Source organism: Triturus cristatus, chromosome 11, assembly GCF_964204655.1.
Source record: "Triturus cristatus chromosome 11, aTriCri1.1, whole genome shotgun sequence".
NCBI lineage: Eukaryota > Metazoa > Chordata > Amphibia > Caudata > Salamandridae > Triturus > Triturus cristatus.
The window spans coordinates 196,774,771-196,846,859 of NC_140594.1; positions in this window are offsets into that span (position 1 = coordinate 196,774,771).

Consider the following 72,089-nt stretch of genomic DNA (forward strand, 5'->3'; position numbering starts at 1 on the left):
TTGTCCAGGTGGATGACTATAGCCCCCAGGATGAACCAGGACGACAAATGATGCTGGGGAGGCTGGGTTCTTGGTGTTCGGAGTGGCTTCGAGGCGCATTTCTTCCTTGAAACAAACAGATCCTTGCTCCCAAGGAAGTAGTTTGTGCTTTCAATGGTCAGGCACAGTGCCTTCTTTACAAATATCTTGGTTTTCTATAAAGTGTTTATAATACCTCCCTTCCGGCGTTTCCAAAATGCTGTAAATGTCCGCTGTTACTTGTTTATCCTCTGAACGTGTGCTTTCTCTGCCCCTTTGTTCGTTTTTACTTAAATCATAGCTTGTGTCTAAAGTAATTATTTGTTATAAACAGCGACCTACTTTCTTTCCACTCACATTTTTTAAAAAAACACTTATTTTAGGGTCTTAAGAAACCGTTTTTATTTTCCTGTGCTGCTTCTCCCCTTTCAGATAAAAAAAACCCACATTGGATGTTGATGTTGTATTTTTTCTAGTTAGATTTATATTTAGTACTTTTAAAATCCTTGCCCAGTGGACATGATATAATGCGCCTGTGTAGAGTGGGTGGCTCATTTTATACTTGCACCGGTTTCGAGGCAGTTTCTCTGAAGCAAGCACTATCGCAAGTGGGCGGCTTCCCAAGTGGCAAAGGTATATGCCAAAACGTTACCTTTTCACGATTTAACATTTTGAAAGTGAAGGCAATTGGATCTATTTTATGTGTTCTTTTTTTTCTTGCATTTAATTACTTAATGAACACGCCTTTGTTTCAGTCGGTCAATTTATTTTTTCTAATGAATAATGTGTTCTGCCTTTTCTTTTACCCATAAAAGTTGTTTCTTCGAATCAAGTACAACATTCTCATTTTTTAAAAATGTCCAGTGCTTTTTAATTATATGAAATTTAAGTATGCTATGTGTAAGTATTATATGCTTATGTCTTATGCACACTCCTGGGGTTTGGTGTATTTATTTCCTAAGCGTTTTTCTGCCTTTTTGTTTGCATAAATAGGCGGTACAGAGTGAGCTTTACTCCTTTCGATGTGTCCAATTCTGACATTTTGCAAGCGGTATTTATTTTGTCCTGAGAATTTTAGTTTTGGTGGGGTTTGGGTATGGGGGGGGGACAAGTTCTCGGTGCAGACCCAGGGAGGTGTGGCACAAAGCAGCTTTGGTGACGTTACGTTTCACAGTTCTAGTTGGCGAAAAAGTGTAGTATGCTATATTTCATTCCTCGTCCCCCCTTTATTGCCAGAGTGGATGGTTCCATGTTTTAAGTATAACAGGGGATACTACAGATCTCGACACTGACAGTGTTGTCCAGAAAGGAAGTGAAATCAAATATAAATTCTGTTTTCGTACATCTTTAAAAGTACATTTTATGCAAGTCTGTCTCCCATATCCTGAGAGTGTGTAAAGCCAATACTACAGAACAAGCGTGTTTGAGGGGGCCCTTTGAAAAACTGAAGGCCTGGCCAGTATGTCAGCTGGGATCGTAGAAACATGAAACGCCAGTTCGTGAAACATGTTTTTCAATGGCTATCCTCTAAATATTCTCCTAGTAACCTGTAAACCGCATGACATTGGGGGTCCAGTTCCCGCTGTTATCACCGCCCAACACTCCCTTTCCACTTTCATTTGTAACAAAGCTTTCCATCTTGTGTGGTCTCCAGTACACTTCTTGACCACCTGCCCCTCTTAGAGCACACGGTGTCTGTGGCAGTGTACGACCGGTGGAACACACATTGGCATGTTTGTGATATTGTATCCTTTTCGAAACACAGTGGAATGTTTGTGGTAATGCATCACGTGGGAAACACAGTGGCATATTGGTGGTAATGCATCATGTTGGAAACACAGTAACATGTTGGTGGTAATGCATCATGTTGGAAACACAGTGGCATGTTGGTGGTAATGCATCATGTTGGAAACACAGTGGTATGTTAGTAATAATGCATCATGTGGGAAACACAGTGGCATGTTGGTAGTAATGCATCATGTGGGAAACACAGTGACATGTTTGTGGTAATGCATCATGTGGGAAACACAGTGGTATGTTGGTAGTAATGCATCATGTGGGAAACACAGTGACATGTTGGTGGTAATGCATCATGTTGGAAACACAGTGGTATGTTTGTGGGAATGCATCATGTTGGAAACACAGTGGCATGCTGGTGGTAATGCATCATGTTGGAAACACAGTGGCATGTTGGGTAATGCATCATGTTGGAAACACAGTGGCATGTTTGTGGTAATGCATCATGTTAGAAATACAGTGGCATGTTGGTGGTAATGCATCCTGTTGGAAACACAGTGGCATGTTGGTGGTAATGCATCAAGTTGGAAACACAGTGGCATGTTTGTGGTAATGCATCCTGTTGGAAACACAGTGGAATGTTTGTGGTAATGCATCCTGTTGGAAAAACAGTGGAATGTTTGTGGTAATGCATCATGTTGGAAACACAGTGGCATGTTGGTGACAGTCTGCATCTTTCCTATCATCTCACCATTTGCAGGTTTTGACCATTTCCGCTCCGTGAAGCTGATTGCCCAGTCTGAGACATTATTCTCCTTGTAGAATGCCAGCCGTCCTGTCTCTGCTAGTATGTATCCTTTAGAAGACAACCAATTCAGTCTGTCACTGCATACATTCCTTGAAGTAAACCTTTCCGGTCTGTGACAATATCTAGCCCTTTAAATACTCACTGTCCAGTATGTGACAATATGTGGACCCTAGAATGCCACCTATCCCGTCTGTGGCACTATGCCATCTATAGAATGGCACCTACCCAGTGTTTGACAGGGACATCCCTTAAAATACTCCCTACCCTGACAGTGACAGTATGTATTCTTTAGCATGCATTGCTTAACATACTGCCTATTTAGGCTGACACTATGCATTTCTTAAGTTTCAAAGTTTATTCTGTTGTACGATTACTTAAAATCATGGCACACTTCACAAAAGAAAAAAGCGCAACACACTAAAAACTAGCATATGCAATGTAATAGGCCTTGCAATTGTGAGATTTTGAGCTATTAGCATTGTAAATGACAATTCCTTTTATTTATGTGTTTTACAAACCTGCAATAATAATCATATATAATATCAATAGGTCAGAGTTTAAAAAATGTAAGGTCTATTGCACTGCAAGTGCTTGATTTTTAAAAGTGGTCGTTAAACTAACCCGCCAATGAAGTCATATAGGACATAACAGAGCGTGACTCCCATGTTAAGCCCATGTCACCTGATAAACATGCCCAAACAACATTTGTTTCCCATGAAAACCGCAATCATAGCTAAAATGATTATATGGTAAAATAAAACAAAAAAACATACTTCATTCGATTTAAAAAATAAATCATACAGGTTACATCAAAGAAAGATGATCAGTTATTACATTTGAAATTTAAAACAAACTGAAATGAAAAAAGTAAAAAAAGAGTCAACTTATATAAGCACCTCTAAAACCACTTAGCTGAAAGCACCCCTATCATGCTGCAGTATAAACCTCCATGAAAAACTTTGATACATTATTTGGTATATTACTGAATAAAGCATTGCGGTTAGCCCTTCTTCCTGGAAGGCAACGACAAGTAACATCACACCAGGTATGGCTGCATCACACCAGTCTTTTCTATAGTGACGTCTCCCATCTTTCATGCAACAAAATGCGCAGTGTAGGGGAAGTGACATTGCTTGCCATTTGGCCTCGATGACATCACTGAGTTGAACCGTTATCTCACTCTTAGCCTCTCACTATTCATGTTCCTGCCTCCAAGACCTTTAATAGCAGGAGCTGCTAAATCTATGTCAGGAGCAAACAAACATTGGCAAATCATAATGCCGCCTGGGAAGAAAAAGCACGGGGCAGAGGCAAAGTCGCAGGTGAGGGCATATCCGGGGCAAAGGTCAAGAGTTACAGACATAAGCAGGAGCTTTGGAAGAGGTGAGCAGTGACCCAATCATTCAGTGACCATTTATATTCACAGTGTTCCTTTTCACCACCCCCTCAAAATAACCACCTGATTGTTGCATTGACCCTCAATTGACTAGTGACCCACCTATCTATAGGCATGTCCTGAGTCAGTGTACCACACCTCCTTCCCCTCATGGTTAGGTATCCACCCCTCGTCTCCAGTAACTCTCTGTTGCATGAGCCATTGGATATTCAAAGATCACGCTGGAAAAGATATACATGTTGTATAGACTGACTTCTGGTGCCCACTGCATCTGACGTCACATGAGCCTTCTCAGTGTTTGTTATCACAGTGCCACCCAGGAAGAGGAGGCATGCGGCAAAGGCAAGCATGTTTTCCGGAACCAGACTGCATGACACAGTTTGTAGTAATTGTATAGCTATTCAATCCTTGGTGGCACAGCACCCAGGATAATGTGCTGCATGGCTAAACACTTATAAGGTCCCAAAGGCGAGACCTATTGGCTATGTGTTAGAAGGCGGTTCTGACCATCTTAGCCGCCCGGATTTTTTGCTTTTTGAACACCTAATTGTGGAAGTGTCTCATAAGTTGGGACTCACTCACAGTGACCTCATGATGAAAGAGATTGCATGTGGATCTTACCGGTGTCCCCTTGGTGAGAGTAGGCCGCTGCGCTGTAGACAAAGTAAGGGGCACCAGGCTGGTTACATGCAGACACGTGTGTACATGCGTGTGCACAAGTGTAAGGGCCGCACAGGGGAGATTCCTAGCGTACGCAGCCCAGGAGCAGCTACAAAGTGAATGGTGTGGCAGGACTTATGCAGAGCTGGGTGGTGACATGGATTAGGCTTTATATAATGGGAAGAAACATGGAAGGGAAAGTCAGTGTGCTTTAATGTTTTCACTGAAAGACCACATAAGTAGTCCCCTATGAAAAGGGGGACCACATGGGACATTTACACTTTCCTGGGGCCTACAAATTCCAGACACGCACTAAAATCCACTGTAACTGAGGTGAGAAGAAGTATTCGGCAGAGTCCAAAGTCATATCTGTACTGCTTTTAGGTCATCTAGAATGGGATGGTGCCAGTTAATAAGGCCCACACTCCAGGGGGTGTCAACCCACTGCATTAGGGGTCAGGATGATGTGCATACATGGGAGTGGTGGTACTAGACCCCACCCCCCTGCGGGAGGGGTGGGGATGTTATGCAATGTCACAAAGTAATTCCAACAGCTTATATTTGTAAATTGGTGCATAGTATTGAGTAGTGTGTGTGTTTAATAAATGTACTCTTACTTTTATAAAGCAAAGTACAGACTGGACAATCAATTATTGAGTGTTATTCCTGCGTGCTTGTAATGGCGATTACTAGCCCACACCACCCCCCTTGAGTAAGCCTTAGACTGCTCTGCAACACTACCCTCTGAGAGTCAAGCGCTACAATAGAGTGTTTGGTTTCCAGTGAAGGACAAATGTGACATGTTATGTGTGCAGGCCTCACGTATACTGCCTCGTTTTCCAACATTGGTGGTAGCGGTGAGATACATAGTATCCCATTCTGGTGTGCATTTATAGCATTTGATAAGTTCAGTTTTGCCACACATTACCTATGCAGTAATGAGCAAATGGAAGAGCACAAGGCTCTGAGAAGGGTTCAAAGTTTTGGTTATCTGAACTAAAAGTATGGGACAGGAAAGCCCCGTGCACATATATATCATGTGAAGATATTATGGTTTAAATGTAAACAGTATTGATATGACTGAGTTATGTGGATTATCATGTGATGGCGGGATGGTGCTTTACCAGGAAAATGTTTGCATACAATTGTTCTAAGCCATATTGTACACCTTTGAACCCTAACACTATATGCACTACATCTGCATGAGGAGGATGTCTCCTCAAGAGATAGGGACAGCGACTGATACCTACATCACAGATGGAGGTGTAGGGGTGGAGTGACATTTGGAGGACAGGAGAGGTAGGGGGTCCTGGGAGATTTTCTCGCTTTTTAAGGGCAGGGAGGGTTTCCACAGAAGGGGCCCCTGATATCCTTCCCCCGCTGAAAGTTTTCTTTCCATTGGCGCAGGCCAAAACCACTGGAAGGGTGGGGCAGGAGGTTTCTTTACCCCAGGTAGAAACACCCCAGAGGTTCCCATGGAGGGGGACCCCAAGAAACGTTTCCCACAGTGGGAGGAGGGTGTGGTAGAGTTGTGTGTCCGGCAGGTCCCCCAGGTTAACTGTTGGGGGAGGTGAGCAATCCAGGGGTGGCCCATAGTAGTGGGAGGCCCCAAAGGAGGTTAGTTCTCAAGCGGGATGTGTAGTGGTAGCCCCAAGGTACACTAGGTGGGCTAGGTAACTGACCCAGTGGAGATCTGAGAGGGGGTGAAGTGCTCCCTGGATTCCAGGGGAAGGGTTAGTGGTGGACCCTGAGGTGTCGGCGTTGGGTAGGTGGTTACCCAAGGAAACAACAGGATGTCATTCTGGAGCTGGTGGTGTGGACCTGAGGTGGTGGCTAGGGCGATGCCTAGCCGGTGACCAGTCAGGTAGGTCCTGTGGGGGTTTGACCGCAGGATCAGGAGCATGGGGTGTTCCCCTAGCTTGATGCAGGAGGTGGACTTCTGTGAGGTAGTATGATCCTCAAGACAGGTGGGGCCCATCTTAAGTGAAGGGACCCTGTGCTTCCCAAAGAGGTGGTGCAGGCCATGGGAAGAGTACCCATGTAGAGTGGCTATTTCTTCCCTGTAGGAATCAGCTGGTCACGGCGTATGTTAGAAGGTGGATCTGACAATCTGAGCCACCCAGATTTTTTGCTTTTTGAACATCTATTTGTTGAGGTTTTACTGTGGGAGAGCCTCATAATTTGGGACTCACCCACAGTGAACTCATGATGAAAGAGACTGCATGTGGATTTTACCGATGTCCCCCTGGTGAGAGTAGGCTGCTGCGCTGCAGCCAGAGTAAGGGTCACCAGGCTGGTTATATGCAGACATTTGTGTACATGCGTGTGCACAAGTGTAAGGGCTGCACAGGGGAGATTCCTGGCGTGCGCAGCCCAGGAGCAGCTACAAAGTTAATGGTGTGGCAGGACTTATGCAGAGCTGGGTGGTGACATGGATTAGGCTTTATACAATGGGAAGAAACATGGAAGGGAAAGTCAGTGTGCTTTAATGTTTTCACTGAAAGACTACGTCAGTAGTCCCCTATGAGGAGGGGGGCCACATGGGACAGTTTCACTTTCCTGGGGCCCACAAATTCCAGACACGCACTAAAGTCCACTGTAACTGAGGTGAGAAGAAGTATTCTGCGGGGTCCAAAGTCATATCTGTACTGCTTTTGGGTCATCTAGAACTGTCATATTTTTCTGAGTCAGCTCATAACCAGAGCCTGGCTGGGGCTGACCCTGCCAGGCTGGATTAATTACCTTCCTTCCCAAGCTGTAGCCTCAGAGGCCTAGCCCCTCATGATAAGCATTCCAAGGGCGAAGGCCTCCTCTCCAAGAAGAGAAGATGGGTGGAGTTGCAGGTTAATCCATCAGCAGCTGTCACCTGGTGCCAGGCACCAAGCTGCTCTGGAGAGAAGGCAGCAAGGGGGGAAGGGGATTTTCAGTGACCATGTGGCATGAGACCCCTGGACGACGCCATTTTGAACAAACCCAGAGGCGTGATGTGAAGAGAGAAGTGATGTGTCGCTGTTTGATAGGGCAAACAGAGACTTCATGCCAGCCCCCTCCAAACTCTTTAAAAGAATTTGCACAGGAAGAGGAGCTCTCTCTGAGGTGTGGTCTGCTGAGAACGACTGGTGCTGGAGCCTGGCAACATCGGCAGCTGGATGGAAGAACCTCCAGACTTGCCCAGGACCCTAACATGCGCCACAAGGGGAGACCAGGACCAGTGAGCAGAAGCCTGGGTCTCTGCGCAAGGAGAAGAGAGGCCAGGTGAGCCAGGTGAACGGCTGGTGCAGGGAGCCAGTGAAGACAGCTCCCTGCTGAATTCACCCTCTGTGAGACCAGGGGGATGAAGGAAAGTGCTCCCAGTGAAGGAAAGTGCTCCCAGTGGCCGGGGTGCGCCGCCAGGATCAAGAAGAGGCCAAAATCGTGAAGATCGGTCCCCTGGGGGCTGAGATATGCCCCCCAGAAAGTAGGCGACCTTTACCTCTGGCTGACCAACGACGAAGCGCGTGGGGCTCCGTCTCCGGTCCAGGATATGCCCCCAGGGTGGGTCAGGTCCTGGGGGCTGCCCCAGCAGAAGATAAGTCAGGGAGCGCCGTCACGCCCCCCGTGAAAAATACCACAGTGTGTTGCCAGGAGCCCACTCATGCCCCCGTTGAAACTAGAGACAAGGGAGCGCCATCGTGCCCCCCGGGAATGGTGTGAGAGGCCCAGGATCCCAACTCTGGGCTCCGCTGAAGGCGGGGAGTGCCAATGTGCCCCCCCACAACAATGTCTCTGGGGCCCGGGATCCCAATTCCGGGCCCCGACGCCCAGAAGCAAAGCCGGGGAGCGCCGTTGCGCTCCCTGTGAAGGTGTCCCTGGGGGGTCCAGGATCCCAACTCTGAGCCCTGAATCCCCGAAGCAAAGCCGAGGAGCGCCATTGCGCTCCCCGTTAAGATGGCCCCGACTTGAAGGAGGATGCGGGCGGAGTGCCGTCACACTCCCCAGAGGCAGCAGGAAGGCGGGGGGAGTGCCGTTGCACTCCCCCGAAGACCCGCGGGGGAGGAGACGACCTCCGTATCTGCCTGCCGAAGCGCGCAGATTGAAATAGATGCTCCGGCTCCTGCGGCAGCAGCAGAGGGTGTGGGCCAAGCGGGGAGCCGGTGGGATCCACCGGGGATGGGCTTCCCAGGTGGATTCCCAGGTTAATTGCCGCTGAGGCAGGGAATGGAACAAACTGCCTGATATTGCCAAACAAATGCCTATATTCACTGGTAGTAATGTGCTTGCCTGTGGAAACAGACTATGTGGAATTTTCCAAACAGATCACTAGGGTCCTTGATTTGACCATCCCGGTAAAAAATTTGAAGACTAAGCGTAAGCCGTCCACCCCTTGGTTTAACAAGAAACTAAAAAATCTTAAAAAGAGCTGTAAACTGGCAGAAAGAAATTGGATTAAGTGCTGTGATATAGCTGATAAAGCAGCTCTGAAGGCCGCAATGAATAACTATAAAAGTGACATTTCTAAAGCAAAAGCTGAGTTTTTTGCCAACTCAATTCTTGAGGCACCCAACAAAACCCGTAGGGTCTCTAAGATAGTCGACAAATTGTCCAATCCTGATTGCATAAAAAATAAAACTATTGCAACTGAAGAACTATGCGAAAGCCTAGCTACTTTTTTGGAGGAGAAAATCTCAAAAATAATTACTGGGTTAGCAGAGATCCAGGAAAATTCATGTGACTCTGTATCTGAGGCATGCACACAGCCACTAGCCTATCAAATAGAGGAAGGCACTCGTGAGAATAGACTTGCAACCCTAAATCAGTTTATTACACCCACGGAAGAAGAGCTTTATAAGCTTGCTATGAGCACCAAATCTGGGTCCAAGATGAACCCCCTCCCCCACAAGGTTTAGAAGGAGTATGGTAGGGAGCAATCTGCAGCCAATCCCTGAGCAGTGGGACAGTCCCTCCCTGCTGGAAACAGGCTATAGTGACACCTTTGCTGAAAAAAATCCAGCCTTGACCCTCAGTGCCCAAATAATTATCGTCCTATTTCCCTCCTCCCGTACCCTGTAAACATTATTGAACGCCTGGTCAGCAAAACTCTTTCTCAATTTCTGGAAATCAACCTGGGACTTGAAGACGTGCAATTTGTTTTTCAACCAGGTCATGGGACTGATAAAATGTTGATTCTACTGGATATGTCTGCCGCATTCGACACGGTCAACCATAAAATATTACTGAGGCGGTTTGTTGAACTTGGGCTGGAGGGCCTGGCTCTTAATTGGCTTCAGTCCTATCTGGAGAATAGGCAACAAGCTGTGGCCCTCCCCCTTTTCTTTAAATTTATAACGGTGAAGCATGGGGTCCCCCAAGTGTCATCTATCAGTCTGATCCTTTTTAATATTTATCTGAGACCATTGATCCCCATCATTAAATCCTATAACTGGTGAATTATGCAGACGACACGCAGCTCATTCTGTCTCTTGAAGGCAGAGAGTCTACATCACTCAGTAACTTCCACAAATGCATGCAGAAGACTTCTAGATGGTTCACGGATAACTCCCTGTAGTTTAATGGTGGCAAACCGAAAATCTTACACTACACTGTGAAGAAAATCCCTTGTCCGCTTCCAGACAACTTCTGGCCCATTCAGGCAGATATGCCTCCCACACCAGCGGTAGCAGTGCGTAATCTGGGGGTAGTTTTTGACAACAAGTTGGCCTGGAAAAACATGTGAATAAAACAGTTGGAACCTGCTTTTCCCTCATCAAAGCTTTGCGGAAAATCCTCCCAATGTTTCCTTTGTCAGCCAGGGCTCTAGTAGTTAGAAGTGTTATTTTGAGCCGGCTGGTCTACTGCAGTGCCCTGCTCCTTGGTGCACCCAATTTCCTCATTTTAAAATTAAAAAGAATACATACAATAGCCGCAAAGTTAGCTTTAAAGAGGGCACAAGGCGATTCTGCATCTGCTGCTCTCAATGATCTCCACTGGCTCCCTCTAGCACAGAGAATTCAGTTCAAATCATTATGCATTGTCTTCAAGGCCCTTCATGGACTTGGACCTTTGCCAGTGCAGAAAAAGTGTGTCTGGCACTCTCCATCACGAAACCTTCGTTCTTACACTGCTCACCAGGTCTGTACCGCCAGAATAAGAACCTTCAGGTTTGCGGGGAGAGCTTTCAGCTGTGCGGCTGCCCATCTGTGGAACAATCTCCTGGCCAATATCAGACAAATAGAAGAGTACCTTCAGTTTAGGAAAAAACTTAAAACTTATCTCTTACCTAGGGTGTAGTGCAGGTTATTCATCCGATGGGTAAATAAGTGCATGTGGAAGAACCTCTGTCACTTTCTGCGCCTACCCGTGGGGTGATAGTGCGCTTTAGAGATTCTGGTTATATTACATTACATTACATTACAATTGGTGCATAGTATTGAGTAGTGTGTGTGTTTAATAAATGCACTCTTACTTTTATAAAGCAAAGTACAGACTGGACAATCAATTATTGAGTGTTTTTCCTGCGTGCTTGTAATGGCGATTACTAGCCCACACCACCTCCCTTGATTAAGCCTTAGACTGCTCGGCAACGCTACCCTCTGAGAGACAAGCTCTACAATAGGGTGTTTGGTTCCCAGTGAAGGACAATTGTGACATGTTGTTTGTGCAGGCCTCACAGATACTGCCTCGTTTTCCAACACTATGCCAATACTTGTTTACTGAATGTTTGGTACGTGACGTCAGAGGCATCTCCATATCGGGCTGATGCACAAGCCCAATGCCGCACCAAACAAACAAATTCACTGTAATCCAAAGAGACCCCGGTAAGGCATTTCCCTCTTTAAAAAAAACCCAAAGAGAGAAACTGTCGAAAACCAAACCCAGACAATCTTAAAAATTAAAAAGCTTTCATGAAAAGGCACCCCGTGTGAAAAACGTACTGGAATATTATATAATCTTAAGAGAAGCCTGACTGACTGACTAAATATTTCATCATCTATGATTTGCTTTTTACACGTGTTGTTAAAATAAGTGTTAGATTTTCTGTCAGCTCAAGCAGAGCTGAAAGTTACTTGAGGTGCCACTCTCTCCACAGCTTCTGTTAGTCAATATTTTTGCAAACAAGCTATACATCTCCAACTGTCACGAAACTTGATGACAATTAGAGACATTTAGCTATTTTTAACACAGCGGAACCAGAACATTTTATAGAGATCTTCAAAAGAGTCACAAATGATCAGAAACAGCTCATTTATAAAATGCCATGCAACTGACACCGGCAGACCGCGAGCTCTCTGACAATTCTATTGTTGTTTGTTTCTTAAGAGACTGGAAGGGGCAATCTTTTGCGGTCCCTCTAATTGTATTTATATTATGTGTCGTTGCACAATACTGAGTCCATAGTACAATTACATGTGATTTTACTGATAACCATTGGCACAATCGACTGATGCTTCTGGGCAAAAAAAATCCCTTGTTCAATGGGGTTTATGACATACATTAACCGCTTTCTCTGAGGAAGTGGTAAATGTGTACGCGGGTCTGAGGGTAAGTTAGGTGCATGGGAAATTAAGGAAAAGGGGAGTTTTTTTCTAGAGGGGGCTATGCTCCCCCGTTAGATACAAATAACCTGAAATATACTTGACTGCTGTTGAATCCAAAGTCTCATGTGATTTTTGGCTGTAATCACTGACTACAAATATCTTATGGTTTCCCCACACCCTTTAAAACACAGAGGGGAAAAAAATCAAACATCTCATAATTTAACAAATAAAAGTATGAGTTAATTCTGTTAAAAAAAACAGTTGATGGACAGAAAGCAGAACAATGTCATACATTCACCCCAGTACAGAGATCTGGGCCTAAATCCATCCTTTTTTTGCTCAATGCCTTTCCAGTTTGAACCCAGCCATATGCAAATCAGTCTTGACCCTGTGCCTCATGGGAACAGTCCAGCCTGAACTGCCAAGCCAGGTCCTCCCTGGACTGGAAACAAGCATCCTAGGACCGGTTTCGGGGTTACACCCCTCTTCAGCCAGGATAGCTTCATTCCAGTAGCATGGAGAGCAAGGGACCCACGTCTGGGCATACCCTTCCCAGTACAAAGATCTGGGCCTAAATCCATCGTTTTTTTGCTCACCATGCCATTCCAGTTTGAACCCAGCCATATGCAAATCAGTCTTGACCATGTGCCTCATGGGAACAGTCCAGCCGAACTGCCAAGCCAGGTCCTCCCTGGACTGGAAACAAGCATCCTAAGACCGGTTTTGAGGTTTCACCCCTCTTCAGCCAGGATAGCTTGATTCCAGTGGCATGGAGAGCAAGGGACCCACGTCTGGGCATTCCCTTCCCACTCGGGGTGACAAATGCAAAAAAACAGTTGATGGACAGAATGCAGAACAATGTCATACATTCACCCCAGTACAGAGATCTGGGGCTAAATCCATCGTTTTTTGCTCACCATGCCGTTCCAGTTTGTTCTACATAACTTGTAAGCAGGGCGTTTGTGTGGTGCCTACCATCCTAGGCAGGCGTCGCATCTCCTTGCACCACTGGCCTGCACCTTACACCCCTTCTGCTCCCTCGTCCTTGCCTATGGTTTGATTCACACACTGTATCCCCGTTCATAGACCAATCAGAGTGCAATGTGCACTTCCGGTACATGTCCCTGCTTCCCAACTTACACACACCGCATTTCTCACTTTCTATGCATAATTTCTGTTCTCGCCCAACATGTATAGTTCACAGCATCTCTTTATCAAATGAACACATTAACATTTGGAATCTGCAGACCTTTAATCCGAATCTTACCTTGAATCTGCTCAAACTAAAAAGAAACTAAAAAGAAACAGAGCTTGCTATTGTGCACATGTTTCTATATGACGCTTCCACCTTTCCACTTTGTCTAATCCCTGCATCCCCTTCCACTCTGCTTCTCCATCTCCGAGGAATGGCAAGCGAGCTCCCCTCTGCAGGTTCAACCCCGCGATGAAAGAAGAACGGTTTCCCTAGTAACAGCATCCCCGCAAAGACAGGAAATCCATCTGCTCGCCTCTTTCCTCGTGTCTTTTTTCACTACGTTGTCTTCTTAAAATAGAAGACATATATGGAATATAAGAACTGCATTTATTCAGGGAGAATGAATGCTAAAACTGCTGCCTGAACACGCCGCGCTGTCTGCCACGGTGCGCTGCTCTGAAAAGTGTTTAGTTTCGAAAAGAAGTCTTCAGAGTAGAGCTCAGGCCCGTGCCTCAAATGCATGTTATTGTTTCCTTGGAAAGAGTTTGATGACACACAAACATAGCCATGAATATATGTGCGTTCATCACACTCTGTTGCGCCTTCTATGTTCGGTGTAAATATTTGTGACATTTTGCCAAAAAGAAAAACCCCAGCAGCGTTCTTCTCTCGTGATGTATGTGTGGTGTGCAGCCACGTGGAAACATTGGATGTACGATGCAGAATGAGGGGTGTGTAGTACACGAGAGCAGGGTGTGTTATTGTGGCCGAGACAGCTGGAGAAAAAGAGGAAGGCGTGCACTGACCCAGTGTTTTTTTTCCTTTTATTGTAGAATATGTTTTAGGGTCAATAAAGGAAAGACTGTTGTGCAGCCTGGACTTAGGTCATTTTAGCTCAGAATGTGGACCACCGTGTTCACAGAGCTTTCGTCCATGAGTAGGTGTGACTTAACACCTACTATTTGTGTCCAGAGGTTGGGGCACCTTGCTCCTGCTAAAGTGTGGTTCTGAAATAAAAAAAAAGTTATTATTTGGCCTTTGTGTCAGTAGGGCGTCGCAGTGCCTCTCGGTAGTCTTAGTACGACTTTCCAAACATTTCCACGACAGACCGGCGTCTGAGGAGGCTTTATGGAGAGTTCTGCCTGCAAGGTACGTGCGTCAGTTTTAACCAGTTGTGCGGTTGTGGTGAGTGGAGTTTAACACACTTGCCCTAAAAAACGTGTAAGCTGTGGGCAAGGTGATGTAATGTTAAGCAGAGCGCGCCGAAAACATGTCAAGCCTTGAATGGTTTCTTTCGGATTCAAAACTATCATCACAGTTAGTGAAGCATTGTGTAGACGTTCGCTGAGATAGTAGTGTGTTAGTAGTGTGCAAGCCCTCCCTATGGCCATCAGGATCCTTCTATAAGGCAAAGTACACACCTTTTCATGACAGCAATACACAATCTTTTCCAGGCAGAGAGACAGAGAGAGGAATCATTTAAAGAGGTTTCACGGTAGATTTATGACATTTTAGCACAACACCAGCCAGGAAAAAAGTTGCTGCGCTGAGCCAGGGGGAGAGTGAATCGCAGAGCCATGCGCACTCTCTCTTCCTCAGCACCTGCACAAACATCCATTTCCTAGCACCATGCACGCACATTTGCACCACAGTACAGAGATGTGTGTGATGTCCGGCATGAGTTTTCTACTGGAAGGGGATCCTTTCAATACAACATTCTGTGCTTAGACTAACTTTGAAACTTTTTGAACATTAGATGTGTGCTGTACGCTGAGGACATAGGCGATTTGTGAAAAGGTAGGAGAAACAAAAAAAATCCTCAACAAGTTGTTATTTTTTGGTAGCTAGGGCTTTGTGTCAAAAAAACATGAATGGCAGCATGGGAACACTCATCTATCAACCACGGGAGCTCACCTATATGAAAAGTAATGAATTCATAGCAAAACCCTATTTGCCCTACTCTTAGTACCTTATCACGACTCTCGTTTTCTTTTACTTTGCATGACTTTGCACCAGTGCAAAGTCTTGATAAATCTCCCCCTTCACGTCCTCCTTGTCCACGTTTCTAACTACATTATTACCCACATCAGGTCAGAAGGATTCATAAGGCTGTCGGTCCTTTTAGGTTTTGACTACCTTTCGATGTGACTGATTGACCGAAATCTTCGGTTGTATGAACTTTTTACTCACCCCAAAAACCACCTCCTACAGCTATAAACTCCACAAAAAAAGAAAATAATTCTAGACGCTTCCCTCTTCCTTCTCAATCCCAATAACTGACTAACATATCCACTGCTCAAACAATTTTCATATTTCACTATACTAATTCACCAGTAATCCTTAATGGGTCCCTAGTAGCGTGCTACTCGCCGAAAATGCACTTTGACACGTCGTCAGGGTTAGTAAACGCGATATAAAGGCAATTACAATACAATAACTATTAGACCTGTCAGCCATACATTGGTTTTCCCACAACTTTTTCCCATGCCCCTCCGTTTTTGCTGATCTCGTTTTTTGTTGGCTGCAGCCGGTTAGTTTTTTTTTTTTAATGTTTGGTTGTGCAAGTGTGTGTATGTGTATGCATGAATGTATGTGTATTTATTTTGTGTGTGTGTGCTGTGAGTAGGTGTGTCAGTGGCGGACGGTGACATTTCAAAGTGGTGAGTGTAAAATGATTGTCATACTTCAGCATAGCGAGCGAGCCTAGCGAGCGAGCCCGAACAACGGTATCCCCCCGAGAAAATTTTGAAAAAAGAGTGGAAAAATGGTCCATTTTCAAGCAAATTTGAGAAAGCAGAAAGGTTAATAAAGCAATTAAGAAAGTGCAGTTATTACAGTAATAAAGAGATCATGTCATATAACATAGGTAGCTGCTTATTCAGTATAACCACAGAGCTTCATAACAGACTTTGAGATATAATGCATTTCTGAGTACCGCACAGGTGTTTTTTATTTAACAAACAACTAAACAGGTGGTCGGAAACTAGCAGCATTCAACATATGTTTACTTTTTGTATCTAAAATCAGCACGTCTGTCTTTAAGAGCAGCAAACTTTTCAATTACTTGAACGTTAAAGTCTGAGATATTTTGAACTAACTTGCTCTCTATAGAGAGCATTGCCAAAGCATTTAGTCTTTCCTGAAGCATGGTGTTCCTTAGGAATGTCTTAATCCTCTTTAAGGCGGAAAAAGATCGTTCTGCCTCTGCTGTTGTCATAGGAGTGGTTATGACAATTTTAAGTAAAGCCACTGTCTCTGTAAATGTCTTTTCCATATTAAGTTTATGAATTAAAGTCAGCAGAGACCTGGCATCTCTGGCCTTTCGGTACACAGGCATTGAGTACAGTACAGTCAACTAAGTTTTGAGGTCCTCTTGGTTGAGCATAGGATAAGCTTCCACAGCCTCATGCAGAGTATGCTCAGGGAAGGATTCACAATATTTTGCAAAGTTTTGACTTTCCAATAATGCGGCACTCACCAAATGTTTTGTGAAAGCAAAATGTTCTTGTGCATGCACAATTACAATGTCACATATCTCCTTTGCATTTCGGACCAGAGTGGTGATGTTTTTTCTGTGGTTTGAAAAAGTTGAAGCCTCTGGCAGTTTGCTGTCTAAATTGTCAACCTCATTTCTCACTATGCTTATGCGCTCGACAAACATAGCGGTATTTCTTTTCACAGAGACAGTATCGATCTCTCGTGCTTGTAACTGATTGTATACATTTTCGACAGCTGTCATTATGTCTTGAAATAAAAACAGAAAGAACTGAAACTCTCTATCTTCTAGTGTTCTAGCAAAGCCACGGGCTTCACTTTGAGTTTTGAAATCAAAGGTTTCATTGCCTTCTATATTATGAAAACATTTCACAAGGTCCTCCCTATATTGATATATTAGTTGGACTGTACGTATGTTAAAGTTCCAACGAGTTGAGGATCCCCTTGGAACCCTTTTGTCCACAATCTCCTGAAGTGCTTCCGTTCTTTTTGGGGAACGTGAGAAGAATGCTGCCATGCCTCCTACATCCTGAAAGAAAATTCGTGTCTCGGAGATCTTTGATACTGCCTGCTGCATAATAAGATTAAGTTGGTGGGCGTAACAGTGCACGTAATGAGCATAAGGGTACACATCTCTAATTCTTTTCTGTACTCCACCAAGGCTTCCACTCATTACGGACGCACCATCATAGCTTTGTGCAATAAGTTTTTTTTTTGGTGCACCTCTGGAAAAATGAAGTTCAGTTGACGCAGTATAGCTGCAGTAATGGTTTCTGCAGTAGAGTCTCTTAAATGAGTGAAACCATAGAACCTCTCCACAACATTATTGTCATTGTCCAGGTACCGAAAGACTAATACGGACTGTGTTTGTGTGGCCACATCAGTGATGTCATCAGCCTGAATAGCCACAAAGTCTGTGTTTTGCAACTCTTGGACAATATGGCTTCTCATAATTTCGAGCATACACTCAAGGAGTTCATTTTGTATAGTTTTAGAGGTGCCCTTAAAGACTGTAGCAGTTGCTAAATGTGCTTCCATTTCCTTGTCTATGCTTGCTATTAAATCCACAAGGCCTTTGAATATTCCTGGATTTGTGGAATCTTCTGATTCATCATGGCTTCGCAATGCCAGTTCGAAAGCACCACAGAAACTAATGCAATCAATTATTTTTGATAGTATGTGCCTATTCCTATCAACTGCTTCATTGTGTTTCTGTATTGTTTGGCGGTATGCACTGTTTATGTGCTGCTCAATCGGTGTGTCTCCCAACATTCCCAGTCTTGTCACGTTTTCCATATGCTTTCTTGTGTGTGCATGCTTCTTGATTTTTTCAGACAGATGCTTCAAGTCTATCACTCCTTCTCTTGTCCAAGGAAAATCACCATTAAACAGCAAGCAGGGGAAGGAGAACAGTTTGTTTCTTGACGGACACCCTGTAAGCCAATCAGCTTTTGTGTACCAGGTGTTTGAGAATGTACGTGTGTAAGATTTTCCTCTGTCCTGGGTAACTTGTTGTAGTTGTAGGTCTGGCCGATCAGGTCCTAATCTCTTAATATGTAGTTTATCTTCTAGTGGCCGTGCATGGAATGACTGTGTAATTAATTGTTCCACCGTATTCATCATGTCGATGCTGTCCTTACCAATATGAAAGAAGCCTGTCAATAGTCAAAGTACAACGTATAAGATTTGGTGCAATAATATCAAATTTCAGTATAAATACATCTATCATGTGCATTATCGCAATATATCTCCAAAGCTCCCCTTTGGACAACAGGACTGCTAAAAATACAGCCTTACTGCCTGCTGCCTCTGTGTGCCATAGTGGTTGCTGAAGAGACTGCAAAAGACACTGTTTGAGGGCCTTGAACAAGGCAAGGAAGGAATAGATAGTGCCTTTAACAACCGCTATTGCCCAAAGCACAGGGCTAAGGCTCAGAATTAGTAAATGCTATCCACTGAGAGAACAATCTTCAGAATGTGCACCCACCCCAACCACCATATAGAGTGACCAGTGACCACAAACATAGCCCTAATTCCAATCTAAAAAAATATATCATCAGTTTCCTTACCTTTAACACTGTTGTTTGCTGGGTCGTAGACGGGATGAAAGAGCAGCAAAGGAGGTTGGGTCCTCTTGTTCTCTGTCCAAAAATTGCCCAAAAATTAGGTAGTGGTTCAGTTAATGTTTCAGGCTTTACCAGGTGCTGAAAATAAAAATATAACAATTTATTTTTGAAACATTAGGGTAATCACACAAAGACTGGGGGGAAAAAACATAACGCTACAATTTTTACCTGCTTGCAGTTTGCATGCAGCTCTTAGATGACAGTTAATAATAGCTCACTGTTGTATGTTAGGATTACAATTTACAAACTGCAAGTAACAAAATTATCTCTCTGACAAATGCAGTGATTCACTGACCTATTTACATCATGTGCATTTTGTGATCTGCATCAGGTACATGTTCTTTGCAGCAGGCACATTAACCTTCTGAAGTTCTGCGCTATCTTTACATGAGTCAAAACTTCCATTACACAAAACTCTGATCTCTCTCTAGGAAAAACATTAACAATATCCTTGGTGCAACAACATCAGACAGCAGGCTGTACTGTAGACAGAAGGGTGGCACTGCACAGGCAGCATTCATGAGGGAATCTAAGACTCTGGTGTGTGGTGTGCACTGCAGCCTGCAGCGCTGCGTTATCTTATCAAATAAATAAGGTGGTCCACTGGTTCCTTTCTCACAAACGTGAGAAAGGAAAGGGGGCTAAAGAAAGGGGTTTGCAAAAGAGAGGGGAGAAGGAAAAAAAAGAGAAGGAAGCAGAAGAAGGGAGGTAGAATAGGATAAAGAATGAGTCAAGCGGTGTGTGCCTGATGCTTGTAGTCTATGAATGTACGCGTACATTCAAATACCGAAGTTCCGAATACCAGTAATTATAGGCGGCGGACTTAACGCAGCTTCTATTTTTTGATCCTGACTATATTGTGCCTTTCAATTTCCCGCGCATTCGGATTCGCCGCTGACGAAAGTTTCGTCAGCGGTGGATCCGAATGCGCGGGAAATTGCGAGATATGCACAGCCGTGTGATTCGACGAGTCACCTGGCAGCGGAAAAACACGAAGAAGCAAGAAGGGAGGCTACCACTAGACTGTGTAGTGTGTATAGAAGGTGGCACTGGCAGCAGCATTCATCATCATGATGATGAGGGAATCTAAGACTGGGCCGATTCTGTAAATGTTTGAGTATCACTGAGCCATGGGACAGGAATGCCTCTTTCGTAAGCATGGAGAAAAAATGTGATTTATTTTGTTCACTAAAAATAATCCGTAGTAATCAAAAGACAAGCTTGACAAACCGCACCTGCAAAGCATACCCGATAGCGGAAGTTTGCCAACTTGGAAGGGCACGGGAGTGCTCTCAAAATGGACGCAGATAGCAGTCTACTCCTTTGAGGAATTCACACTTACTAGTTTTGCAAAATAGTGGGCACAGCTGGCTTGCTCGCTATAGGCTGAGCAATGAAAAGAAAGAAAGATATTTCCTGTCAACTGCTTACAGGCGCAAGATATAAAGTATTTCACTTTCCCAGCCTTGTGCAGCCACAGGAGAGAGTGTCTGTGTTGTGACTTAGCGTGTGTGTTATTGTACTATAGGTTATAATATCATGTATAGGGAACCTGGCTATTATCGCACACCTGTGTTTCTAAGGAGGAAATGAGTCCAGCACAAGCCTTTCAGACACGGTGCGAGCACTCTCAGCTCTACCTCATTTTTATTTCAAAATCATTTTTTTTATAAAACAGAGTTATATAGAATAATGGTGTCATGTAAATCAAAGCCTTCACATATCCAAATATCACAGATTTCCATGGGGAAAAACAGAGAATGGGAAGAAAGCACAAGCGTGAGAAATTACAGTATAGTCATAGTAAAATGTTTGTGTACGTCCATTGAGAATGAAGAGGAAGCAGGAAAGAGATAAAGAAAGATCTCATCACTACATGACAGTATACCAGATATCGGCAAGAATACTCATGGTGTCTCAATCTTATTGAGACAGGGGTCTAGTTTGTCCCGTATGGTGCCGGTTGTGGGTTTCCATGGAGATTGAAGAAATGCTACATTATCAGCTCCTCTAATAAATAAAGAATAGCCATTCTCTACATTTTTGCATCGAAATCTTGGAGTACTCTTTCCAATTACATAAGATACTCTTGCATGCTAAATCCTCAGTCTACCTGTAAAAGCATTTGAGACACCAAAAGCCTGGATAGGAGACCGGTTATTCCCCCTTTATCTTCAAACGCACAGAAATCCCTTCCAATCATTCTAAGCAGGACTTAAAATAAAGTCATTTTCTGAAAGCAGCTACTGACCTACCTTTGCAGGAAGTAACTCCTTCCAAGTTTCAACTAATGCAGTTCTCTTTCAGACCCCATGTAAGCGGGGTCTGAAATGAATTAGACAACTTAACATAACATAACATAACATAACATAACATAGCATAACATAACATAACATAACTTCCACCGGTGCATTTAGTGACGCTACTGCTGTCACAGAATAAAACTCATCAAGTACCACCCACTGCACCCTTCCACAGTAATACAGCCTATATCAAACTTCCAGATTTTCAAAAAACTTGATTGTTGGAGGCTTCTGTGGGTCATTCCTTTCTGCGGCAATTAAAATGGATTATACTGTACACTATAATGGATTGATGAAATGCAAGAGATTTTACATTTCTCTTCTCATTATTAATTAATTTTTTTACATTTAAGTGTACAGCGCATCTTTGCATGGTCAACACTTAACACAAAATTTAAATAATAATGAGATGGCAACGTGGAATAGTTTATTTTGACTTCTGTGTGCATTGGGCAAGCACACACCAAAATAAAAAGAGAATATACAAGCCCCAGGCATCAGGAATGCTTGTGGTTTGGCAGCAAACACCTTACGAGATCTGTGGCTGGACATTTCTTAAGGCAGCGACTGGCCACAGTGTGCCCGTTAGTTACATATTTCATTTGTGCACATTCCTACTTTGTTAAGTACAGAGATACACTCACCTTGCCCTCTCATGCCCTAGAATGAGGGAATAACAAAGTACACAGCAGGCGTTCAACACTAAGGTGCCGATTACGATCCGGTAAAAACCGGGTACGAACCGTCGGTCGGAGCGTATTCTCCGTCCGACTCGTACCCGGTTGTAAAACATTACAAACATGGAATTACGATTCGCACGGAAACACCATTTCCGTACGAATCGTAAAAAACACCGACCGACGAAAATATGCATACGAATGTGATCCGGGAATGCTGCGACGTGACGTCGGGACGCTTCTAGGCAGCGTTTAACGACCCAGGAATTACGATTCGAACCGACAGCAGTCCGGACGGCAATATTTTCACGGCACCCAAAAAGTGCCGCAAATGCGAAGTACGGCGCGAAACGACCAGAGTAGGTGGCCCGGTAAGCGCCGTTACCCCCCCCCCAGCCCCCGCATGTACGCGCCGTACCCCCCCCAGCCCCCGCATGTACGCGCCGTACCCCCCCCAGCCCCCGCATGTACGCGCCGTACCCCCCCCAGCCCCTGCATGTACGCGCCGTACCCCCCCCTGCCCCCGCATGTACGCACCGTACCCCCCCTGCCCCCGCATGTACACACCGTACCCCCCCCAGCCCCCGCATGTATGCACCGTACCCCCCCCAGCCCCCGCATGTACGCGCCGTACCCCCACCAGCCCCCGCATGTACGCACCGTACCCCCCCAGCCCCCGCATGTACGCGCCGTACCCCCCCCAGCCCCCGCATGTACGCGCCATACCCCCCCCTGCCCCCGCATGTACGCACCGTACCCCCCCCTGCCCCCGCATGTACGCACCGTACCCCCCCCGCCCCCGCATGTACGCGCTGTACTCCCCCGTGTATGTACACCCGGGTACGTGTCGAACCCCCCGTGTATGTACACCCGAGTACGTGCGAGTCGTACCCCCACCCGTGTATGTACACCCGAGTACGTGTCGAACCCCCCGTGTATGTACACCCGAGTACGTGTCAAACCCCCCCGTGTATGTACACCCGAGTACGTTCGAGTCGTACCCCCACCCGTGGATGTACGGTGCGTACCCCCAGCTGGGGGGGGGTACGGCGCGTACATGCGGGGGCTGGGGGGGTACGGCACGTACCGGGCACCTGTTTGGACGTCTCCATGGTTGTTATAGGAGTTCGGTGCGGACGGTCTTTTAACCATACGGTTGTACATTCGGACGCCCGGGACGGATCGTGATTCCCCGGTCGGACTTCGCTTTTCACGTTTGTACGGTAAATCGTACGAGGACGTGTCGGACACTTTTTCCGACCCGAGGACGTGTGGGGAATTATTCCCAATGCGATTCGTATGGTCTTTTTCCCATGCGAATCGTGATTGCCAGTTCGTACGGCACTTGTACGATTCGTACGGTAAAAAGACCGGATACGAGTCGCACGGGGAATTTTTTTACCGGATCGTGATCGGCACCTAAGTATTTCACAGAGAGCATGCATGCAGCAAGCAGGGTTCTCCACTGATGTGTGTGAAGGAGGCAGCCCTAGCACACTGGCACGTTCTCATGGACCATGTGGGTACTGACTCTCGACCCTCTGCTCTTGTAGAGAGAAGGATTAAATATTCAGGAGGCCTTTGATGTGAAGTGATACATCAGGAATGGGCGAGTGCAGCCCTTGCACCAACAGACTGGCACTCCCACAGCAGGCAGACTGCTCCACTGAAGCGGTTGATTAGTGAGTTAAAATCAGCAGTCCAGTATAGCGCGAATATATATATATATTTTTAAAGAAGCACAAAATCAGATTTAGCTAGCGTCCAATTGTGCTGATGCCATTGACAGTGCACGCACTAAAAACTAAATTTTAGTTCAACGCGAGGCATTTCATGACAGTGCAAATCCAACCCAGCAGCTGCTTGAGTGACTCGAGGTAAATCTTGCTTTGGGTGACATCCCCTGCTTGTTTGCCCTTATTTCAGGATTGGTCCTCCAAGGTGCTAGGAATCCACAAGGCCAAGCCAGAAAGAGTAAAGACATCAGACGTGCACACGCCGAGCAAATTCACGACAGGCAACAGCAAACAGCAAGCTAGATTGGGTACAGAAACTGGAAGAATTGTTTTAGTTCAGCGAATCTTTCTATTTGTTAAAGCAGACAACACAAATGAAAACACTAAGCAAAGGCTTGAAGGCTGGTAGGAAAAGGAATAAAATACATATGGAGCCTGCTCTAAGGCATTTTCCGACTAACCACAGGCGTGGAATACAGCAAGCACATCATGAAGGGAGAGCGAGCCCAGCCCTTTCACTGATGGGTTTGTCTGCCTGCATGCACCATGAAGGATCTTCCCCCCACCAAGGAGGGGAAACTCTGGAGTAAGGAATGACCGACTATAGTAATTCACGAGGTGCAGGTGATTGCACCCCTGACACTCACTTCCTCTCGCCATCATTCCACCCCTCTGTGATTCAAGGGACCGAGCGCTGCACTGCCTTATACACACAGATAAAAACTTAAGTCTTACATTATGGGATAATGGGAGAAGTTACTGCCTGACTGAGTAGTAGCAGCTCTCTGCTCTGACTCTCGAGTCTCGACTGACTGACTGGCTGCTGCACTGTGTCTCGTCTGTGTGACGACTCGTGCTCGTGACTCTCTCTGACTCCTAATGTCGTCTCGTGGCAGCAGGCACTGGTGCGGTGACGTGGTGCGCCGACAGCATAGAGAGAGACACAGGAATGGCCAATCACTACTGCATGGATTCACATTGCCGCAGTGTGATTGGCCATACGCACGGCACGGATCTCTGACAAAATTTCGAAGGTCAGAAAATCGACCTACAAAAATATCGCAACACAAATATCGATGTCAAGAATATCGACATCCTATCTACAACATGGTAAGTGCAAAAATATCGAAAAAAATATATAGATGTCAAAAATATCGTTTTTAAAAATATCGTTTTTTTTTTATACAATAAATATGTTAAATAAACATAATAATACTTATAAATAAAATAAACATAATTAAATATATTTAATAATGTTAAAAATTAATAATTAATCACTAGAATTTAATAAAAAATGAATTAAACATATACATATATTATATAATATATATACTTACTTAATGATGTTTTTATAATTATTGTAATAAATTATAAATTATTTAAAAATATTAAAAATTGCTAACACATTACACACATAAAACAATAACATAAAATAAAAATTAAATAATTATGTATAACAAATCCACAAAATTATATTTAATTTAAAGATGGTTAAAATTAATTATATACTATATTAGCTAAAATAATAAAAATAAATATTAAATAGCAGAGACAATAAAACTACTACTCCAGCTCCCAAAAAAACAACATAAATGAAAATTTTGGATAGCGCAGGGCTAAAAATTACTATATCCACTCCAGATAGTGTAACAGTAGGGAAAGTGTTGGATAACGTAGAGGTATAAATTACTATTCCGACTCCAGGGAGTGCAACAGTAAGGAAAGTGTTGGATAGCGAAGGGGTAAAAATAACTATTCCAAATCCAGAGAGTGCAACAGTAGGAAAAGTGTTGGATAGCGTAGTGATAAAAATTACTATTCCAACTCCAGAGAATGCAACAGTAGGGAAAGTGTTGGATAGCGTAGGGTTAAAAATTACTATTCCAACTCCAGAGAGTGCAACAGTAGGAAAAGTGTTGGATAGCGTAGGGGTACAAATTACTTTTCCAACTCCAGAGAGTGCAACAGTAGGGAAAGTGTTGGATAGCTAAGGGGTAAAAATTAAGATTCCCACTCCAGACAGTGCAACAGTAGAGAAAGTGTTGGATAGCGTAGGGGTAAAAATTACTATTCCAACTCCAGAGAGTGCAACAGTAGGGAAAGTGTTGGATAGCGTAGGGTTAAAAATTACTATTCCAACTCCAGAGAGTGCAACAGTAGGGAAAGCGTTGGATAGCGTAGGGATAAAAATTACTATTCCAACTCCAGAGAATGCAACAGTAGGGAAAGTGTTGGATAGCATAGGGGTAAAAATTACTATTCCAAATCCAGAGAGTGCAACAGTAGGGAAAGTGTTGGATAGCGTAGGGGTAAAAATTAGTACTCCAACTCCAGAGAGTGCAACATTAGGGAAAGTGTTGGATAGCGTAGGGGTAAAAATTAAGATTCCCACTCCAGACAGTGCAACAGTAGGGAAAGTGCTGGATAGCATAGGGGTAAAAATTACTATTACAAATCCAGAGAGTGCAACAGTAGGGAAATGGTTGGATAGCGTAGGGGTAACAATTACTATTCCAACTCCAGAGAGTGCAACAGTAGGGAAACTGTTGGATAGCGTAGGGGTAAAAATTACTATTCCAAATCCAGAGAGTGCAACAGTAGGGAAAGTGTTGGATAGCGTAGGGGTAAAAATTAGTACTCCAACTCCAGAGAGTGCAACAGTAGGGAAAGTGTTGGATAGCGTAGGGGTAAAAATTACTATTCCAACTCCAGAGAGTGCAACAGTAGGGAAAGTGTTGGATAGCGTAGGGGTAAAAATTAAATTTCCCACTCCAGACAGTGCAACAGTAGGGAAAGTGTTGGATAGCGTAGGGGTAAAAGTTTATATTCCAACTCCAGAGACTGCAACAGTAGGGAAAGTGTTGGATAGCGTAGGGGTAACAATTACTATTCCAACTCCAAAGAGTGCAACAGTAGGGAAATTGTTGGATAGCGTAGGGGTAACAATTACTATTCAAACTCCACAGAGTGCAACAGTAGGGAAAGTGTTGGATAGCGTAGGGGTAAAAATCACTATTCCAACTCCAGAGAGTGCAACAGTAGGGAAAGTGTTGGATAGCGTAGGTGTAAAAATTACTATTCCAACTCCAGAGAGTGCAACAGTAGGGAAAGTGTTGGATAGCGTAGGGGTAAAAATTACTATTCCAAATCCAGAGAGTGCAACAGTAGGGAAAGTGTTGGATAGCGTAGGGGTAAAAATTAGTACTCCAACTCCAGAGAGTGCAACAGTAGGGAAAGTGTTGGATAGCGTAGGGGTAAAAATTACTATTCCAACTCCAGAGAGTGCAACAGTAGGGAAAATGTTGGATAGCGTAGGGGTAAAAATTAAAATTCCCACTCCAGACAGTGCAACAGTAGGGAAAGTGTTGGATAGCGTAGGGGTAAAAATTTATATTCCAACTCCAGAGACTGCAACAGTAGGGAAAGTGTTGGATAGCGTAGGGGTAACAATTACTATTCCAACTCCAAAGAGTGCAACAGTAGGGAAATTGTTGGATAGCGTAGGGGTAACAATTACTATTCAAACTCCACAGAGTGCAACAGTAGGGAAAGTGTTGGATAGCGTAGGGGTAAAAATCACTATTCCAACTCCAGAGAGTGCAACAGTAGGGAAAGTGTTGGATAGCGTAGGTGTAAAAATTACTATTCCAACTCCAGAGAGTGCAACAGTAGGGAAAGTGTTGGATAGCGTAGGGGTAAAAATTAAAATTCCCACTCCAGACAGTGCAACAGTAGGGAAAGTGTTGGATAGCGTAGGGGTAAAAATTAATATTCCAACTCCAGAGACTGCAACAGTCGGGAAAGTGTTGGATAGCGTAGGGGTAACAATTACTATTCCAACTCCAAAGAGTGCAACAGTAGGGAAAGTGTTGGATAGCATAGGGCTAAAAATTACTATTCCAACTCCACAGAGTGCAACAGTAGGGAAAGTGTTGGATAGCGTAGGGTTAAAAATTACTATTCCAACTCCAGAGAGTGCAACAGTAGGAAAAGTGTTGGATAGCGTAGGGGTAAAAATTACTATTCCAACTCCAGAGAGTGCAACAGTAGGGAAAGTGTTGGATAGCGTATGGGTAACAATTACTATTCCAACTCCAGAGAGTGCAACAGTATGGAAAGTGTTGGATAGCGTAGGGGTAAAAATCACTATTCCAACTCCAGAGAGTGCAACAGTAGGGAAAGTGTTGGATAGCGTAGGGGTAAAAATGACTATTCCAACTCCAGAGAGTGCAACAGTAGGGAAAGTGTTGGATAGCGTAGGGATAAAAATTACTATTCCAACTCCAGAGAATGCAACAGTAGGGAAAGTGTTGGATAGCGTAGGGTTAAAAATTACTATTCCAACTCCAGCGAGTGCAACAGTAGGAAAAGTGTTGGATAGCGTAGGGGTACAAATTACTATTCCAACTCCAGAGAGTGCAACAGTAGGGAAAGTGTTGGATAGCGTAGGGGTAAAAATTAGTACTCCAACTCCAAAGAGTGCAACAGTAGGGAAAGTGTTGGATAGCGTAAGACTAACAATGACTATTCCAACTCCAGAGACTGCAACAGTAGGGAAAGTGTTGGATAGCGTAGGGGTAACAATTACTATTCCAACTCCAAAGAGTGCAACAGTAGGGAAATTGTTGGATAGCGTAGGGGTAACAATTACTATTCAAACTCCACAGAGTGCAACAGTAGGGAAAGTGTTGGATAGCGTAGGGGTAAAAATCACTATTCCAACTCCAGAGAGTGCAACAGTAGGGAAAGTGTTGGATAGCGTAGGTGTAAAAATTACTATTCCAACTCCAGACAGTGCAACAGTAGGGAAAGTGTTGGATAGCGTAGGGGTAAACATTAATATTCCAACTCCAAAGAGTGCAACAGTAGGGAAAGTGTTGGATAGCGTAGGGCTAAAAATTACTATTCCAACTCCACAGAGTGCAACAGTAGGGAAAGTGTTGGATAGCGTAGGGTTAAAAATTACTATTCCAACTCCAGAGAGTGCAACAGTAGGAAAAGTGTTGGATAGCGTAGGGGTAAAAATTACTATTCCAACTCCAGAGAGTGCAACAGTAGGGAAAGTGTTGGATAGTGTAGGGGTAACAATTACTATTCCAACTCCAGAGAGTGCAACAGTATGGAAAGTGTTGGATAGCGTAGGGGTAAAAATCACTATTCCAACTCCACAGAGTGCAACAGTAGGGAAAGTGTTGGATAGCGTAGGGTTAAAAATTACTATTCCAACTCCAGAGAGTGCAACAGTAGGAAAAGTGTTGGATAGCGTAGGGGTAAAAATTACTATTCCAACTCCAGAGAGTGCAACAGTAGGGAAAGTGTTGGATAGCGTATGGGTAACAATTACTATTCCAACTCCAGAGAGTGCAACAGTATGGAAAGTGTTGGATAGCGTAGGGGTAAAAATCACTATTCCAACTCCAGAGAGTGCAACAGTAGGGAAAGTGTTGGATAGCGTAGGGGTAAAAATGACTATTCCAACTCCAGAGAGTGCAACAGTAGGGAAAGTGTTGGATAGCGTAGGGATAAAAATTACTATTCCAACTCCAGAGAATGCAACAGTAGGGAAAGTGTTGCATAGCGTAGGGTTAAAAACTACTATTCCAACTCCAGCGAGTGCAACAGTAGGAAAAGTGTTGGATAGCGTAGGGGTACAAATTACTATTCCAACTCCAGAGAGTGCAACAGTAGGGAAAGTGTTGGATAGCGTAGGGATAAAAATTACTATTCCAACTCCAGAGAATGCAACAGTAGGGAAAGTGTTGGATAGCGTAGGGTTAAAAATTACTATTCCAACTCCAGCGAGTGCAACAGTAGGAAAAGTGTTGGATAGCGTAGGGGTACAAATTACTATTCCAACTCCAGAGAGTGCAACAGTAGGGAAAGTGTTGGATAGCGTAGGGGTAAAAATTAGTACTCCAACTCCAAAGAGTGCAACAGTAGGGAAAGTGTTGGATAGCGTAAGACTAACAATGACTATTCCAACTCCAGAGACTGCAACAGTAGGGAAAGTGTTGGATAGCGTAGGGGTAACAATTACTATTCCAACTCCAAAGAGTGCAACAGTAGGGAAATTGTTGGATAGCGTAGGGGTAACAATTACTATTCAAACTCCACAGAGTGCAACAGTAGGGAAAGTGTTGGATAGCGTAGGGGTAAAAATCACTATTCCAACTCCAGAGAGTGCAACAGTAGGGAAAGTGTTGGATAGCGTAGGTGTAAAAATTACTATTCCAACTCCAGACAGTGCAACAGTAGGGAAAGTGTTGGATAGCGTAGGGGTAAACATTAATATTCCAACTCCAAAGAGTGCAACAGTAGGGAAAGTGTTGGATAGCGTAGGGCTAAAAATTACTATTCCAACTCCACAGAGTGCAACAGTAGGGAAAGTGTTGGATAGCGTAGGGTTAAAAATTACTATTCCAACTCCAGAGAGTGCAACAGTAGGAAAAGTGTTGGATAGCGTAGGGGTAAAAATTACTATTCCAACTCCAGAGAGTGCAACAGTAGGGAAAGTGTTGGATAGTGTAGGGGTAACAATTACTATTCCAACTCCAGAGAGTGCAACAGTATGGAAAGTGTTGGATAGCGTAGGGGTAAAAATCACTATTCCAACTCCACAGAGTGCAACAGTAGGGAAAGTGTTGGATAGCGTAGGGTTAAAAATTACTATTCCAACTCCAGAGAGTGCAACAGTAGGAAAAGTGTTGGATAGCGTAGGGGTAAAAATTACTATTCCAACTCCAGAGAGTGCAACAGTAGGGAAAGTGTTGGATAGCGTATGGGTAACAATTACTATTCCAACTCCAGAGAGTGCAACAGTATGGAAAGTGTTGGATAGCGTAGGGGTAAAAATCACTATTCCAACTCCAGAGAGTGCAACAGTAGGGAAAGTGTTGGATAGCGTAGGGGTAAAAATGACTATTCCAACTCCAGAGAGTGCAACAGTAGGGAAAGTGTTGGATAGCGTAGGGATAAAAATTACTATTCCAACTCCAGAGAATGCAACAGTAGGGAAAGTGTTGCATAGCGTAGGGTTAAAAACTACTATTCCAACTCCAGCGAGTGCAACAGTAGGAAAAGTGTTGGATAGCGTAGGGGTACAAATTACTATTCCAACTCCAGAGAGTGCAACAGTAGGGAAAGTGTTGGATAGCGTAGGGGTAAAAATTAGTACTCCAACTCCAAAGAGTGCAACAGTAGGGAAAGTGTTGGATAGCGTAAGACTAACAATGACTATTCCAACTCCAGAGACTGCAACAGTAGGGAAAGTGTTGGATAGCGTAGGGGTAACAATTACTATTCCAACTCCAAAGAGTGCAACAGTAGGGAAATTGTTGGATAGCGTAGGGGTAACAATTACTATTCAAACTCCACAGAGTGCAACAGTAGGGAAAGTGTTGGATAGCATAGGGGTAAAAATCACTATTCCAACTCCAGAGAGTGCAACAGTAGGGAAAGTGTTGGATAGCGTAGGTGTAAAAATTACTATTCCAACTCCAGACAGTGCAACAGTAGGGAAAGTGTTGGATAGCGTAGGGGTAAACATTAATATTCCAACTCCAAAGAGTGCAACAGTAGGGAAAGTGTTGGATAGCGTAGGGCTAAAAATTACTATTCCAACTCCACAGAGTGCAACAGTAGGGAAAGTGTTGGATAGCGTAGGGTTAAAAATTACTATTCCAACTCCAGAGAGTGCAACAGTAGGAAAAGTGTTGGATAGCGTAGGGGTAAAAATTACTATTCCAACTCCAGAGAGTGCAACAGTAGGGAAAGTGTTGGATAGTGTAGGGGTAACAATTACTATTCCAACTCCAGAGAGTGCAACAGTATGGAAAGTGTTGGATAGCGTAGGGGTAAAAATCACTATTCCAACTCCAGAGAGTGCAACAGTAGGGAAAATGTTGGATAGCGTAGGGGTAAAAATTAAAATTCCCACTCCAGACAGTGCAACAGTAGGGAAAGTGTTGGATAGCGTAGGGGTAAAAATTTATATTCCAACTCCAGAGACTGCAACAGTAGGGAAAGTGTTGGATAGCGTAGGGGTAACAATTACTATTCCAACTCCAAAGAGTGCAACAGTAGGGAAATTGTTGGATAGCGTAGGGGTAACAATTACTATTCAAACTCCACAGAGTGCAACAGTAGGGAAAGTGTTGGATAGCGTAGGGGTAAAAATCACTATTCCAACTCCAGAGAGTGCAACAGTAGGGAAAGTGTTGGATAGCGTAGGTGTAAAAATTACTATTCCAACTCCAGAGAGTGCAACAGTAGGGAAAGTGTTGGATAGCGTAGGGGTAAAAATTAAAATTCCCACTCCAGACAGTGCAACAGTAGGGAAAGTGTTGGATAGCGTAGGGGTAAAAACTTAATATTCTAACTCCAGAGACTGCAACAGTCGGGAAAGTGTTGGATAGCGTAGGGGTAACAATTACTATTCCAACTCCAAAGAGTGCAACAGTAGGGAAAGTGTTGGATAGCATAGGGCTAAAAATTACTATTCCAACTCCACAGAGTGCAACAGTAGGGAAAGTGTTGGATAGCGTAGGGTTAAAAATTACTATTCCAACTCCAGAGAGTGCAACAGTAGGAAAAGTGTTGGATAGCGTAGGGGTAAAAATTACTATTCCAACTCCAGAGAGTGCAACAGTAGGGAAAGTGTTGGATAGCGTATGGGTAACAATTACTATTCCAACTCCAGAGAGTGCAACAGTATGGAAAGTGTTGGATAGCGTAGGGGTAAAAATCACTATTCCAACTCCAGAGAGTGCAACAGTAGGGAAAGTGTTGGATAGCGTAGGGGTAAAAATTACTATTCCAACTCCAGAGAGTGCAACAGTAGGGAAAGTGTTGGATAGCGTAGGGATAAAAATTACTATTCCAACTCCAGAGAATGCAACAGTAGGGAAAGTGTTGGATAGCGTAGGGTTAAAAATTACTATTCCAACTCCAGCGAGTGCAACAGTAGGAAAAGTGTTGGATAGCTTAGGGGTACAAATTACTATTCCAACTCCAGAGAGTGCAACAGTAGGGAAAGTGTTGGATAGCGTAGGGGTAAAAATTAGTACTCCAACTCCAAAGAGCGCAACAGTAGGGAAAGTGTTGGATAGCGTAAGACTAACAATGACTATTCCAACTCCAGAGACTGCAACAGTAGGGAAAGTGTTGGATAGCGTAGGGGTAACAATTACTATTCCAACTCCAAAGAGTGCAACAGTAGGGAAATTGTTGGATAGCGTAGGGGTAACAATTACTATTCAAACTCCACAGAGTGCAACAGTAGGGAAAGTGTTGGATAGCGTAGGGGTAAAAATCACTATTCCAACTCCAGAGAGTGCAACAGTAGGGAAAGTGTTGGATAGCGTAGGTGTAAAAATTACTATTCCAACTCCAGAGAGTGCAACAGTAGGGAAAGTGTTGGATAGCGTAGGGGTAAAAATTACTATTCCAAATCCAGAGAGTGCAACAGTAGGGAAAGTGTTGGATAGCGTAGGGGTAAAAATTAGTACTCCAACTCCAGAGAGTGCAACAGTAGGGAAAGTGTTGGATAGCGTAGGGGTAAAAATTACTATTCCAACTCCAGAGAGTGCAACAGTAGGGAAAATGTTGGATAGCGTAGGGGTAAAAATTAAAATTCCCACTCCAGACAGTGCAACAGTAGGGAAAGTGTTGGATAGCGTAGGGGTAAAAATTTATATTCCAACTCCAGAGACTGCAACAGTAGGGAAAGTGTTGGATAGCGTAGGGGTAACAATTACTATTCCAACTCCAAAGAGTGCAACAGTAGGGAAATTGTTGGATAGCGTAGGGGTAACAATTACTATTCAAACTCCACAGAGTGCAACAGTAGGGAAAGTGTTGGATAGCGTAGGGGTAAAAATCACTATTCCAACTCCAGAGAGTGCAACAGTAGGGAAAGTGTTGGATAGCGTAGGTGTAAAAATTACTATTCCAACTCCAGAGAGTGCAACAGTAGGGAAAGTGTTGGATAGCGTAGGGGTAAAAATTAAAATTCCCACTCCAGACAGTGCAACAGTAGGGAAAGTGTTGGATAGCGTAGGGGTAAAAATTAATATTCCAACTCCAGAGACTGCAACAGTCGGGAAAGTGTTGGATAGCGTAGGGGTAACAATTACTATTCCAACTCCAAAGAGTGCAACAGTAGGGAAAGTGTTGGATAGCATAGGGCTAAAAATTACTATTCCAACTCCACAGAGTGCAACAGTAGGGAAAGTGTTGGATAGCGTAGGGTTAAAAATTACTATTCCAACTCCAGAGAGTGCAACAGTAGGAAAAGTGTTGGATAGCGTAGGGGTAAAAATTACTATTCCAACTCCAGAGAGTGCAACAGTAGGGAAAGTGTTGGATAGCGTATGGGTAACAATTACTATTCCAACTCCAGAGAGTGCAACAGTATGGAAAGTGTTGGATAGCGTAGGGGTAAAAATCACTATTCCAACTCCAGAGAGTGCAACAGTAGGGAAAGTGTTGGATAGCGTAGGGGTAAAAATGACTATTCCAACTCCAGAGAGTGCAACAGTAGGGAAAGTGTTGGATAGCGTAGGGATAAAAATTACTATTCCAACTCCAGAGAATGCAACAGTAGGGAAAGTGTTGGATAGCGTAGGGTTAAAAATTACTATTCCAACTCCAGCGAGTGCAACAGTAGGAAAAGTGTTGGATAGCGTAGGGGTACAAATTACTATTCCAACTCCAGAGAGTGCAACAGTAGGGAAAGTGTTGGATAGCGTAGGGGTAAAAATTAGTACTCCAACTCCAAAGAGTGCAACAGTAGGGAAAGTGTTGGATAGCGTAAGACTAACAATGACTATTCCAACTCCAGAGACTGCAACAGTAGGGAAAGTGTTGGATAGCGTAGGGGTAACAATTACTATTCCAACTCCAAAGAGTGCAACAGTAGGGAAATTGTTGGATAGCGTAGGGGTAACAATTACTATTCAAACTCCACAGAGTGCAACAGTAGGGAAAGTGTTGGATAGCGTAGGGGTAAAAATCACTATTCCAACTCCAGAGAGTGCAACAGTAGGGAAAGTGTTGGATAGCGTAGGTGTAAAAATTACTATTCCAACTCCAGACAGTGCAACAGTAGGGAAAGTGTTGGATAGCGTAGGGGTAAACATTAATATTCCAACTCCAAAGAGTGCAACAGTAGGGAAAGTGTTGGATAGCGTAGGGCTAAAAATTACTATTCCAACTCCACAGAGTGCAACAGTAGGGAAAGTGTTGGATAGCGTAGGGTTAAAAATTACTATTCCAACTCCAGAGAGTGCAACAGTAGGAAAAGTGTTGGATAGCGTAGGGGTAAAAATTACTATTCCAACTCCAGAGAGTGCAACAGTAGGGAAAGTGTTGGATAGTGTAGGGGTAACAATTACTATTCCAACTCCAGAGAGTGCAACAGTATGGAAAGTGTTGGATAGCGTAGGGGTAAAAATCACTATTCCAACTCCAGAGAGTGCAACAGTAGGGAAAGTGTTGGATAGCGTAGGGGTAAAAATTACTATTCCAACTCCAGAGAGTGCAACAGTAGGGAAAGTGTTGGATAGCGTAGGGATAAAAATTACTATTCCAACTCCAGAGAATGCAACAGTAGGGAAAGTGTTGGATAGCGTAGGGTTAAAAATTACTATTCCAACTCCAGCGAGTGCAACAGTAGGAAAAGTGTTGGATAGCGTAGGGGTACAAATTACTATTCCAACTCCAGAGAGTGCAACAGTAGGGAAAGTGTTGGATAGCGTAGGGGTAAAAATTAGTACTCCAACTCCAAAGAGTGCAACAGTAGGGAAAGTGTTGGATAGCGTAAGACTAACAATGACTATTCCAACTCCAGAGAGTGCAACAGTAGGGAAAGTGTTGGATAGCGTAGGGGTAACAATTACTATTCCAACTCCAGAGAGTGCAACTGTAGGGAAAGTGTTGGATAGCGTAGGGGTACAAATTAGTACTCCAACTCCAGAGAGTGCAACAGTAGGGAAAGTGTTGGATAGCGTAGGGGTAAAAATTACTATTCTAACTCCAGAGAGTGCAACAGTAGAGAAAGTGTTGGATAGCTTAGAAGTTAAAAATAACATACTTTTAAATAAAATAATTATTTAAAATAATTAATAATTTAATTATTAAATAACTCAAAATTACTTACAAATACCAATACATATTTATTAAAAACATAACTACCAATAAATAATTAATTAGCAAAAAATTATTAATAAATACCAATAATTAATAATTAAGGAATATTAATTACCAATTTAAACATTATTTAACAATTAAATTTTGTATACCAAAAATTAATTATCAAACATTAATTACCAATTATAAAATCTTAAACAATTACATATTTTTTTAACACAAAATATTAATTCTTATACATTAATTACCAATTAATAATTTATTATTAATATATTAATTAGAAATATCACGAAATAATATTTAAACATATTTAATTACCAATTGATTATTAATCAACAATAAATTATTTTTCATAAGCAAAAAAGTATTATTTTAAATATTTACCAATTAATAATTAATCTACAATTAATTAATTATCAATACCCAACTACAAATTTAATAATTACTTAATTAGATTTCAATTACTTCCAACACTATTCCCCTATAAACGCACGAAACACTCAAATAATAAAATAATACAGTTAACATAATTATCAATTAATCAATTATTCAAAACTAATTACCAATTAATAAAAACTTAATTACCAAATAATACTTAATTAAAAATAATATAATTAACAATTAATCAATTATTCAAAACTAATTACCAATTAATAAAAATTAACTACCTATTAATACTTAATTAACAATAATATAATTATCAATACCAATAAATAAATATAAATATTACTTAATTACAATTAAATTACTTCCCACCCTCTTCCCCTATAAACCCACAACCCGCTACAGAATTTAAACGCAAACATTTTTAAAAAAAAATTTATAATTCCTAAAAATGTATAATTAATTTCATAATATTAAATTACTTCCCACCCTAATCCCCTATAAACCCACAACCCGCTACAGAATTTAAACGCAAAAATTATTTAAAATTAATTTATAATTCCCAAAAATGTATAATTAAATTCATATAATTAAATTACTTCCCACCCTATTCCCCTATAAACCCACAACCCGCTACGGTGATAAAACACAAAATTAACTTAAAAAAAAACATTATTAACATATATACATTGTATACATATATTTTAAAAACAGTAGAAAACTTAACAAAAAATAATTAACACATACATATTAAATACATAATAAAATACATAACAATATTATAAATATCGATATTAGTGACAAGGATATTAGTAACATCGATATATTTCATATCGATATTACTAACTTCGATATTACTATCATCGATATAACAAAAATCGATATTACTTACCTTAGGGTCGATATTCTGTCCATCGATATTCTTGACATCGATATTCTGTCCCTACGATATTCTAGACTCGATATTATGGTAGGTCGAAATAAAATTATCGATATTTAGACTGCTCACCGCACGGCACCATGAGTCTCATGACCATGCTGCTGCACTGCGCGCTGCGCGGTGAATAGACTCAGCCAATCCTGGCGCTGCATTACCAGCGCCACTGCGCCAGCAGCGCCAGGATTGGCTTAAGAGCAGGGTTACTCCCTGCCCATAATGAGACCCGGGGGGCTGCGTTATGAGAAGCACCCTCGGGTCCCAGTCGCCACTATGAGTCGATGGTGCTATAAGTACTGTGTGCACATGTTCGGGCCAGGATTCCACATAATAGCCCAAAACTTGACATGCGCACTGCTGTCTGCTGCGCTATTTCCACATCAGCGGCAGCCCTGCCCCCACACACACCCACAGACTGCGACTGAGTGCGCGGCGCGCGCTCAGTCACTCTCAGTAGCGCTGACATTTGCAAAATATAATTTGGCTGGAATTATTATTGTCGGTCGTCCAGCTTAGTGGGGCAACGCCCCAACGCCCCCAATGGACGCACCGCCACTGAGGTGTGTGTGCATGTGGTTGTGTATGTGTGCACGCTTGTGAATCGATAGGTGTGAGTGAGTGTGTATGTAGATGGATGAGTATACGTTTGTACGTGTGTGGCCCACCAACCCTCTTCCTGCTTGAAATACTGCCTGTCACTGTCTGCTATCATATGTCCTCGAATACATAACGATCGCTGAGGTGAAGTTCGAATAAATACCTCTTCCCTCTCGCATAAATCATTTTGGAACATCCCTTGCACATTCTTGGTTCTGGATGAAAATACCTCAGCAAAGAAAACATTAAGTCCAGAGATCTCTCCATTTATCCAACTAGGATTGGACATTTTCCTGACTCGAATAAGTAAATTAACTTGTAGCCATTTGCCTAATTGTTTTTAACTTAAGGTACAGTGAAATCACAAGCTGATTGGTGCAAGCAGGTACCATTATTCCAAGGTACTACCAGAAAAGCACAATAACATCCCTCAAGTTGGTTAACTGAGAGTTAATCATTAGGGTCAAGGAGCAGAGGAGGGACACAATCCTACAGAAAGCACCATTGAACCCTGTCTCTACCAACTATCTAGATAATAAAACTCAGGGAGGCATTCCAATATTTATGTTATAGTGTCCATATCACATTGGTATTCTAAACAATGCATGAGGTACTCTAAGTTAACATTTAGGGCCTCATGAACCAAGACCTTTTGCGATCGCAAACCCTGTGATTTTCAAAATTTTGAAAATACACATGCACCCGTCTCCATACGATTCAATGGCAAAGGCGTACGCCTGTCTCGGACCATGCCTGCCCGATGCGTATGCATGATAGTCACCCACGTTGAGCCTCATTGCAGTCAATGGCAAAGCGTACACACGGCTCGGTCATTAACTGTGCAATGCGTACGCATTGTCACCCGCGTCGGGCCTCATTGCAGTCAATGGCAAAGCTTTCGCACTGCTCGATCATGGACCGTGCAATGCGTACTCATTGTCACCCGCGTCATACCTCATTGCAGTCAATGGCAAAGTGTACGCACGGCTCGGTCATGAACCGTGCAATGCGTACGCATTGTCACCGGCATCGGACCTCATTGGTGTGACTATTCGACGGATTCAACACACAATTACTTGCCAGGGACACCTGTGCACACCTACCACACTACAGCATTGGCCACACAGTGTCCCATGGCATGTAAGGCTGCATTCCCTGTGTGTTTGAGGGGCACATTTGGTTTGTTGGGTGGCACTTTTATTCAGCCACTCCCAGGCTGTGCACGTGTACATGGGGGCAGAATCCTTTGTGTGTCGTGCACATTACCACTGTGATGTGCAAATGTACAGTATTGGGCATGAGTCATGGACAAAGGTTCATGTTGGATATGTTTAGGACATGTCACATACACCCTGAGTCCTGGGGGTGATGGCATGTATGTCACAGTGAGACCTGTAGCCACAATTCTGATGTGCACCCACAGTCTGTGTGCATGTTGTGTCTCAGATGTTTCTGATTAAATGTGCCCAATGGGAGGCAGTCTCCACATCCATGTGGTATATGCATCTACCTTGATGGTGTGTGTGTGTCTAAGAGACGTACATGTAGGGCCTGCAGGGACAACAGTGGCCACTACCTGTGGGACTCACGCTTGCCTTGTGGTGTGTACGTGATACGCCATGTCCATCGCAGTGTCGATGTGGCAATACAGGGACCCTGGGTATCTGCATGGCAAAGATCTGTAATGCCTGGGAGAAATCAGGCCTCAGTTGTCACTGTGGTGTATGTTTATAACGTCACAGCAGTACATAGGCCGGGTGACACAGCCAGATGATTGGCCATTGCACTACATGGGACGCATGTGGACATGTGGAATTGAGATCTGAGGTGATGGTCATGTAGGTGACATATGTATCCATGCCCAACAGCACACACCTCAGTACATTGTGTAATGTCATGATCTATCATGTGATATTGAGCCTGGTCATGGCAACATGTGTGAATGAACCGACAATCTTCCTTTGTTCATCTCTGTTCTGCAGGGCACCAGTTGTCCATCGACCGTTCCCAGACCTTGCAACCATGCAGGAACACGTGTGCAACCGACAGTACCACTTCACCAGGCCACTGATTGAGGAGTTGGTGGACCAGTTGGTGCCACATCTGCTACCTAGCCGGACATACCCTACAGCACTGACCCCAGAGGTGAATGTGATGGCAGGCCTACACTTCTTTGCTACTGGTACCTTCCAGTACACTGTGGCTACAGCAGGTGGTATGTTGCAAACTATGTTTAGCAGTGTGCTACGTGATGTCTTGGAGGGGATGTTGCATTTCCTTGACCTGTACATCAAGTTTCCTAGCCCAGCTGAACTCCCTGAAATAAAGGATACCTTTTATACACTGCGGAGGATGCCGAACGTCATCGGATCTATTGATGGGACACATGTGGCCATGATGCCACCACAGGCACATGAGCGGGCATACCGGAACTCTAAACATTTCCACTCGATCAATGCTCTGGTGTTATGTTTTGCAGACATGTCTATCACACATGTGTGTGCATGGTTCCCTGGTTCTGCGCACAATGCCTACATAATGAGGAGTAGTCGCATTGCAACGCTGATGTCACAGATGCCAGCTCAGCATGCCTGGCTTGTCGGTGTGTAGTGACTGTTTATCATTGTGTGTGTTTGTCAATGTTGTATTCCCCACTCCTACAAAACTCAGCTACTTGTTCATTTTTGTGTGTGTAGGTGACTCCGGATACCCCAACATGCCATGGTTGCTGACACCCCTCAGGAAACCTGTGACACCAGCCGAGATGCGCTACAATGAGGCACATGGTCGGAGCAGGAGGGTGATTGAGCGGACATTCGGCCTCCTGAAAAGCCGCTTTCGCTGCCTGGACAAGACCGGAGGGGCCCTCCCATATGAACCTGCAAAGGGTTGCAAAATAATCCTTGTATGCTGCATGCTACACAACATGGCAGAGTGGAAGAAGGTGCCTCTCATCCAGGATGACGATGACCAACCTCCGGCACCTGTGGAGGATCCCGGCCTGGGCCAAGATGTTATTGATGATGAGGATAAGGGTGACGTCCGCTCACAGCTCATCAACAACTTCTTCACCTGAATGTGAGTTTCCAGGGTTGTTATGTCAATGTATGGAGTTAGCCTGGAATGTGTTGTTGTTTTTGTGTAGGTATATTGTGACATGTTTTGTGTATGTGTATTGCATTTCTCACCTGTTCTGCTGTGCTTTTCACTGTGTCTTGTGTCTGTCCTTAAGAGGGTAATTTGCCTGTTGTTTGTTCAACACTGACCCCCAACACCCAGAATCCGACACCAGTGTGGGAGTAGTCAATTGATGTGTCACACACCCCTGGACTACAATTCTCTCTGTGACCGTGTGTCCACCGTAACGTACGATTGCCTTGCAACTATAATTGAATAAACATGTTGCTGATTTGTAATGAACATGTGCGATGCTTTGTTAGGTGCGTTGTCTGACTTCCCACATCTGATTGACATTTGCTTACCTCACCTGTGGACTTGTTACCACTGACTGTGGATAGGTGTTGTGGTTGTGCATACCTACGTGTTTCAGGTTACCATCATTGTGTGTGATGAGTAACATGGCCATGGTGAGTATGTGTTGTGTTGCCATAGTGGTGTGTCTCCCTCACATGTGTTACATCACCATAACTCACCTAACGTTGGTCACATTGTTGCAGCATTTGGCATGCACTGTGTTGTGTAGCAGATCGACTTCTCCATGACACATGACAATTTGGAATCACAACAGAGGCAAGTATGGTGTACTGGTGATTTTATTTTCGAACATGTGTGAGGAAAGTGCACAGGATGGTGGGCGCTGTACATTGGTTTTGGAATCCAAAGTTCACATTAGAGTTGGAAGTGCTGGTAGATGAAATGTCCAGAGTAAAGTCCACAGTCATCTGCTACATTGGCCCAACATGAACCCTCCATGTCATGTGGGCGAGCTGGGTGCAATTGAACAAGGTGAACGGGTTGCGCACAACAAAGGTTTAGAGGCTCTGGGGGATGTGCTGGGACATCTGCCTCTCACATGTCCTTCTTCGGACGACCCCTCTTCTTCCTGGGTGGGGAATCCTCAGGTGCAGGCCTCTGCGGTGCAGGGGACTCTCCGCCTGAGTCCTCCTCCCTCCCTGTGGCGCTGGCAGATGGTGTTGCAACAGATGTTGTGGCCACACAGGGAGGTGTGGACAGGTTTGTGTTGATCTGGCGAAGGCATTGCAGTATGTCCCGATGCACCGCAGTAAGGGCATCCCACTTGGCCTCCATGCGGGCATGGTGGGCAGGCTGCTCCTGTTGCATGTCCATGAGGATCCCCACTACCTGGCCAAATCCTCCGGTGCTATCCTGGTACGTATCTATGATGCGTGCCAGTTGGGGGTCATCATGCAGTCCAGACCCCTCTGCAAGGTTCGCCCTCTGCCTCCCACCTCTTCCAGCACCCCTATCCACATGGGCAGGACCAGGGGCGGGACGCACAGGTGACACTGGGACCCCTTGGGTGGTGTTGCTGGTGGTGTTTGCTGTAGCTGCCGGGGGGTCCTGTGTCCCTGTGCTGTGGGTGTTCAATGGCCTTGGTCTGTCCGTGTTGGCGGGGGTGCCCTGTCTGTTTCCAGATGCTGAAGGCGTGGGTACAGGGGGTGCAGATGTTGATGCTGCTGGTGCTGCATGATGACCGGAGGGGCCAGGTTGGTCCTTGTCATCCGAAGAGGACAGAGACAGAGTCAAACCAGAGAGCTGAGTGCCCACCAGAGTCTGGGCCTGGGAATCCTCTTCATTTGGTGCTGGGTCCCCAGCACCACCTGTGTTTGGAAGAGACACACAATGTTAGTTATGTTTCTACAGGCATCAATGGTTCACAAACATGACATTTTCTACTTTACGCACAGATGGCTGCCTGTACACTGCTTTTTTCCAGCTTGTCACGGACAGAGTTTGATATTGTTGTTGCCCATTTCCCAGCAGGGCCTTGTGCTCCCCACAACGGAGCCCAGTGTCAGACATCTTGTCCGTCCCTTCCCACACCTGTGAGGCGAGCATGGTTCAGTGTATGCTTGCAAGGCCATGTAGGTGGGTGTAGATTGTCTGTGACTGCGACTCCCATCATACTCTTGGCTACACCTCCCTTCCCAGCATGCCCATACTTCCTCCCTCTTGACTCTGCTTCCCTGTGAGGGGGTGTGACAGCAGTGGCAAGATGGCTAACTGTGAAGTCCTGGTGTTTGTTGTTGCCCATTTCCCAGCAGAGCCTTGTGCTCCCCACAACCGAGCCCAGTGTCAGACATCTTGTCAGTCCCTTCCCACTCCCTGTGAGGCGAGCATGGTTCAGTGTATGCTTGCTGGGCCATGTGGGTGGGTGTAGAATGTCTGTGACTGCGACTCCCATCATACTCTTGGCTACACCCCCCTTCCCAGCATGCCCATACTTCCTCCCTCTTGACTCTGCTTCCCTGTGAGGGGGTGTGAAGGCAATGGCAAGATCGCTGACTGTGAAATCCTGGTGTTTGTTGTTATTGGCTTTGTCATTGCTTGTTTGGTCCTTTTTTTGTCTTTTTTCCTTTGGGTTTTGTAGGCATGAAGGAGACGTTCATCCAACGTAAACGGACACTGATGTTGGCTCGTGCGGGCTTCTCCGCCTCGCTCATGCTGACTATCTTCTGTGTTTCATACGCGTCGGTCGCGGAGATCTCTATTACTTGTGGGCCCGGTTTTCTGTGCATGTCGGTCATGCGGCTTGGTGTCCGTGCGAGTCGGTCTGGGTTTACACGCATTGCATCGTACTGCACGGATTGGACATCGCGGGTGCGGGTCGGTCGGGTTCATTCCAGGTTCGTGTCGGTCGGTGAAAATCGCGTCGGTTTTCCAGCCGGTTCACTATTTTCCCTACGGCTCGGTCGTACAGCTTGTATTCCGTATGTGTCGGTTGTAATTCACATGCGTTGCATCGTACTGCACAAGTGGTACGGCGCTGGTCCGTGTCGGTCGGTATCCGGTCCGGGTCCGTGTCGGTCGGTACGTTTTGTGGCCGGAATCCAAATTGGCCCCTCTGGTGCCGATCACGATCCGGTAAAAAATTCCCCCGTGCGACTCGTATCGGGTCTTTTTACCGTACGAATCGTACAAGTGCCGTACGAACTGGGAATCACGATTCGCATGGTAAAAAGTCCATACGAACCGCACCGGGAATCATTCCCCACCCGTCCTCGGGTCGGAAAATGTGTCCGACACGTCCTCGGACGATTTACCTTACAAACGTAAAAATCCAAGTCCGACCGAGGAATCACGATCCATCCCGTGCGTCCGAGCCTACAACCGTATGGAAAAAACACCGTCCGCACCGAACACCTATAGCAACCATGGAGACATGTGCCCGCATACGCGCCCAACACTCCCCCCAGCCCCCGTACGTCCGACATGTACCCCCCGTATATGTATACCCCCACCCGTCTAGGTACACCCCAGTACGTTCCAGTCGTACCCCCACCCCAGTACGTGTCGTACCACCGTCAATGTACACCCCCCCACCCCTGTACGTGTCGTACCACCGTCTATGTACACCCCAGTACGTTCCAGTCGCACCCCCACCCCAGTACGTGTCGTACCCCCCGTGTACCTACACCCCAGTACGTTCGAGCCACACCCCCACCCCAGTACGTGTCATAGCCCCGTCTACCTACACCCCAGTACGTTCCAGTCGTACCCCCACCCCAGTACGTGTCGTACCACCGTCAATGTACACCCCCCCACCCCTGTACGTGTCGTACCACCGTCTATGTACACCCCCCCACCCCTGTACGTGTCGTACCACCGTCAATGTACACCCCCCCACCCCTGTACGTGTCGTACCACCGTCAATGTACACCCCCCCACCCCTGTACGTGTCGTACCACCGTCTATGTACACCCCAGTACGTTCCAGTCGTACCCCCACCCCAGTACGTGTCGTACCCCCCGTGTACCTACACCCCAGTACGTTCGAGCCACACCCCCACCCCAGTACGTGTCATGGCCCCGTCTACCTACACCCCAGTACGTTCCAGTCGTACCCCCACCCCAGTACGTGTCATACCCCCCGTGTACCTACACCCCAGTACGTTCGAGCCACACCCCCACCCCAGTACGTGTCATAGCCCCGTCTACCTACACCCCAGTACGTTCCAGTCGTACCCCCACCCCAGTACGTGTCGTACCCCCCGTGTACCTACACCCCAGTACGTTCGAGCCACACCCCCACCCCAGTACGTGTCATAGCCCCGTCTACCTACACCCCAGTACGTTCCAGTCGTACCCCCACCCCAGTACGTGTCGTACCCCCCGTGTACCTACACCCCAGTACGTTCGAGCCACACCCCCACCCCAGTACGTGTCATAGCCCCGTCTACCTACACCCCAGTACGTTCCAGTCGTACCTCCACCCCAGTACGCGTCGTACCACCGTCAATGTACACCCCCCCACCCCTGTACGTGTCGTACCACCGTCTATGTACACCCCCCCACCCCTGTACGTGTCGTACCACCGTCAATGTACACCCCCCCACCCCTGTACGTGTCGTACCACCGTCTATGTACACCCCAGTACGTTCCAGTCGTACCCCCACCCCAGTACGTGTCGTACCACCGTCAATGTACACCCCCCCACCCCTGTACGTGTCGTACCACCGTCAATGTACACCCCCCCACCCCTGTACGTGTCGTACCACCGTCTATGTACACCCCAGTACGTTCCAGTCGTACCCCCACCCCAGTACGTGTCGTACCACCGTCCATGTACACCCCCCCCCTGTATGTGTCGTACCCCCCCGTGTACCTACACCCCAGTACGTGCGAGCCACACCCCCACCCCAGGACGTGTCATAGCCCCATCTACCTACACCCCAGTACGTTCCAGTCGTACCCCCACCCCAGTACGTGTCGTACCCCCCGTGTACCTACACCCCAGTACGTTCGAGCCACACCCCCACCCCAGTACGTGTCATAGCCCCGTCTACCTACACCCCAGTACGTTCCAGTCGTACCCCCACCCCAGTACGTGTCGTACCCCCCGTGTACCTACACCCCAGTACGTTCGAGCCACACCCCCACCCCAGTACGTGTCATAGCCCCGTCTACCTACACCCCATTACGTTCCAGTCGTACCCCCACCCCAGTACGTGTCGTACCACCGTCAATGTACACCCCCCCACCCCTGTACGTGCCGTACCACCGTCCATGTACACCCCCCCACCCCTGTACGTGTCGTACCACCGTCAATGTACACCCCCCCACCCCTGTACGTGTCGTACCACCGTCTATGTACACCCCAGGACGTTCCAGTCGTACCCCCACCCCAGTACGTGTCGTACCACCGTCAATGTACACCCCCCCACCCCTGTACGTGTCGTACCACCGTCAATGTACACCCCCCCACCCCTGTACGTGTCGTACCACCGTCTATGTACACCCCAGTACGTTCCAGTCGTACCCCCACCCCAGTACGTGTCGTACCACCGTCCATGTACACCCCCCCCCCTGTACGTGTCGTACCCCCCGTGTACCTACACCCCAGTACGTGCGAGCCACACCCCCACCCCAGGACGTGTCATAGCCCCGTCTACCCACACCCCAGTACGTTCCAGTCGTACCCCCACCCCAGTACGTTCCTGGCGCACCCCCAACACAACCTCCTAAGTACGGAGCGCACCCCATGCCCCAACATCACAACCGCATGTACGAGTCGTACAAAGCCACACACAAGGACCAAATCGTACAACCAAATGGCCCATGTACACACCGTACACACGCTCAAAACGCACGTACACAACAAGGACAAAACAAAACAACTCAACAATACACCATTCGAAAGGCACACAGCCACTAAACATGGCCAACAACCACTAAAATAACACAATCACTGACCTGCAACTGTCAAAAACAAACAGAGGCCCAATACACCACCACTCCTTATAACACACCCACCCAAAATTCAAACACTGCCACACCCACCCATGGACCAATAAAAAGGGCCCACACACACAAACCATGAGCCTTTGCAACAGACCCACTGCTGCCAGACACCACAGAACCAGACTACAAGCGACACCACATCTTACACTTGCACACCTTCACACGACCACCCTCACGACCACCCTCTCATCACATTCACACACACACACAACCATCCACACCCCCCCCCAACATCCACACACCCCCCACACCCACACCATCCCCACCCACACCCCTCACCATGCCCACTACCAAGAATCCAAAGTTCAGTCACCGAGAGTTGGAGGTCCTTGTTGATCAAATCCTCAGAGTCGAGCCACAGATCTTTGGAACATTGGTCAGAAGCACCAGCCAGGCAGCCAAAACAGCCATGTGGCAGACCATCGTCGATGCTGTGAATGCTGTTGCGGACACCAGGAGGACCAAGCAGGATTGCCAGAACAGGTGGTACGATCTGCGGAGGAGGGTCAGAGCCAAGAGACAGGAGGAACACGACCAGGCCAACGCCACCGGAGGAGGGCCCTCCCGCAGACCCGTACAGTACCATCCCTGGGAGGAGAGGGTGATGGCCATACTGCCGGTGGAGGCAGTTGAAGGAGTAGAAGGACTCCGAGACCCGGGTGAGTACACAAACAACGCACCTCACATGGGGGGAACTGCAACCACAACCAAAATTAATAACAGGCACGCAACCACCACAAGCCATCGCATTACTCAACCACACTCCATGAGCAGGCACATGCCACTGCTGCCACCATGCCCCATGCACCCAGCTGGACAATGTCAAGTCACAGGCCACAGAAGACAACAACACATGACACGGTAACCCGGATGGCGGGAGGCTGGGCACCAAGAATCACATAGTGCGACTCCAAAGCAGACAACAATGCCCTCTGCCCATATGGCCTAGGTCACAGCCAGACAAACACTGTGTCCCAACACAGGAATGACTTGCCAGCAAATGGCGGATGCCTTGCATCAACACATGGGAGTGAAGGCACTGTTTTGCACATGCCAGCAGCTAATGAACAGCCAACAGTGTGAAAGAGTGGCAGCACACACCACCACAGCAGCAGCGCACAGACACACAGCAGACAAAATGGGTGCCTGGAGATCAGAAACAAACTCACATCAACAGGCCAAGGGCCACTCAAAGATCTGCTAACAGTGTGTGCCCAGGAAGCTGGGCCAAGGTGACAGAGGGTGACACACGGAGGGAGGGAGAGGGGGACACAGAGGGAGGGAGAGGGGGACTGAGAGGGAGGGAGACGGACAGAGGGAGGAGGCTGACACACAGAGGGAGGGAGAGGGGGACAGAGAGGGAGGGAGAGGGGGACAGAGAGGGAGGGAGACACAGGAAGATGGACAGAGGGAGGAGGCTGACACACAGAGGGAGGGAGAGGGGGACAGAGAGGGAGGGAGAGGGGGACACAGAGGGAGGGAGAGGGGGACAGAGAGGGAGGGAGAGGGGGACAGAGAGGGAGGGAGAGGGGGATACAGAGGGAGGGAGAGGGGGACAGAGAGGGAGGGAGACACAGGAAGATGGACAGAGGGAGGAGGCTGACACACAGAGGGAGGGAGAGGGGGACAGAGAGGGAGGGAGAGGGGGACACAGAGGGAGGGAGAGGGGGACAGAGAGGGAGGGAGAGGGGGACAGAGAGGGAGGGAGAGGGGGACACCGAGGGAGGGAGAGGGGGACAGAGAGGGAGGGAGACACAGGAAGATGGACAGAGGGAGGAGGCTGACACACAGAGGGAGGGAGAGGGGGACAGAGAGGGAGGGAGAGGGGGACACAGAGGGAGGGAGAGGGGGACAGAGAGGGAGGGAGAGGGGGACAGAGAGGGAGGGAGAGGGGGACAGAGAGGGAGGGAGAGGGGGACACAGAGGGAGGGAGAGGGGGACAGAGAGGGAGGGAGAGGGGGACAGAGAAGGAGGGAGACACAGGGAGCGCAAATCAGTCCTGTGGTGTGTGGGAATGTCTGCTCGTCAGCAGGTGGACTGCGTGCATGTAGACAAGGGTGGCCAGTGCCAGAACCCCCCCTCTTCATCATGGCAAAACGCAGGGCCATGTCACAACCTGTACACGAGCACAAGGACAGCCACCTGCATCATATGAGTGTGTGGATCCACTCCATGTGCACATGTACAGTGCTACAAGGAAGGCGCAAATGCATAGCTCGGCACACATGCACACTCCACTGCTGACTGCAGTCACACTTGACGCAGCAAGTAAGACTGTGCCATACATAGTTAAAGGGGCCAAATTGGTGCCCAAGGGACACACACATGCACAAGTGCACTGTGAGTGGAATGCAAGACAGATCCTAATTCCAAGAGGAAATGTGCCAACTTTGTAACGGATGAAACATGGATGTTGCATGGATCAAAATTAACATTTTCTCTCTCACACACAGGTCAACGTCGTGCTGCACCCCCCAACACTGGGGGGGAACACTCACAGGACCCGGATCTGCAGGAGACCGATCCCACCGGCAGCGACCACTCTCACCACTCTGCGGACGACCCCGACCGACCTGGCCCCTCTGGTGTCCAACCACCTGCAGCACCTGCGTCAGGTACAACCGTGCCAACCACCACCCCCACTCCTGCCACATCCCAGGAGACACCCAGGATCCCTGCCCCAACACCACAATGCAGCCAGGCTCGCCAGGAGGGACACGGTGTCCCGGGCACCCAGGAGGAGGCAGGCGACAACGCCAATGCCACCCCTCAGGGGTCCCGGAGACCCGATGTGCCCACAAGTGCAGGCCAGACGCAAGTGGGCAGGGGTGGTGGGAGTGGAGGACGGCGGAGGCGCGAGCCTGACCAGTTGGCTGGGGATCCGGTATTTTCACATGTCCGTAACATCCTGGACTCATACCGGCAGGACACCACGGGCATGGCCCAGGTTGTGTCCGTCCTCGAGGGGATCAAGGTCCAGCAGGCCCAGCAACATGCGGAGCTAATAGCCTGTCTACAGCTACACCAACGGAGGATGGAGGACAGACAGGCTGAGCAAGTGACGGCGTCCCAGGGGATTCACGCTGAACTCCGTCGGATGGCCGACACCATGGCCGACCCTCCCTGTGCCAGAAGGCGGAGAACATCACCACCCACAGGGAGGGATCATGAGGAGGAGGAGGAAACATCCGACGGAGCATCCCAGACGTCGTCACGGCCTGCTGCTGAGGTTCCCCGCAGGAAGCCGGGTCGTCCACGGAAAGGACCGTGAGGGTGGCTGCTACATCACCATCTCCCAGGACACCTGGCCTGGCACCTGGCCCACTGGAGCAACAGCATCACAGCATCAAGAGACATTCTCTGCCACATGGCCCTGCTGGTCACTGGCTGACCAATGTTGACAAAGACTGTGGCATGGACTCTGAGGATTTCCAATGGCAAGGACACCAACTCCCCTACTGAACTTTGGATTCCCTAATCCCGGAAAGCCCCTCACTTTGTCCCCCCCCCCCCCCCATAATAAATCACACTATTAAGAGTAGATGCCTGCTGGTAGCATTATTACCTAACATGTGTCTTGTACAGTCTAAACATGCCTGAGTCATCTGTTCACTTCAACCATCCACACCCTGGGGCCTGAGTCTGGCACAGGACACATGGGTCACAGTTTATTAGGCAAGACAGACATGGAGCACCATACACACCCGTGATGGTCAGAACCAGCTGAGGGGGTGGCCGAACAACCGTGCTGACAGACACATTGAGTACAGCAACAGTCATGCGCAGAGGTCAGGGAACCTGGCCCGTGTCCTGGGGGGCACCCAGGTACGTGTAGACAGGTGGCAGAACCATGTCCTGCAAGCTTGAGTCCGGTGGATGCAGAGAATGGGGGCCTGGACAACGTTGGATGCATGGGGATGGCACATGTCACACTACCCACACAGTCATGGACATCATGCCCAATACACAGTCTCAGCACACACACACAGCTTGCATCTTGCCACTCGACACATTGACACATAGCCACAATCTGGGAATACCATGCCAGACATGCAGGATGCACCGTGCCAACACACCAGCATTGACTGAGCAGAGGCACCTTGGAGGCATAGGGACACCTTTAATAGTCATGTTTTTGGGATTGCAGAGGCAACTTGAAGTACACATGAACACATCATGTGGAGTAACATGTGGCTCAAACACTGGCACCCCCCTTCTGCAGCACAAATGCGTGATAGCCATGGAACTGGCACACAAGTGTCGGCTAACAGCTAAATACCCACAGCTGCTCACGGAGAGACTGCCATACACCATACATCCGCTGATGTGGAAGTCCCACGCCATGTCAAGACAATGTTAACCGTATGTGTCCGAGGGCAGTGTCACACACATTGATGCCTTCATCACAATCCACTATCCCATCACTGATGACTGACAACCAGGCTGCCCATCTATTCAGGTGTACCCAGCTGCATGTTGTGTCCCATGGGGATGCCACATGTCTGCAGAGGAACCAAACACCGACCTGGCCAGTGTGCACACATCGTGAACAACTGCCACACCCAATACACCCCAGATGCATCCCTTACCCCATGGAGACTTCCAAACGTGTCCGTGCCTGTAACGCTGAGTCAGCCCACGATGCCATGTCCATGAGGAATAGCAGTGCCACAACAATGCAACCAGAAGACGGCATGCGCAGGTACCTGGGGAAGAGAGACACACAAGAAGTCAGCCACACAGAGCACAGCCACTTGCATGTGCATTGACTCGACACATGTATGGATGAAAAAATGCTAGGTCACAATTATGAGTGGGGAAATACTACCATCACTGCCACCATCACTCCAGTGACACACCCACGCACACCTCTGACTCACGTGCCATACATGCAGGTGGAGACACGCATCACAACACATGCCACACGGGGACCAAGGCGTGCACACTCAGACACTGGTACTCACCACTAAGCAAAGAAGTCGCGTATGAGCCGAGTCCGGATGTCCTCTTGCGGCTCCACATCCTCCACATCACTAGCCCCATTGCCAAGCCCTTCGTCCTCCACGGGTGGATGGTCCTCGTCATGTTGATTCAGGATGAGTGGCACAGCTCTTTCAACTGCCATGTTGTGCAGCATGCAGCAGACCATGAAGATCTTGCAAACCTTTGCCGGGGCATATGGGAGTGCGCCGCCGGTCTTGTGGAGGCACCGGAATCGGCTCTTCAGCATGCCAAACGTCCTCTCTATCACTCGCCTTGTCCGGCCATGGGCGGTGTTGTAGCGGAGCTGGGCCGGCGTGATGGGGTTGCGGAGAGGTGTCAGCAGCCAAGGCATGTTGGGATAGCCAGCGTCCCCTAAATGGAAAGCACATGGATATCGTTAGAACTGGCGAAGCGGTAGTGCTGCTCGGCCAAACAGAATACAGGACAGACAGACTGTACCCACCAACAACACATGCTCGTTCGTTGCGCAGCTGCATCATCATATCAGGCATCCCGCTACGCCTCATGATGTAGGCATCGTGTGCTGATCCTGGGAAACGAGCACAGACATGTGAAATCACCATGTTGGACAGACACACCACAAGGGCATTGATGGAGTGGTAGTGCTTCCGATTGCGGTACGCCACCTCCCGTGCGTGTGGTGGTACCAAACCTACATGTGTCCCATCTATGGACCCAATGACATGGGGCATCCCTCCCAGGGCATAGAAACCACGCTTGACCTCAGTCATCTGTTCAGGGGTTGGGAACTTGATGAAGTCATCCAGGTGAATCAACATGGCCTCCAAGAAATCATGCAGCACACCGCTGAACATGCTCTGGGACATGCCACCAACATGAGCTATGGTATTTTGGAAGGTACCCGTGGCAAGGAAATGTAGGGCAGCCATTACCTTCAGCTGGGGTGTCAGTGCCGTAGGATACCTGTGCTGCGGTTGCAGGTGTGGTGCCAGTCTCGCCGTCAGCTCCAGAATCAACGGTTGGGTGAAGCGGTAGAGCCGGATCCTGTCATTCTCCTGCATGGTGGCCAAGTCTGGAATTCTTCGGGCAACAGGAGGCGCTCTGCAGTAATTTGGAAGTGACAAGGAAGAGTGAGTGCACTACGAGAACAACTCATGTCTACTGAGCACATGTAAATGTGGCAATACACACATGCCACATAGGGAGTCAGGCATGTGCTACATGCCCAGGACACGTATGGATGCAAGGTGACACTCCTTCCAAGACCCAGCTACACACGGTGATTGAGAACCTCCCCATGCCACGCCATGGAAATAGCTGTGTCCCAGTGCAAGTGCACTGCCCGACGCAAGACAGGAGTGACATACACCCACACATCAGCAGAAGTGTGATGCCGATTGCAGAGACTGGCAGCGGAACACTTGAGCCACAGGTCACATGACATTACACTAGTCCAGCCCACACACCTTGCCATGAAGGTGCACATGTCATGACTCACCACACATTCCTTGTGAGTTTGCTGACATGGCCTTGTCACGCTACTCCGTGTCCCTTGCATACATGTGCACCTCACATCCGAGAACACATGTGGCATGGTGTTGGGAACAGTGTGCAATGACAATCTACACACAGCCACATGTTGGTTGCTGCAACGGCTGCAGCTTTTGAGGGTGCTACAACATCAACCTGATGTAAATCCCGGACACATATATGGCATAGTCACATTGTGCACTGTGGGTAGTGATAAGTCATGTGTCATGACCCCTGTACCTGGCATCATGGGACACTTCCGTGTGTTGGTGTCGGTGCCATGCCAGTGACGCTCACCCCAAGTGCGCAGTCCCACATGCACACATGTCAAAGGAGTCAAGGGCATGCCTGGCACACATTGCACCCTCACACAGTACACATGTACACATCTCATCATACATCTGGTGCCTTCTCCACTCAGGAGGCATGTTCCACATCACAGCCTGTGACACCTGTGCCCCACACATGTGGTAATGCACAGACGATGCCTTGATGTCCATTCCTGGATAAGTATGTCCATCCATGGACAAGTATGTCCGCCCTATTCCTACATGTGTGTCGCCTATCACCACAGTGATGTGTAAAATCCACCGTACTGCTGCTGAGAGGGCCTGTGCATGTTCCCAAATCACTGTGGGAGTGCTGCCGTATGTGTACCCATCGTGATGGCGAGCGTAGATGCGAGTGTACGGTCCGTGCCACTACGGGTACGCATACGCGTGCAGACCCATAGTGATGGAGAGCGTAAATGTGAGTGTACGGTCCGTACCACTACGAGTACGCATACGCGTGCAGACCCATAGTGATAGTGAGCGTAGATGCGAGTGTACGGTCCGTACCACTACGGGTACGCATACGCGTGCAGACCCATAGTGATAGTGAGCGTAGATGCGAGTGTACGGTCCGTACCACTACGGGTACGCATACGCGTGCAGACCCATAGTGATAGTGAGCGTAGATGCGAGTGTACGGTCCGTACCACTATGGGTACGCATACGCGTGCAGACCCATAGTGATAGTGAGCATAGATGCGAGTGTACGGTCCGTACCACTACGGGTACGCATACGCGTGCAGACCCATAGTGATAGTGAGCGTAGATGCGAGTGTACGGTCCGTACCACTACGGGTACGCATACGCGTGCAGACCCATAGTGATAGAGAGCGTAGATGCGAGTGTACGGCCCTATCACTATGGGTCTGCACGCGTATGCGTACCCGTAGTGGTACGGACCGTACACTCGCATCTACGCTCACTATCACTATGGGTCTGCACGCGTATGCGTACCCGTAGTGGTACGGACCGTACACTCGCATCTACGCTCACTATCACTACGAGTACGCATACGCGTGCAGACCCATAGTGATAGTGAGCGTAGATGCGAGTGTACGGTCCGTACCACTACGGGTACGCATACGCGTGCAGACCCATAGTGATAGAGAGCGTAGATGCGAGTGTACGGCCCTATCACTATGGGTCTGCACGCGTATGCGTACCCGTAGTGGTACGGACCGTACACTCGCATCTACGCTCACTATCACTATGGGTCTGCACGCGTATGCGTACCCGTAGTGGTACGGACCGTACACTCGCATCTACGCTCACTATCACTACGAGTACGCATACGCGTGCAGACCCATAGTGATAGTGAGCGTAGATGCGAGTGTACGGTCCGTACCACTACGGGTACGCATACGCGTGCAGACCCATAGTGATGGAGAGGGTAGGCATGCATGTACGGGCCGTTGCCATGCATTTGGGGTGCCCTAGGGCCCCCACACGCACCGTACCTGTGTGTGATGCTCCAAATTACATAGGGGACAAGTATTAAGGCCTACATGCATGCTGGTTGTCATGGAGACCAAGTTCAAAATTCGAAATTGTTCTGGAAGGTGCACAGCAGAAGTCAGTTGGAATTTGTCTACTTTGTTGCAATGTGTTTGTGGGGCTGACATCATGCAGGAGAATGAAACCGATAGAGAACACACAGACTGCTAGGTTTGTAGGGATTGGTGGAAACATAGGATGCAAATGTGAGTGACCAATCTCTCTGTACTCCTGTGCATGAGACTGGGCAGAAGGGCACATATAAGGCAGCCAGGTCCCATGAGGGAGCACTTGCCTGCACATCTTTGCATTCGTCGACCCAGCTGCTGCTACTGATTCTCTGGAACCATGTCAAGGGCTGTGGAGAGGACACAGCCATTCACCCTGGAGGAGAACATGGCTCTGCTGGATGTGATCCTCCCACAGTACCCCATGCTGTATGGGCGACCAGGGTATCAGGTGAGTGCATAGGCCACTGCCACAGACTGTCCCTATGTTGTGACTGTGACTTCTGCCATTGCGTCCAGGTGTAACACACATGCCATGTACTGTCGGGGGGGTCCCAGGGGGGGGGTGCCTGATGTCTCCCAGCAGTGCCCTGAGACAGGAGGGGTGTGTGCCTATCACTAACAGCAGTGCCCTGAGACAGGAGGGGTGGGTACAGAGTGCTCCAAGCAGTGCCCTGAGACAGGAGGGGTGGGTACAGAGTGCTCCCAGCAGTGCCCTGAGACAGGAGGGGTGGGTACAGAGTGCTCCCAGCAGTGCCCTGAGACAGGAGGGGTGTGTGCCTATCACTAACAGCAGTGCCCTGAGACAGGAGGGGTGGGTACAGAGTGCTCCCAGCAGTGCCCTGAGACAGGAGGGGTGGGTACAGTGTGCTCCCAGCAGTGCCCTGAGACAGGAGGGGTGTGTGCCTATCACTACCAGCAGTGCCCTGAGACAGGAGGGGTGGGTGTGATGCACAGTGTGAGCCTTGATCATTGATTGTGACATTGCCATCATTCCACCTGTGTACCCACTGTGGCACGTTGTGCTTTTTCCCCTCACCAGGGGATGATGTCCCTATGACAAAGGTGCAATGCGTTGGCTGCATGACATGCCGTGTTGTAACCAGCTAATTTGTACCCATATGTCTCTCTGTGACATGTGGCTGGTGTATTGATGTGGTGTCACTTGTTCTTCCTCACAGGTAGGCGCCACTGCCAAGGAGCAGATCTGGCTGACCGCCGTCAGTGCCGTGAGGCGTGTGGATGGTCGGAGGCGGAGCCTGCCCCAGGTGAGGAAACGCTGGCAGGATATCCGGTGCTGGACGCGGAGGATTGCACGGCTCCTGCTGGGGGACTCACCTGAGAGCCACAAGAACCGCGGCCGCCGCCGTCTGAGCCACCTCCACAGGCGTGTGCTGCCGGTGGTCTTTCCAGACCTGGAGAGGCGCTTACAGGCGATGCAGCAGCCGGAAGGGGGTAGGTACATGTGTGTTTGTTGTGTGTCACCGGCATTTGTAAGGGCACAGTAGCATGAATTCACTGGCAGGGTTTAAAGGTGCTGTGCAGATCCTGTTTGCCCCAGCATAGCGCTGTGCCCCTGCCACCCTTCCCCTCCTTGCAATGTGTTCCCTGGTCTGTGTGTAGTCACTCCTTCACAGGGTAATGTAGGCTGGCGCTTTGTCCACGGGAACAATGTCTGTAGCATCATGTGTGGGGGTGGTGTGTAACAGGTTGTGGGACATTGCCTGTGCACTGTCAAGTTCACTGCATGTGGGTTCCATATCAGTTGGCACTGATGCTGACTCCAGACATGGGAGTTGGTCTCTCATGTGTCATGCCTTACAGCGCGCATGTCCCATGTAGTGGCCTGTGACATGATGTGCATGAGTGTGCGATACACATAGTGCAGGGATGGTGACGTGTGTTGCAGTCATTACCATTCAGTAGCATGTAGTTGCGTGCCCACTACTGTCCCCTGGGGCACCTTTTCCTCAGTGGTGTATGTGTCATCATAAACGTGGCCACTGTCAGTGTCTACAGCGTAAGTTGTGCTCTCTGCCATTGTCCCCTGTCACCATGTATATAGACGTGCTATTTTGTACAGGTGTCCACTGTGCAGCCTGACCTGATTGTCCTTCTTCATACTCACAGTTGCCAGTGCCTGTGTGTCTTGCTATACTCATCTGAGGATGGGCACTGGTACCACATTATTTGTACAGGCGCACCTTGGCTGTTTGGCGTTCAATCTCGCTTTTTGGCTGCCCCTGTGTGTATCACCCAGACTATGAGATGTTGGTGCCACCTGTGTCTCAACAATTTGCCTCGTGTAGGGTCTTGTTGGGGCGGGCAATGCCTATGTGTTAAATCCTGATTACCACTTGCTGGGTCTGGGCAGTGTGTGATGTGTCTGGACACACACGCAATGTGCAGTGACAGAGTCATGTTGTGCATGTTTTCAGCATTACCTCTGCAGCATGTGTCTCAAGTTCATGGATATGGTCCCTGGTCATCGGTATTTTCGCCAACGCTGTGTGGTGCAGATGCAGTGCTGGATTGTCCCCAGGGCCTGGGTGCTATGTCAGACTCCTTTTCCTGTGTTTAGCTATTGTCTCATGCTCTCCATGGTATTTCAGTGGCATGGTGGCTCAACCAACTGTGTGTTTCATGCCCTACATCGGTACCCTGTTCAGTAGATGTTAGGGATCTTCCTTTTCAGGCCATGCAATGTTACCTATGTGGATTGGACTCATGTGACAGATGTGTACAGATGTCTGATTATTTCTGTCTCTCCACCCTGCCCACAGCATCGTCGGGGGACACGGAGGGAGACATGGACACAGACCAGGCGGAGGGACCGAGCACCAGTGCCAGCCGTGACATCGGGTCTGGCACATCGAGTGGTACAGAGGCGGAGGAGAGTGTGGCCGAGGACCTGTCGACTGGCACATCAGACTACGAAGCTGACAGGTCCGGGGACGATGTCTCCGAGTGGGCGGAGGCTGCACCAGCAGCTGACAGCGAAACAACACCTCGCACCGCCCCCTCAGTTTCCACCAGCCGCCTCCCACTTGCTCGTGTCCCTTCCCAGCGTGCCCGGTCACAGCATGTCTCCTTCCTGCCAGGCACCGCACCCCCTGCCCCTGTCTCCACTGCTGCCGCCAATGCAGAGTCTGTGGACATCCAGCGGCAACTGCAGGTTGGTCAGGCTGCGATCCTTAATGTCCTCCATGCCCACGGCAAAACCCTCACCAACATCGAGGCTTTCTTGGAGGGCATTCATTCATCGCAGGCTGACCAACGCAACTTGCTGAGGTCCATCGACTCCACACTGACTGCAGCAGTGGGTCTCCTGCAGCGCGACCTCCCCCCACCTACCCCTGCCCCATCCACACTTCCCACTCCCATGCCTGTCACACGTACACCCAGACGTCGGCATGCACCCACATCAACGGACACGGGCACCACACCAGCAGGGAAGGTCCACCGCACTCCTCCTGACACGCACACACAGGGTGAGGTAGGCACACCCACTGGGTCGGGGGGCAAACGTGTGACACGCAGCCATAGTGGGAGTCCGCATTCCACCCAGTCCACTCCCTCCAAATCCCCTCCCCTCAGCTCTCCTGGCCACATCTCCCCCAAGGACACCTTCATGGCCGCTCTGTCCCTGAGCCCCACAGTTACACCACCACGCAAGCGGTCAAGGAGGTCCCCGGTCAGGGTGGTTGAGTCTCCCCCCCTGTCTCCACCCTCCCCCGGTGGCGCTGCGACCCATCCCTCTGACCCCCCCCCCCTCCTTGGGGCCTGAGGTCCCTTCGGGTGCAGGGGACTCCCTGGAGGACCTTGCAAAGATGTGTAGTGCCATCCTGGCCTCCGCCTTTGGCACTGACCCACCCCCTGTGGTGGAGTCCTCCATCCCTGCACCCACAACGCCGCCCCTTTGCCCTGATGTCCCTGCGGTGCCTGTTGCTTCCCCCCCCCCTGATGCCCTCACCAGTGTGGAAGACGATGCCATTTGACTGTGCAGGCAATGTAGGGGACACGCATCCCACTGTGTCCCCCATCCAGCTGAGAATCATTGACTGCCCTATGGGCTTTGTGAAGATTGAACTGCCTGCGATCCACGGACATTGTGCTCATGCTGAATAAAGCTTAATTTTGTTTTCATTATCACACTACTGCTATGCTGGTATTGGTGTTGGTGGGGCTGCTACATGGTTTTGGGTGGTGTGTAAGGGTTTGGGTGTGTGGGATGTGTAGTAGTGTACTGCTCATTGGTGGGACCCTGTGATCTGTGTGCCATCACAAGGTGTTGGCTAACTTTCTTTGTTCATGTAAGCAGTTACTGCATGGTGCACTTGTCCCAGGGTGTATTCCTTCCTCTGTGTACCCAGCTTTCTTCCCTGCAGGGTGTTCCCAATGTTTAGCGCATAGCTGTGTCTACATGAGCTGTGTGTGTGACGGAGCCCTTCTACTTTGGCCATGCATGCAGGGCCATGTCTCCACCTGCGACAATCGTGGCATCCTTGGTGATCACTGTACTTGTGTGTGGAGTCTGTTGACATGAGTTCATGGGGACATGTTCCCTTGTAGCCAGTATGCATGTGGATAATTCTGGCCTCACACACATGTGTTACACCCCTCCTGTATCAGGGCACTGCTGGGAGTGATGGGCACCCACCCCTCCTGTCTCAGGGCACTGCTGGGAGGACTCCACACCCACCCCTCCTGTCTCAGGGCACTGCTGGGAGGACTCCACACCCACCCCTCCTGTCTCAGGGCACTGCTGGGAGGACTCCACACCCACCCCTCCTGTCTCAGGGCACTGCTGGGAGGACTCCACACCCACCCCTCCTGTCTCAGGGCACTGCTGGGTGGACTCTGCACACACACCTCCGATTTCAGGATATGTGCGCTTGGCACATACACGGTGGGGGTACGCACAATGCATTCGAGGTGAGGGTACGAGTCTACTGACACTGGTGTGGTGGGGGTACGCTCCGTACGTCCGCGGGTGTGGGTGCGGGTCGTACTTACACTGTTGGGCTGGGGGGTACGCTCCTTGCATTCGCGGGTGGGGGTACGGGTCGTACTTACACTGTTGGGCTGGGGGGTACGCTCCTTGCATTCGTGGGTGGGGGTTCGAGTCGTACTTACACTGTTGGCATGGGGGGTACGCTCCTTGCATTCGCGGGTGGGGGTACGGGTCGAACTTACACTGTTGGGGTGGGGGTACGCTCCGTACGTCCGCGGGTGGGGGTACGGGTCGTACTGACACTGTTGGCATGGGGGGTACGCTCCTTGCATTCGCGGGTGGGGGTACGGGTCGTACTTACACTGTTGGGCTGGGGGGTACGCTCCTTGCATTCGTGGGTGGGGGTTCGAGTCGTACTTACACTGTTGGCATGGGGGGTACGCTCCTTGCATACGCGGGTGGGGGTACGGGTCGTACTGACACTGTTGGCATGGGGGGTACGCTCCTTGCATTCGCGGGTGGGGGTACGGGTCGTACTTACACTGTTGGCATGGGGGGTACGCTGCATGCATACGCGGGTGAGGGTACGGGTCGAACTTACACTGTTGGGGTGGGGGTACGCTCCGTACGTCCGCGGGTGGGGGTACGGGTCGTACTGACACTGTTGGCATGGGGGGTACGCTCCTTGCATTCGCGGGTGGGGGTACGGGTCGTACTTACACTGTTGGGCTGGGGGGTACGCTCCTTGCATTCGTGGGTGGGGGTTCGAGTCGTACTTACACTGTTGGCATGGGGGGTACGCTGCATGCATACGCGGGTGAGGGTACGGGTCGAACTTACACTGTTGGGGTGGGGGTACGCTCCATGCATACGCGGGTGGGGGTACGGGTCGTACTTGCACTGTTGGGCTGGGGGGTACGCTCCTTGCATACGGGGTGGGGGTAGGGTCCGTACATATCCGTCCCCACGCTATGTGATGTTTGTGCGGCCCGTACCCAGGCCTTTGCCACGTGGGTGCGATCCGTCCCGCCATTGTTGGGGTGACGTGTGTGGGCGTGGTCCGACTGGTACCCACGCTCTTCAGGCGTGGGTACGGGACGTACCTGTCTGGTTGTGTTGCCGGTTCGCGTGGTGACGGACTTCCGTTGTGGCGGTCGCTGGCTTATCAGGACACGCCCCCACCCCCTCGTGGTGACCAGGGCATGGGAGTCAGGTATGTCCAGGCCATGTGTGGTGTGTGACTTATGTGGTTGTTTTGTGGCCTGCCCTGGTCGTGCCACCCCCACCCCACCCCACTTTCCCCCCTCCCTTAGTTATTCTGACCTTCTGCGGCGTCTGCGTCGTAACCTGTAGAGGAGGTGTACTGCTATGAGGGCAGGGATGACTCGTAGGTTCGGGTCCATGTCTGTCCGTCGCGTACTGGTCCTCCTTGTTCGCGTCGTCGTCTGTCCGTCGCGTACTGGTGGTCCTTGTTCGCGTCGTCCTGATTTCCCGGCAGTTTTTGGCTGCCGCTAAATATTCACCGTGCGGGGTGACGTCGGTGCGAATCGTGATTCCTGGGTCGTGAATGGCTGGCTGCGAGCGTCCCGACGTCAGGTCGTCGCTTTCCCGGATCGCATTGGTAGGTGTTTTTTGTTCGGTCGGGCTTTTTTACGAATCGTACGGTAATGGTGTACCCGTGCGAATCGTAATTCCTTGTTTGTAAAAATTGTCGACCGGGTACGCGTCGGGCGGAGATTATGCTCCGTCCGACGGTTCGTACCCGGTTTTTGCCGGATCGTGATCGGCACCTCTGTGTTTGAAAATACCACTTTTAGAAAGTAGGTATTTTCTTGTCTAATCATCCAAACCTGCCTCTGCTAGGTTGTGTATTCCTTGTCTGGAGTTTGAGTGACAGGGGCTGGGGGATTCCAGGAGACAGGGTGAGTCAGCACAGGGCTGAATAGAGAGATCTGCATCTTGATGGTTGGGAGGAGTTGCACCTGGGACCCTCCGCAATGCTGGCTCCACCTCCTGTGGTGCGTCTGATGTCTCTGCCCTGCACTCTGAAAGAAAAGAAGGAGTCTTGTCAACAAAGTGCTCCAGGACTGACCAGAACTGGTTTGGACAAGGCAAAGGCCTCTCTGCCTTCAGAGAACAAAGAGAAACTGGGAATAAATATTGGCACCCAAACCCAAGAACTTTAGATCACTTTGGGAAACAAGAAGAAACCTTTGCTGAGGAGAGGAACCAGAGAGACTGAGGAGAGACTATCCCTAAGCTGAAGTTCTGGTGGGGGATTGGCCTACAGTGGTTGCCTGACTGCCTAAGAAAGGAGAAAGGAACCCTGTCTGTAATTTATTCAACTTGTGAAGGATCTCCAAGGGCTTGAGAAAAGAGCTTGCCTCCTGCTGAAGTCTCAGGGACAACAGACTTCAACCACCAGCTCCCCAGAGTTCTTTGGAAGTGCCTGCAGCTGTATTGGGGCCTTCTGAGGGGCTGCATGTCGCAAGGAGCTGGAAGCGTGACTCACGAAGAAGAAGCATGTCGCCGCCGCTGCTGCTGCTGTCGCATCACTGAACAAGAGTTGTTGCTGCTGTAGCTGTCGCATCACATCGCATCATAAAAAAACGTCTCGCAACATCGAAGAAGCGTGTCACCGCCGCAGCTGCTGCCGTCGCATTACTGAACAAGGGTGTCGCTGCTGCAGCTGTCGCATCGAGTCGAAACGTCTCTCAACACCGGAGAAGCGTGCCGCCGCCGCTGCCACTGTCGTCGCATCACTGAACAAGGGTGTCACCGCTGCAGCTGTCGCATCGAGTCGAGACGTCTCGCATCATCGGAGAAGTGTGTCGCAGGGCCTGTCTCGGCTCAGAAGAATTGTTGAGTCGCCGCACGGCCGTCGGGCGTGCACGCATCGTGTCGCATCAAGAAGAAGACACCATCTTTGTTTCATTGCACCGGATCTTCATCGTATCACGGCATTGCGGGCCGCATCGCCAGAGAAGCGCAGTAAGAAACCGACGCATCACCGTTCCTGCGTGTCAGGAACCGATGCATCACCTTCCCTGCAACACTTTCGATGTATAGCGTTACGCATCCAAAGGTACATTGACTCAAAGTGTCGCATTTTAACACCTAAAGAGAACTAAGCTAATTCTACCATTTTAAGTACAGTATTGTGGATTTTAGTTGTTTGTGGTCTTGTGTTAAATCTATATAAAGAATACCTATTTTTGATATAAAAATTGTGTAGTGTCCATCTGTAGTGTTGTCACTTGGTTACTGTATGTGTTCACAAATGCTTTACACACTGCCTCTGAGATAAGCCTGTCTGCTCGTGCCAAGCTACCAAGGGGGTGAGCAGGGGTTATTTTAGGAGTGTACCCCCTTACCCTGACTAGACACAAGGGTCCCTATTTGTCAAAGGTACCTACCTCTGCCAACTAGAGACCCCCAAATCTAACAGTGAGGCTGACCGTTATGGAGACCTTGTCAGATACACTAAGCGGGAGGCCTCGGTCAAAATTTTACCTTTGCTGTTTTTCTGGAGATTTTTCCTTCAACGTCGAGCGAGGCTCCTCTTAAGGCCTGATTCGCATCTACGTCATCGGCTTGGTTTTCTACTAGGTCCCGGTCAAATCCTGGAAGTCTGGAGCTCCAGAGCTTTACGCGAGATGAACCTCAAATCCAGGCTGGGTCACGGTTAAAGGTAGCCAGCTTGACTCTTGATGTCGAGTCAATCACCTGTTGGAATTTTTTCAAAAAAGTTCCCCAAACGTCTGGTTCTTCTTCCAGAAGGTCTCCTTGAGGGTTCAAAGTGTCCACAACACCAACCCAAAGTTCTAGAATCTCTGAGATGGTCCTTGGGATGTTGCGACCATAATTTCCAAAATTCACCTGCCCAAACACTTAAAAGTTCACTTGGTACACTCCTGGATGCAGACTTCTTGGTTAAAATGATGCAGGTGAGCTCTGTTAACCAGTAACATGCTGGGAGTCAACTCCTTAATCCTTTTAAAATCAAGGCAAAGTCCTTAGGGCTGTAGTCCCCAGTGTTCAGCAGGTGCAGTCCTTCAGAGTGCATTACATTGCAGTGCAGGCCAGAGTTCCAGCAGGGCAGTCCTTCTTATCCTTGTAGTCTCAGGCAGCAGATCTGAGGAGTTATGCAGCTCTCCCATATGTATTCAGAGCTTCTGGGCGTCAAGCAGGGGGGCACCCCTGACCAATGGTATGCAGGGTACCACTAAAGTGTTAGACCACTTCCTCCAAAGTGTGGCATATTCTTGCCGCAGAAAGCACTTCTTTTTTCAAACGCTAAATTTCACTTTCACTTCAGCCAGAATGTGAGCTGAGAAATAAGGACATGATATTCCCGCCAACCTGTAAAAATGTATCAACTATCGATTACATCTTTTTATCCACAAGCTTGGCTGCATGTTTAAATCACTTCAACATTATAATTGGAGCAGAAAGTGACCACAATCCTTTAAGAAGCATGCTGATCCTAGCCTTGAATCCAGCTGATGAGGCCATTAATGTGGGTAATTCATCTTGAGAAGAAGGAGAGAAGCTGGTTCAGAAAACTCAAATGGGTTAATGCATACAAATTCTATGTTAGTACATGGCTACAAGATCTGATGGCTATCATAAGTACAAACTATTTAGCGTGCTGTCTACAGGAGTGGGGAAGGCTTATGGTGAACATACGAACGCACATATTAGAGCAGGAGGATGGGCACAATCTTCAAAAGGGGGGCACAACCCAGTAAGGTTAGGCAATTTTTGCAAGGAAATCATTGTATCCAGACTCACGCTATGTAAAGCGCTGCGTGTGCACCAATGTAATCCCTCAAATAAAACGGCTGCAACAGTGAAATTGGCAAAAAGTCACATAACAAAATCGTTTGGGAGATGCAGAAGTAAAGAAAGGATAAGCATTGGGTCACAATCTTTCTGCTTTTAAAGGATTTGAACCCAACGCGATTTTGGGCCCACATTAATAAATTAAAAAATGGGAACATGGGCAGGGAAAATGGGGTCTCAGACTCTAGATGCAGCACATTGTTGAGCTGTATGTGGTACAGATGGATAACCTAACCGCGGTTAGTGGGCCCTCCTTCCCAACTTTACCTTTTAAAGAAAACTCAGGGGTAGCCGATCTAAGCCGACATCATCATGTGGTTGTGGAGGAAGGATTGGGCCAGCCCGAGTTAGAGAGCCAGGGGGCTGAGCGCAAACTAACAGATAGGTGAAAGGTGGCAAAGGTATTAGTAAAGCTGCAAGCCAATGGAGCGCCGGGCCTGAATGGGCTTCCAGCTGGCCTTTTCAAGGAGGCACATGAAGTTTGGACAGTAGTGTTGTCAGCACTTTATAACCACTGCTTTCTAAGCACTGATATATTGGATGGTTGGAGAGGATCAATCTTATGCCCTATTTATGAGAGCAGAGAACGGACTGCAGCCACAAACTATAGATTGGTTGCCTTACTGGATATTGACCCTTGACCTTCTGGTAGGTCGCTCCCTCCCCCGCTGCAGCTCCGCCTGCACCCCCGCTGTCGCTGCTGCTGCCAGAGAATTCGAGGCCCTCCACCACCCGCAGGCTTCCACCTGCGCCTCATCCCTGGTGGCCAGTGGTGGCCTTAGGTTCGTTCCATTTTCCTTGTGCTGTCTCTTTGCTTTTTGCCTCTGTGACCCTGATTTTGTGCCTGTAACTGCCCGTGCCCCCTTCCCCCCGCTCGCCGCTCTGCTCTGTGCCATTTCCCTTGCGCTGTTACTTTGCTTCCTGCCTCTGTGACCCTGATTTTGTGCCTGTAACTGCCCGTGCCCCCTGCCCCCCGCTCGCCGCTCTGCTCTGTGCCATTTCCCTTGTGCTGCTTATTTGCTTTTTGCCTCTGTGACCCTGATTTTGTGCCTGTGACTGTCTGTGCCCCCTTCCCCCCGCTCGCCGCCCCGCTTCTGTGCCCCCTTTCTTATTTCTGTACCACCTCGCCATCCATGTGTTTACTTTGTGTCTGTGACCCTGCTTTTGTACCCCGTTTATCTTCTGTACCTCTCGCCGTCCACGTGTTTACTTTGTGCTTGTGACCCTGTCTTTTTACCCCGTTTATCTTCTGTGCCCCGTGCCGGTCTCCTGTACCCCGTCCCCGCCGCTGCCTCCCCTGCGGCCCCGCCCCCTCCGTGCCCATTCGCCACTCCCGTCCCTCGCCTCCCGCCTCCCAGCTGCTCCTCCCTCCCCACCTCCCCATATATGGCGGCTGCTGCGCAGTGAGGAGAGTGACCTTTGACCTTCTGGTAGGTCGCTCCCCCCCGCTGCAGCTCCACCTGCACCCCCGCTGTCGCTGCTGCCGCTGGAGAATTCGAGGCCCTCCACCACCCTCAGGCTTCCACCTGAGCCTCATCCATGGTGGCCAGTGATGGCCTTAGGTTTGTTCCATTTCCCTTGTGCTGTCTCTTTGCTTTTTGCCTCTGTGACCCTGATTTTGTGCCTGTAACTGCCCATGCCCCCTGCCCCCCGCTCGCCGCTCTGCTCTGTGCCATTTCCCTTGTGCTGCTTATTTGCTTTTTGCCTCTGTGACCCTGATTCTGTGCCTGTAACTGCCCGTGCCCCCTTCCCCCCGCTCGCCGCTCTGCTCTGTGCCATTTCCCTTGCACTGTTACTTTGCTTCCTGCCTCTGTGACCCTGATTTTGTACCTGTAACTGCCCGTGCCCCCTGCCCCCTGCTTGCCGCTCTGCTCTGTGCCATTTCCCTTGTGCTGCTTATTTCCTTTTTGCCTCTGTGACCCTGATTTTGTGCCTGTGACTGTCTGTGCCCCCTTCCCCCCGCTCGCCGCTACGCTTCTGTGCCCCCTTTCTTATTTCCTGAACCATCTCGCCATCCACATGTTTACTTTGTGCCTGTGACCCTACTTTTGTACCCCGTTTATCTTCTGTACCCCTCGCCGTCCACGTGTTTACTTTGCGCATGTGATCCTGTTTTTGTACCCCGTTTATCTTCTGTGCCCCGCGCCGGTCTCCTGTCCCCCGTCCCCGCCGGTGCCTCCCCTGCGGCCCCGCCCCCTCCGCGCCCATTCGCCACACCCGTCCCTCGCCTCCCGCCTCCCAGCTGCTCCTCCCTCCCCACCTCCCCATATATGGCGGCCGCTTTGCGGCCGTGCCGCTGGCGCACCGAAGGCGCGCCTAAGGTAAGCCCATCTGCGCCCGTCCGTGCCTGGACCGCGCCCAGCACCAGAACCCCTGGCCCCCGCACCAGCCACAAGGACAACCGCCTCCGCTACGACGCTAACACCCTCACCACTCTCGACCCAGGAAGGACCCACACCTGCTGCAAGGTCGCCCCGAGGCGCACCCATGGCCCCTTCACCTGCCGGAACTGCAACTTCTCCTGCCACGAAAGCGCCAAGACACCCACCACAACAGAAGCCAACCAGCTCAGATGCATCCTGATCAACACCCGCTCCGCACACAAACACGCCGTCGAACTCTGGGACCTACTCGACACCACATCACCAACCGTTGCCTTCCTGACCGAAACCTGGATGAACGCAGCCTCCTCGCCAGACATCGCCATAGCCATCCCAGACGGGTACAAGATCACCTGCAGAGACCGCGCAAACAGAGCCGGAGGAGGTATCGCCATCGTCCACAAAACCACCATCAAGATCTCTACAAACACCAACGACACCCTCAGCACCACCGAACACATGCACTTCCAGATCCACACGGACCCAAAGACCACCCTAAGAGGCACCCTCGTCTACAGACCGGCAGGACCCCGGCCTCAATTCTGCAACTCCATCGCCGACCTCATCCGCTCGCACGCGCTGACCTCCACCAACTACATCCTCCTCGGAGACCTGAACTATCACCTGGAGAACAACAACAACAGCAACTCTTCCACCCTGATCGACAATCTCGCCAACCTCGGACTCAAACAGCTCATCACAACGCCGACCCACATCGCCGGCCACACGCTTGATGCAATCTTCTCCTCAAGCCCCCACGTCACCTTCACCCACGCTTCCACACTCACCTGGACCGACCACCACTGCATCCATTTCTCCTTCCGAAAACCACTCACACACCACTGCACCCTACAGACCCCCTGCCGCCGCTGGGGCAAAATCACTGAAGAACAACTACAGACAAGCCTCGCACTCAACCCTCCGATGAACCCCACCAACCCGGATGATGGTGCACTCGCCCTCGAACGCTGGATGAACGACTGTGCCAACACCATCGCGCCACTGAAAAACCCCACCAACAGAGACACCAGCAGAAGAGTCAGCTGGTTCACCCCGGAACTCCGCGACTCCAAACGCACCTGCCGGAAACTGGAAAACATACAGAACAGCAACAAGATGCCAGACAGCCACACTGCCTACAAAGACGCCATCCGCAACCACCACCACCTCATCAGGACCGCCAAAAGGACCTCCTTCACAGACCGCCTTGACAACAACACGCACAACAGCAAGGAGCTCTTCACCATCGTGAAGGAACTCTCCAACCCCAGCTCCAACGCCAATGACATCCCACCATCACAAGCCCTGTGTGACTCACTCGCCACCTTCTTTCACCGGAAAATCACAGACATCCATGACAGCTTCAGCCCCCGGACGACCCCTGCCGACCACACCGCACCGAATCCTACGCACCTCACCACCCACGACACCCTGACAACCTGGACCAACATGAGCATCGAGGACACAATCAAGACCATGGGATCAATCCACTCCGGTTCCCCATCCGACCCTCTCCCACACCACATCTTCAACAAAGCCAGCAAGTTCATCGCACCCCATCTGCACAAAATCATCAACCTCTCCTTCGAGACCGCCACCTTTCCTGAGAACTGGAAGCACGCAGAGATCAACGCCCTACTGAAGAAACCCAAGGCGGACCCGAGCGACCTCAAGAACTTCCGGCCCATCTCCTTGCTCCCGTTCCCAGCTAAGGTCATCAAGAAGATAGTAAACACCCAGGTCACGCGACACCTCAAAGACAACAACATCCTAGACCCGTCACAATCAGGATTCCGCAGCAACCACAGCACCGAGACCGCCCTCATTGCCGCCACAGACGACATCAGGATCCTGCTAGACAATGGCGAGACGGCAGCCCTCATCCTCCTGGACCTCTCCGCCGCCTTCGACACCGTCTGCCACCGCACACTACGCACGCGCCTCCACGACACAGGGATCTGAAACAAGGCCCTGGACTGGACCACCGCCTTCCTCTCCGGCAGAACTCAGAGAGTCCGCCTCCCCCCGTTCCGCTCCGAGGCCTTCAACATCATATGCCGCGTTCCCCAAGGATCCTCCCTCAGCCCAACATTATTTAATGTCTACATGGCACCACTAGCATGCATCGCGCGACAGCACGACCTCAACATAATCTCCTACGCCGACGACACTTAGCTGATCCTCTCCCTCACCAAGGACCCCCTCTCCGCCAAATCCAACCTCCACCAGGGAATGAAGGCCGTCGCCGACTGGATGGAGGACAGCCGCCTCAAACTGAACACAGACAAAACGGAAATCCTCATCCTCGGGTCCAACCCCTCCGCTTGGGACGACTCCTGGTAGCCCACATCACTGGGGTCCCCCCTGGCCTCCACCGACCACGCACGCAACCTGGGAGTCATCCTCGACTCGAAACTCTCCATGACCAAACAAGTCAACGCAGTCACCTCCACCTGTTTCAACACCCTCCGCATGCTCCGCAAGATCTTCAGATGGATCCCGACAAAAATGAGGAAAACAGTCACCCAGGCCCTGGTCAGCAGCAGGCTCGACTACGGAAACGCCCTCTATGCCGGAACCTCGTCCAAGCTCATCAGCAGACTACAGAGAATCCAGAATGCCTCTGCATGCCTGATCCTCGACGTCCCACGCCGCGACCACATCACCCCCCACCTGAAGAACCTGCACTGGCTCCCCGTCGACAAAAGAATCTCCTTCAATCTCCTAATCCACGCACACAAGGCACTCCACAAAACCGGCCCAGCCTATCTCAACAGCCGACTCTCCTTCTACGTACCCAACAGACAACTCCGCTCCGCTGACCACGCCCTAGCCACGGTCCCACGCGGACTCTAGATGCAGCACATTGTTGAGCTGTATGTGGTACAGATGGATAACCTAACCGGGGTTAGTGGGCCCTCCTTCCCAACTTTACCTTTTAAAGAAAAGTCAGGGATAGCCGAACTAAGCCGACATCATCAAGCGGTTGTGGAGGAAGGATTGGGCGAGCCCGAGTTAGAGAGCCAGGGGGCTGAGCGCAAACTAACAGATAGGTGAAAGGTGGCAAAGGTATTAGTAAAGCTGCAAGCCAATGGAGCGCCGGGTCTGAATGGGCTTCCAGCTGGCCTTTTCAAGGAGGCACATGAAGTTTGGACAGTAGTGTTGTCAGCACTTTATAACCACTGCTTTCTAAGCACTGATATATCGGATGGTTGGAGAAGATCAATCTTATGCCCTATTTATGAGAGCAGAGAACGGACTGCAGCCGCAAACTATAGATTGGTTGCCTTACTGGATACTGAAGCAAAAGTCTATGCCCGAAAATAATACTAGAACAAATAGAATCTTGAGTGGCAGAGGAGGAAATATTGCCATTTTTTCAAACAGGGTTCAGGGCTGATGCTTCCACAGAAGATAATATTCAAGCTCTCTCTGTCCTTAGGCATAAGGCTATCAAGAAGAACAGACTACCTCTACTGTGCTGCTTTATAGATTATAGTGCAGCTTTTGATAGGGTAGATAGGGCCATGTTATGGAGGAAGCTTGCAGGCTGGGGTATACCATAAAACTTGTTAAGAGCCATCATATCACTAAATACAGAGGCACGGGTTTGAGTAAAAACGAGTGCAACAACGTTAACACAGAAAGTAAAAACAAACCGTTGCTCCCCTTGTCCCATAGTAAAACTGCGGTCCAAGCCCTGATTATGTCTAGGTTGGACTATGCATATGCCTTATACCTGGTAATCCCTAATTACTTGTTAGGTCACCTACAGGTTGTTCAACATGCAGCCGCCAGAGCTATTTCTCTGGTAGGGCCAAGGACCCATATGACGGCTCATTTAGAAGTGTTACACTGGCTTCCAGTGATAATCTTCCAGTCGCTTGTGCTGGCCTTTAAGGCTCTCCATAACAGTGGGGCTCAGTACATTAGGAAAAGAATCACTCCTTACACCCCAGCCAGGACTCTGAGGTCATCAACACAACACTTGTTACTGGTGCCTAAATTTTTGCGGACTAGGAAGGGAGGTCGCTTTTTCCAGGTGGTTGTGGTAAGATTATGGAATACTCTTCCTTTCGCCCTCAGACAGGAACAGGAGCTTTACAGTTTCAGACGCCAGCTTAAGACCTGGCTGTTCCAGCAGTAACTGTGGACCTTGTGGTTTAGAATGCATACTATCTCTCTTTCAATGGGGATCTTTCAGCGCCGGGACACTCCCTGGAGTAGCCGTGCGCTCTATAAATTCCCCATGACATTAACATTAACATTAAAACAGGGTTGCGTGTTGGCACCCATGTTGTTTAATTTGTACACGGCAGATATAGGGAAAGCTCTGGAGGGCTGCAGCTTGGTCCCCCCTAATCTAAGTTCAGTTCAATTAGAAATAATCCAATATGCTGATCATATTGTGGTCATGGATCACACCAAGTCAGGGTTGCAAAGGGCTTTAAACGCTTTAGGAAGTTATAACAAGGAGAAGCATTTATTGGTTAATCAGTTGAAAACTAAAGTCCTGATATTCGGGTGTTACTGTAGGGAGAAGTTGGCAACCTGGCAGTTGGGAGGTCAGGCCATCACCACTGCAAGGCATAATAAATATCTGGGCATGTGGTTTAGGGAATCTGTTCTGCAGCAGCCCAAGTTAAAGATATTAATAAAAAACCGGCAGCTATTACTTATGGAATTGCCAGCTCAATCATCTATTAAGTAGCGCTTCTGCTTCACCTATTTTATGAGTTATAAAGGCAACCTTACTCCCAGCTTTGCAGTACGGGCATCTTGCCTATTCAGGCGCGATGGATGAAGCGTTAGAGCTATGCCACATTAGAGCATATAAAAAAATATTCCACCAATCGCGACATGTCCGATTCTCCAGGTTAAGACTTGAGCTAGAGTTAATAACTTAAT